Source organism: Anser brachyrhynchus, assembly GCF_964034855.1.
Source record: "Anser brachyrhynchus genome assembly, chromosome: 3".
In the NCBI taxonomy this organism is placed as follows: domain Eukaryota; kingdom Metazoa; phylum Chordata; class Aves; order Anseriformes; family Anatidae; genus Anser; species Anser brachyrhynchus.
The window spans coordinates 105,112,816-105,184,722 of record NC_137696.1 but is presented as its reverse complement, the minus strand read 5'-3'; the positions used below and the strand labels follow the sequence as shown (position 1 = coordinate 105,184,722).

Sequence of the window (71,907 nt, the reverse complement as noted above, 5' to 3'; positions counted from 1 at the left end):
CCAGTGGAGTGCTGTAGGAAGGAGGCTGCATTGCCTTGCACATGAAAAATTCCTCATATTCCAACTCCCAAGAGAGCAAGAGGAGTTCACCCAGTGATAGTCCTACACCCACCAGAGAACCAGTGCTAGCAGCAAGGACTTAAACTCAGGACTCATACTCCCTTATTCCAAGTATCTTTTATTACTGAAAGATATAAGATACAAAGATTACTGAAGAAAATGCCTGTGATTATGTGCCTAAGAAAACCATTCCCAATTCTGGGGTGCAAGCTACAGTCCATAGACAAAAATCCCAAAGATATATATTTATAGTTAGTTCCACCCAGAAGCATGAATTTGGTGTAGCTCAGGCCTATGTCTCAATACCAACCCGCCCAACAATGAATGCTAGATGTTTCCATTTCACTCTGACTTTTCATCCAAGGTGGGGTACACACACTTTTTGTGTACTGGAATCAAAGGAGAGTTATCAAGACATATGAAGCTACATGAGATATTTCTGCTCTTCTGTGCAACTTCTGGCTAATTGTTATCCACAAATGTTCCTCCATCCCTCAAGCTATTCATGAAAACATTTTAAATGCCAAACCTAAAACAGAATTTTGGAACTTTGATTTAGACTTATAGCTGAGTATTTGAGGTAGTCCTATATTCTCCTATGCAGGAAAAAGGAACTGTTTTTTTCTCAGAGTACTAAATCCAAAGTGGCTTTGAGAGACACTGTTGCATGCCCTTCACAGAGACCTTTCACTGATTAGCTTAAGATTTTTTTCCTGGGATACTGAAGCTTGATGATCACTTGATTATACTGTGCCTGTCTTCTCTCTTGGTGAGAAAATATCAATGATGGATATACTTTTTTAGAATGAAAAGTAAGTCTGTTTCTCTTAAGCTATTGTATTCATAATTAAAATGCAAAACATGTTCTGATGGATGTGGGCCTGTCCCCACATATTTTCAGGAAAGAAAAAAATCATCTTAGCTAAAAATAACAGCATATCCATTACAATGCTATTTCTAATTTTATTTCTGATTTCCTTTTGTAAAGATTACATCTTTTAATTTTTTTATGACAGAAAAATAAATTATAAGCCCATTTGCAATCACCAAGAATACCAGTTACAACTTAAATAACTGGCTAATAATACTGAAATTGTGAGGGGAAAAAAAAAAAAAAAGAGGAAGAAAAATTGGCTACAGGAAAGGAAATTTATTTTTAAGGAACTGGATGGAGGCTCAAGAAATTAGAATTTTGAACTTGGTTCTGTTACTGCTTTGGTGTTGCTTTCAAAAAGCAGCTTAATCTTTTCTCATTACATTTCATTGGTAAAACAAGGACAATAACATTTCCTTACTTTATAGGAGTGTTAATAAGGATATGCATGCTAGTAAAGAAGGCTATTGTAATACTAAGTGATATGGAAAATTCTTGAAGTAATGAAAAGAGAATTTGTATTTATTTTCTTCCTTTCGACTAATGTTTAATAGTTCAGTTGTCAGCAACTGAATATTTGTCAACAAGTGAGATAGCAAACAGATAAAAGAAAATACTTTAAATTCCATGTTCTGCCTCCGCTTTTGCATACTCTATACTGCTTAGCCAAGAAAAAGTGACTGATATGAAAAAAAAAAAAAAAGGAAAAAATTTGTAGAGGACTTCTTTCCTGCTTGTGAGGAAGCATTATCTTTTTTCCAAACACTGATTTTGCAGGAAGTGAAAGCTGACATGGGGTGTATTTGCCTGAGTTAACTTGGCAAATGTCAAGAAGAGGGTATGTTTTGCTACCTACACTTCCTGCCCTGCCGCATGTGCATGAAGTGTAACCAGGCTCTACTTGTCAAAGGCTGTAACAGAACAAACAGCAGCAGCACAGGGATACTCCTGAGCTGGAACTCAATGACTCTTTGGGAAGACAAAGTGCAGAAAATTGAAGGTAAAGATGAAAGATGCTGTGAAGATGCCTTTATCCTCAGCGAGGTCTGAACGACTCAGTAATGAATGCAGTTCTTAGCATACATCAGAGCATCCAAAAGATGCTGAAAGTAATGATTTCCTTATTTTTCAGCCTTCAGTAGGCAAGATACCACGTAGCTGCATATACCATAAGAATATAACTTTTATTCCAGAAATGCCCTCTTCCCCAGCCCCCTGGCTTTACCTGACTGCAAACGCTTTTAGAAGGTTTTACATTGAATATAACTTTTTTTTACCTCTCTCTCCCCCCATCCCCCCCCTCTTTTTTTTTTTAATTTATTTTTCTTTTTGATATTTGGAAAAAAAAAAAAAGTAGAAGGCATTGACCAGACTGGGGGACTGGGGCTTTGCAGTTCCTGAATTTTCACAGAGCAATGTTCAGATAGGATCCTTCTCTTGGACTTTTGATCTCAGAAATGAAACAAGTGATGTTTAATGGCTGAGTGGGTAATGGTGAAAAGATTGGTTGAAAACCTGTTTCTCAGCTACATGAGATCTCTACATGGTTGAAATTATCTTTTTATTTTAATCTACCACTGTCACTGGAAAAAAAAATACATATATATATATATATGGAAACTCCCATTAATAATGCAGGGCTCACACTACCCTGTGTTCAGATGTCCCAGAACCAGGGGGTAAAAAAATAAATAAATAAATAAATAAATAAAAAAGTAGGTCTTAATCTTCTCACAGACAAGCTAACAGAATGCATTGAAGCAACTATCTTTGTTAATTTGAAATTTCATAGAAAAGACAGGGAAAAAAAAAAAAGGAACAACAGCATTTATACAAGGATATGGAGTAAAGACTGTGACAGTAGACACTGTAAAATTTAAGATTGATAATTAATATATTCTATAGTCAATGTTATTTCTGTAATCCTGTATTTTTCTACACTCCCTTAATATCTAAGCTGACATTTTCACTGACATTTTCATTTTCTATTTCACTCTACAAATGGAACTCACTGGAAACTTGGTTCCTGATCCATCTAAGAAATACCATTTCGTTTTTGCTTTCCCCATCTTTATTAGTAATGGTACCTTTACCAAACAGGGAGGTCTTGCAGTCTGCTTCAAAGGCAGTCACACTGTCTAATCTCTTCTTGCTTCTCTGTTAGCATCAAAGCACAAGGAGATTTAGAAAATGCACCGAAAATACTCTACTACATGTTGACAGTTACTGTAAGCAATAGCTCAGCAGTGCAAACAGCTCAAAGAAAACAGGATGCCCCCAGCCTATTGTTTTTGTGACAGATCTGGTACTGTAAGAGCAGGAAAGGGAGTAAAACTTTTAAAGAAGATAAAGAATTTTTCTATAATGGAACAGCTTGGGTGCACCAAGATGAAACTATAGCCTGAGCATCAGAGCAATTCTGTTTATCAGAGTGTGTGATAAAAATCTTGCAATAATCAACCTACTTTAGTACTGAGACTTGACTTCATGCAATAGAGTTCTAATCATAGCAAATTTTATCTATAGTAACAAAACCAGTACCAACAGTGTGACATATCTGTTTCCATATTGTGTGGATGACATTATTAAGCTCTCTGGTATGTCTGCTTTAGCACAACGTTTAATTACATACTGCATACAGTTCTTCCCCAGCTGTGCTGAGGATCAAATCAAGGCAGATTTCCCTTTTGGCTTCCAGCCTCCCCCCAGTTGTTTTCTTACTTTGTTTCTTCCACAGAGCTCCTGTGTGATGCCAGGCTTCCTTTTAGGTAAGTATTTTACAGATGATCACTGTGTTCTTGTTTTCTGACTATCTTTTTCAAGAGCTGGAGGCTTGACAAAAGTCTTAAATGCCCCGTTGGCCCATTCCTGCCAACCAACCTGCCTCAAAGACATAAGAACTTTATACTTTTTTCAGACAGAAAAAAATGAAGAAAAAAGAAAAAAAAAAAAAGCTGACAGTGTCTTTTACCTTGGGAAGAGGACTATAATTCTCTTTTCCCCTGTTCTTTGTAGAAAGTTTCTGTGTTTTCACTGAAAATTTCCAAACAAACACAAACCAGCAGGTGGCTATCACTTGACACTTAGGCTATGACTGTATTAGTAAATAAAAAACTCCAGAGACAGTTCTCTACCACTTCTCTAGCCAAGTATCACAAACAGCCTGCAGGCATACAGCTAAATTTTCTTATGTCCCAAAACAGAATATCCACAGCCTGACTGCCTCCCTGGCTTGTGCTGAGCAAACTATGCCCAGGCATCACTGGGAGGCTGCTGGTTTTAATGGGACAAAATTTTGCCAGGCCTCAAGCTAACCATTAACAGGATAGGCAATGGAGTGTCCTGGCTGTATTTAGCCTCATGGTGTAGACATAGTCTGGAAGTTTCAGCTCTGATGGGTGTAAGTAGAAACACAATGAATAGCCAAGAATACTGCCTGATCATAGAAGTATGATAAATCCATAATAACAGGCAGTGATGAAAGTTCTGATCATCCAGTCCTAACTTTCATATTTGCTGGGGGTCTTTTTCTGATGGCATTTTTACACTCGCTTCATGAAGTTGACGATTTATATTGGTTACAAATTTATAGTTCAATACCAGTATTATGTGAAGGATTTAATCCATGAAATCACAGTAAAGCTATATTTGTATTAAGAACTTTATTAAATCCCCTTCTGAAACATCTGGTGATTAAACATGGTAATAACAGGATAGCAGATTTAACCTTGTTTAAGCAATTCCTGTGTTGCTCTTCTTGATACACAAACCATATCGACCTACCATAATAAAAATAACACTCACCTAAACAGCACTTTTCTCAGTGAAGGATGCCTAAATATTTTATGAACTATCCATCATTCTTCACTACAGATATAAAGGCTTTCTGGAATTGCCTCTGGCATTTGATTAATGGTAACAGCTCAAGCCAGTCTGATAAGGAAATAAAGAATATCATACTACTCAAAACAGGCAACAATTTACATAGCCAGGATAAAGTCAATGGAATTAGGCTCCAAGCCATTCTTCGTAACTACTATTTCAGCTTTTTCAGAAAAACATTTGGATTATTTCACAAGTAAAGATATTTAGGACCACGCTTTTTATCAGCCGTTCACCTTCACTTTCACTGGCACAATGGCCTTCCCCTCATTTTGGGGTTCTCATTCGCTGCTAATTCTTGGGTAATCTTACCACTTCTGTGTTGGAGATTACTCAAACCTAATACCTGAATTAATGGCTAATGGACTTGCGCTGATGTCTGTTTCATGTGAAGGACAGCAGGATCAGACTTGCACAATCACAAGCACTATCTACAAGACTGGTTTCTTCTCAATGAGCTGGGTGGATGTAAGCCACTTGCTTGCTGGGATTTGTTAAGAGCTCTTTCTGAAGTGTCTTGGAGCAGCTGCAACAACAAAGTTACTCAAAAAGATAGCTTACATTACTTTAGAGAAATATTTTTTAATTAGTATTTAAATCTTTTAATGATAATTCCTAAGGAGTGTAAAATGCTTAATACATTGCATTATGCTAAAATGTTTATGGGCAGATTTTATAATGCTTATAAGTAACATTACTATGAATGCACATATGTAAGTTCTCACAGAGAAAAGGTAGTTTTACAGCAGAATACCTATGCTAGGACAAACCATGTGATGGTGACCCACAGAACCTCAATTAATCAAGGAAAGTCATTGAGATAATGGCTAAATGAAGAAGAAAATATGACATTATAAGTATGTTAAATGTGAACAGTGATAGTTCAAGGATGCTAGTTATGCAGTTAACTATATACAAATAATTGATTAAGGAAAAAACAGTGTTGTTATATTTTTCTCTGTAGTAAAAGTGGTCCTGGGATGCAGCATGTAATTTTAATGAAAAATATGGGACTTCATTTATGATATAAAAATAAAATAAAATCACACTTTGTTAAAAGTGATTTTCTGAGGATATCAAGCTAATGAGCTATGGTATTTGTTTGTAAACAAAAAAGCTTGTACAGATTTTCCTGTTAAGTATCTGTATGAGCTCATGTCTGAAAGTGAAATGAAAACCTACTAACAACACAGAAAGCTCTTTTTTTTTTTTATTCCAGTTGAGAGAACATGGTGGGATTTTTGTCTGAGACATCAGTCACCACAACAATTAATGGTGTCATTTCAGAGGTTACCGAATCTGGATGGCATTTTACTAGACTTCTTTCATGTTTGATGCTTCCTTGTGAGTGAGGTTCTGTGCAACAACTTGCTCCAGCAGTGACCTCGAGGAGAGTGCCTTTTGACTTCAAATCCACATGTTCTAGAAACTGTCAACCAAAGTGATCCGGCTGATCTTAACAGATGAGAAAGTAAATAAAGCAAAAGGAGTCTCACACTTAGAATGGCTTCATTGTTATTCCTCACAAGCAATGAGAGTGCCAGTAGAGAGTGTAAGTGAAACCTTTCAGTTTCAAATATATGCTGGAAGCAGCCTCTCCTCAGCACTTTTCTTTCTTCAACAGAGAAGTTCAACAGTGGCACAGCTCAAGAGCAGATACTGCATTTTGTTCCCTCTGCAGAGACCTGCCCTCTCAATAGCAAACTCTCTGAGCCAGTTATATCTATGCAGAGAAACAACCCTTGAGGAATATAGAACTGCCACAACAGAAATGCTCTGTACCTCGTAACTCCTCACTTTGGAGTTCAATTTACATTATCCGTGCCTTCAAGTACAGCAGTATATTTGGTTCCATGATATAGCCAATTAGACAATTTGATGTTAGGACAGTAATCCTAATCTTCTTTTGTCTTACCATACCTCATCAGTTCAAGCATGAGGTGTTTGTTTTTACCTCTATTTTACTTTCAAATCATCATATTGTAAGCGTTAGTCAGATGTGTTAAGAAATATCCATGATACTGCCAAAATATTTTCCTCTTGTTTTACCATAAATATTACAGTCCAAGTCCTCAGGTCCCAGCACAGAGCCTTGGGAAGCCAGCTATGTCCTGCAGGTTCTGGGAAGTGGAATATTCTCTGCAAGTTGTAGAGCAACGTTAAAATACTGCCATGCAACTAAAGGCTTCAGATAAGGCAGGTATATTAGTTAGTATATGCTAAAATCCCACTGGCATCTGAGAACTTTGTATGTGTTTTATGTTTAGCATGCATTCTGTTGAATCGCTGTCCTCTGAGATGTATGAGCCTAAGAGTTAATGTGCTGTCTGCACCAAAGAAGAGAGGATCTCATGTAGGCACGTATTCGGCGGGTCTGCCCTTGTTCAACCCGAAAATCCCCTTCTGTAGAGACACAGAAAGAGTTTCTGGAACATAGATTTACAGTGCCTGGAAAAGTCTTTCTGCTCTTCCCAGACATCCTAGGTTCTTTACCTTCCCTAGCAAAAGGATCATTTGAGCCTCACCTCAAGTCCTCTGCTCTGGCTGTTTCAGGAAGGGTGATGAGGCAGAATCTGTCTCATATACAGACACATTATTCAGCAGACAAGGACAAGAAAAATGTTCCTATCTGGAAGACAACAGAAAATAAGCAGATGTTATCATTCAGAATCAAATGGAGATATGTCCTGAATACAAAAGTTTACATAAAGTTATTTTTTCTGTATATGTGCATTGTTGCCACCAAGAAACTTACCATGCCTTTCAAATACCTCAGAAGGGTGGAAAAGAGAGGCAGTATCAAGAGGCTGACATGACTACAAGACCATTTTCACAGGCTTTGGAAACTATACTTTATAAAACAATAATAATAATAGGATTTGTTTATTTTTAGATAAAAGCATATCCAAAGACAGTTCTGGGATGGCAGGGTTGACACAGCGCAGTTTTACTGGATTTAGATTTTAAGTGCTTTGAACGTGAATAAATGCTTATAAGAGTTAAGAATGATTATTACTGCACATTCATAAAAAAGCCCCTTCCTTCTCAACAATACTAATAGCATCTGCAGTGCTGAGAATCATAAAGCATTACTGTTGGCTTTTAGGATGATTTATAGACCTATTGTAACAGAGAGAGGTATCTTAGCATAGCGCTGGGAGTCAGCAGTTCCTTCCTTCTGATCTGGGCTCTGATACAAAATTTTCTTTATAGCCTTGAGCAGTTCACTTAATCTTTCTGCCTCGTATTCCACATCTGTGAATTATGAAGTTACCATATTCACCTAACTGTAAAGAAAGGTCATTGTTTCTCTCCTCCAAAAATATTTCCCTTAGGACAAACCTCACCTCACAGTCACATGAGAACTGGAATTTATCCTGTGGATTTTAAACCTTCGAGACTGGGTTAAAAGTTTGCAAGTTCTCAATGCTACAGAATTTCTCTCCACAGAATTACCCACTGGCAAGCTCAAAACCGGAATCCTGGGTACACACACTGTCTGACCATAGCACAGACCTGAATATAGATAAAGTGGGTGCTTAGTGAGCTCTTGCTTGAAGGTAGAAGGAAGACTACACTTGAAAGACAATATAGTCACAGCTCTTGCAGTTTGGAAGACACCCTCAATGCCTAAATTCCAGATCGTTACACTGGTGTATGATTTTATATCAAAAAAGCAGGTAGCTCACAAATACATACAAAAGGACAAGCACATATATATATTATACATATATTTAAATATATTTTTATGTTCTTTCATTGTGAAGCCATGAGCAGGTCTCTGGTTTTAGTCCTGCAGAAAATTCTGCAGTATGCTAATGCACTCAGTGCCCACTTTGTTCTACAGGAAACTTGTCTGTAGCCCACAAGAACATTCTACCAAAGAAATAGGATTTTTTTTTTCTTTCAAAATTTTAGCAATATTAAAAGCATATATTTTTGCATAGACTAGAAAGTTTACTCCACTTTTTGGTAATCCTTAAAGAGTCATTTCTTCTATTCCATAATCTTCCTAAATTACCATTTACTGCAGAGAATTATTGTGCTATCACAAGCTAACGGCTCATCAGCAGTCATGGGGTATTGACAGCTATGGGATGCTCCATAAACAACACCATTCAGAAATGCTCAAATGAGAGTATACTGGGCCTAGCTGGGATGGAGAATTTTTTCCAAAAAATCACCAAAATGAGAAAGATATATTCAGAGAAATTATCCTTAAACCAAGGAGCAGTGAGGAATGCAGAAGTTTCCCCATCCAGCTGTGAAGTCCCATACAGGCGTAGCCATGCTACCTCCACAACACGGTATCCCAAGTGCATTGGGAAAGGAAAAGGAGCTGCCAGCATCAAAAATTCACATCCTTCTCTTCCTCTGCACTGGCTAAAGACAATGGCCAAACAAAAAGGATTCGATCATTGTGAAAGGAGAAGTGCAGCTGTGATCTCTCCTCCCAAACTAATGCCATGATTGCATTTCTCTACAGCCTTTCCGTCCTTCTAACTTTTTTTTTTTTTTTAATTAAATGAGTCATACAGTGTACTGGCTACTACCCTCTGTTTCAGAGCTGGACATGAAAATTTTTAAATTCTACAAATCTATTTGATCATAAAACTGCTCTCAAGCTTTATGCATACTCTGATTTGTTCAGAAAGTTGGGGAGCAAAAGAGTGGAGCCTTTGACCTTCAGACCCTCGGTAGTCATCCAGTCAGTAAAAGTTACACGTAGCCTTTGTTTAGAATGGTGAACCTGCAATAAATATTCCCTTATGAGGGGGCAGATTCTAACTCAGAGGTCCCCAAACTATAAGCTTCTCAAACATATGTCTACTGGCTTTAGATCAGAAGTTTTTTAGGTTCTCTATCTTGCTAGAGGAACAGTAAATTAGTCTAAATGTGGTTTAATTGTTTTTATAATTTAATTTAAAATTCTGTTCTAAAAATAATCTTTATTAGTCTCTTTATTCTACTTATTCTACTCATTCTTTATATTTATTTTTACTGTTTGAGAAAACCATTATTTCTAATGTGTACTGTTGCCATCTAGTGTCAAAAATCAGCAGTGTATTTAAAGTTTTTGATTTTTAATGAGGTTAGGTTAGGTTATTTGTATGTCTCCACAATTTTTTTAATTAGTTTGATTCTCCTCTGTATCCATTCTTTTCAATTTATCAACCATGTGTGATAAAGACCACCCAACTTCCACCATGTCTACTGCATAACATCTCCAAGGCCAGCTAGGAATCAATGCTTGTGGTTTCATTTCTGCCACCTAGTCGTGGTTCACCATTTGGGAGCTATGGTGGGAACTGAAATTGTTCCTCAAGAACTGGGACAATGGCAATTGAAATTGTTCCTCAAGAACTGGGACAAACGTGATCTCCTGCAGGTGATCACAGAGGAACTAAATCTCACCTAACTAGATATGTTTACAAGGCAGACATTTACGTTTTAGGCTCCCTCTCTAGTCATTGGAAAGACATAGGCACTCTCAAAGACCAGTTCATCTCATCTTGGAGTAGAGATGTAAAACAGGTGAAATTATTGATGTGCCTAAAAATTGCCTATTTCCCCCCACTACATACACAGCAACAGATAGTAAGCTCATAGAATCATAGAGTATCCTGAGTTGGAAGGGACCCACAAGGATCATCGAGTCCAACTCCTGCCTCCACACAGGACCACCCAAAAATCAGACCATATGTCTGAGAGCATTGTCCAAATACTTCTTGAACTCCAGCAGGCTCGGTGCCATGACCACTGCCCTGGGGAGCCTGTTCCAGTGTCAAAGCTAGTGTGAGGATACTTAGAGCAGAGGTAGCTAAAGTCAGATAAGACAAACCTTAACAGACCTTAACTCACTCTCATAAGGTCTGGAAAAAAATTTACTAACCATCCAAATTGGGACTTAGGTCTCTCATTTAAATAGCCCTGTTCTGAATATTCCTTGTGAACGGTAATGAGATTTTGGAGTTATGTGCTCACTGAGGGCACCTCGTATCCTCTAAATCTTTTCTAATCATTTCAAGAGAGATCTATAGAGCACTGGCGGAGGAAGAACAATTTGATTACATAATTGATTAAAGTGAAGGTACAGCAAAGCTGCCAAGACAATCCTGTTAGGCCTGGAACCCTGAAGCACAACACAATCCAATAATTCATTATAATGGCAAGTAACTGGAGAAAAGGGATCCAGTTGTGGCATTTTCCTGTAATGTTTAGAAATACAGCAGAATAGTTTTTTTGTCTTTTTAAGCCAACATTTTTCATAGAATTGAATCCACATTAAAAGAGAAAATTTGGCTTGCCATAGTCCACTGGAGACTTGCCACTGATTTCAGCGCGATCAGGACTGCATTCTCAGTGTTACTGCTGCCTACTCTATCAAGTAACTAAAACTTATGGAGCACAGTGATATATGAAGGAGCATATGAGGTGAAAGCTTAAGCCAAAAGAGAGAGTGTCTTGGAAAGAGTAAGATTCAAGGAATGTGCAAATTTTTCCTCTCTTTTTGTGAAGTGTTCCTGCCTGACTATTAAATGTACACTCCCAGGTCTCATAATTCGTGGGACTCTCCAGTGCTTAAATTTCTGTGATGCAGTTAGCTGTGCTTCCATATGGCACAGCAGTGGCACTTAGTTGCTGTGATTAACTCTAAGGATTGGCTGGGAAGGTAAATGAAAAGGCACGCTTTCTGCTGAAGCAATTTGTCGGTGAAGCACCGCAAGCCATATGTTTCTCCATCTTCTTCCAAATATTTGTGCTGATGTTGCTAAAAGGCGATTTCATCCAAAGAAAAGGAGATGCATGATAGATTGTGCTGTGATAGATTAGTGAAAGTATATAGCACTTGCCTAATGTGTTTCCATCCTCCAAAATCTGTGCTTTACAACCACTGAAGTGCTGCTGTCGCTGGAATTCATCAGTCTATTCCTTCCACCAGTACTGCCAGTACTGCCCGTTACATTCCTGCTGTGTTGGAAGCTGTGAAGGTTCTGCTAACATCTCTCTTGACGGACTTTATGCTCAAAGCATGTACGTCTTACATAAAATAGTTTTTTTTTTTTTTTTTAAAAAAATCAGTTCAAAAAATAAATTCTCCAGCCTGGTCCAGACTTATTTGAAAAATCTTCTCTTTATCACTTCATAATGAACCTGATTCCTCTCTTTCTACCACATTTATATTGTCTCTGATACAATAAAAGATGTGGATTAGGATGCACTGGTCTTAGATGAGGAGGACAAAAACAGAACGTGCTCTATCACTTGTCTCATTCCTCCTTCTTCACCCAGAGGAAAGTTTTGCCAACTTCTGGATTCTTGCTATGAGCAAATGTGCATGTAGGTCAACTCCCTTAGCATTCAAGAAGGCTGCAAGACCAGAACATGCCAAGTACCAGGCTTTGCACCAGTCCCATGCTATATTACTAGCCATGCCATATTACTAGCCATGTTGACTACTGAGGGCAAAACTATGGGTGGAATCTATCTTCAGCATCCTCATAGGAAAGGCACTGGACTTTGGACAGTTTTGTCAGTGCTGGTTTACTTCCTACAATCTTGTGAACAGTACTTAGAGGTGGATGTTCTAGAATTAAGGGTGACTGAGCACTGGCACAGGTTGCCCAGAGAAGCTACGGAGTCTCCTCCTTGGAGATCTTCAAAAACCGGCTGGACATGGTCATGGGGAAGCTGCTCTGGGTGGACATGCTTGAGCAGGGTTGGACAAGATGGGCTCCAGAGGTCCTTTCCTACCTCAACCGCTCATGTGATTCTGTGACACCATGAAGTGCAGCTGCTGCAGGAGCCATGGGATGTGATTGAGGCTGAGCTGACAAACTGATGGGAGCTATTTGGAAAATATGCAGGCTAAATCTCCTTGTCCCCACATACATAAATGTTGCACTCTATAACCTGGGACTTTGACCGATTCTGTGTGCAGATATTTTGGCAAATAGCTTTTCCAGTGTGAAAGAACCATGTTATGGAATAACATAGCCTGCATCCAAGAGATGAAGCTGCTCCTCCTTAACATCTTATAGAATAAAAGTACCTTGGGGCCAGTCTTCACCCTGCCAACTTCTGATCAAAGTTACTGAGCCCAGTTCATCTCACAGATGTAATCTCTTCAGCATCACTTTTTTCCAGTTAAGATTAACACTCCCTAACATAGGTAGTATAACAAGCATGCAAGTGACTACTAGAGGAGTAAGCATCTAAAATGGTAGTTAAATCCAGATGCAACTTCGTCTTTCACTATAGGAACTCAACCTAGTACAGCTTTAAGGGTGAAAAAACACTTCTTCCCTTCCCCTCTTCCTTCCCCAACTCTCTGCTATGCCAAATACAATTGGTAGAGATCCCAACTCTGGAGCTGAAAGATCTAGCATCTACAATGTAAACAACTTCTTCCCTCATATTTTTTATTTAACTAAATATATAAAATATCACTGTGCTGGAACATAGAGACACAAAAATAGTACATGGGATGCGTTTACACTTTAGTACTGTCAGCAAATTTAATCAGGAAATCATCTCTTTAATATAAATGAATACAGGAAAACGATTAACTTTCTAATTTAGCAACAACAAATTTTAACATCCTTCAGACATGTAAATCAGAATGATGTGATTGCTCTCCTGATCGATAAGTAATTCCTGTATCCTCCCAAAGCTGAAGAATTAACATAAGGGTAGAAGTTAACAGCAACAATTAATTACTAGTACAATCATAGTATAGTACAAACATAAATACGTTCTTTTAAACATATTGATATAAATGTGATGAAGATCACCCAGAACAGAATTCTGCAGCGTGCAATCCTGTTGCCATTACTTAGGCAAAATTCATTGCAACTTCAGTTTAATTTTCACAGGTGCATGACAAATGGGACTTTATATGTCACAGATGATAAGGGATGTGATTGGGCCACCTTCAGTCAAGTTAGCTATATGTTTAATCAAATTGGCTACAACTCTTCTTCACTTCATGTTCTTCAAATTCCAGTTCTTCACATAAACCTACTGTTAGTAATAAGGAGTGACTGCTAACTTGCCCCCTTATTTAAATTCTTCAGCTTTGGCAGGGTAAAACACATACAGACTATTAAAGACAGCATATCTGTCTGATTTACATACTGCCCTCACATGCAGCTTTGCATACTGGTTGTTTTCTATAAAGGATCCTTAGGAGTTTTCCTTCAGGTTGTCTTTTCTACCAGATGCCATCATTGCAAAAGCTGCTGGAACATCCAGAGGCTGCAGAGTGACAGATCCAAACAGCGGGTGATGAGCTCTGCAGGGTGCTTTAAGTGCTGTGCATGCCCAGAGCTTCCTTTGGGGGATACTAGTGACATTCACTACAGAAGATCTGAGATGCCTGTTACATTGCTCTGATGTAAAAGGTGCCATTTTGCCAAGAAATTAATTTCCCAGGATGTTTCACATGACTGTGGATACAGCCATCGGGTACTTTTTTTTATTATTATTATTATATTTTTTTTTCCCCCAAAGGCCCACAGGATGATCCAGATGTGAAGCGCCTTATTTTCAAAAAAGCAGATAATGACCCAGTCTGAGGTGAAAATACACATCCTGGGCAGCTTTTTTCTCAGGTCAAAACTGGGAAAAGCAAAAGCCTCTACAAAAAAAAAAACAGAAGCCAACTGAAAGGTGATAGCCCACGAGCCTATGGTGATTTACTGTGTGTGTGCAAGTCCTTTGCTTTTTATTGAGGAGCAGCGTGAGACATGCAGTGTTGGAAAACTGGTAAGTCAAGGTAGGAAGAAAAAAGCAGAAGAAAGCAAAGAAAAAAATTGAAAATCAAGGAACTGTGGTTCTTGTTCCTTTCTCAGAGTTCTAAAAACATTTATTTATCCTTTAGGTGCAAATAAGTTGATCACTGCTGTGTGTTCATTTAATTAGGGTGCTTGCAGGAGAAAGATATATAAGTGATTCTTGCCTCTAGATGGTGGGATAACCGTACACCTAGCTATGCAAAGTCAGTCTAAATAGCATGCCTGATGCTATCAGCAAGACTATTCACATTGTTTATTGGTATTTGCTAGCATAAATTTCCAACTTGAAAGGCTCATTGCTCACTTCCTGCTGTTTCTGTAGGCTAGTATGGGTGTTAATGAGTCAGTTTTATCTTAATAGGCTTTTTAAATGATTTAATTCTTTGCATATTGCTTGTGTTTCAAATAATGAATGAAATCTATGTCTCTCAGCCCTATGTGCTTCTGACGATGACAATGCTTAGTTTAATTATAATCCTCCCTTTTCTATCAAACTACTTGTGTAAAAAAGAATTTTGCTATGCATAAGACCTTTGTCTGTTTCCTAAAAATTGCTATACCTTTCCATAGATTTTATACTTAAGATATCTATAAAATCATAACCAAAGTTTCCAAAAAGCAAGTGAAGAAATGTATACTCAGAATTAATAGTTCTAAATCTTGCTGAGATCTGGATAAAGTGACTGCTAAAGAGTCCTGCAATGTGCAATAGAATAGTCTCAAGAGAAACCTATTTGTGCCTCCGAATAAAATGTTGGTTTTTCTTGTTTCTTCTTGCAAGGAAAAAGAAAAGGAAAATGAAAAGAAAAAGAAAAAAAAAAGAAGAAAGGAGAAAGGAGAAAGGAGAAAGGAGAAAGGAGAAAGGAGAAAAAAAGAAGGAAACCTGATATTTGCCCAGATCTTTCATGACTGTTTCTGGTACTAGACTGGCTCTGAATTTAGCTATAAAGTTTACAACTGTACTGGCATATATGCAGTTGCTTTTTTCATGTATAAACAAGCCTGATTCATTTCCTTTGAAGTAAAGGTCAAAATCCTCCTTGACTCCACTGGGGTTTGGATGGCACTTAAAAAAAGCTGTCATACAAAGTGTTGTTCACACTAATACAGTAAGCAAAGAACAAATAACCAAACGCAGGAAGTTAACCCCACAAAACTTTATTGGAAAAACTCACAGTAACAATAAAAAGCTAGCACTTCAGATTCATTAGACAATGTGAACTTAGGGACCGTAATTAAATGGTGAGCAAGACTGTGAATAAGGACCTTAAATGTATATCGTGCTTCAATTTCACAAGTTACATTACTTTTCAAGGCTTTCTCCGTTTAGTACTTCCAAAGGAAATGCTTTACAACCATGGATCATTAGCATTACTAGTCATGAGGACTGCTAACAATGAGGTATAGAATTACTGATCATACACTAATCCCTGGTAGATTGCTGAGTAGCTAAATTACCCGTAAATACAGCAACCTATATAACAGTCAGCCTTCAGGTTTTACTTTTATTCACTAGAATTCATATCTTTCCCACAAAGGCTAAAATAATTCCATAACCCATCAATCTTATACCTTACCAGCTATGGGCTTTGTCAGCTTGCTCGCTGTTTCATCTCTGGGTCAGACTGAAAATCCATTGTTGTCACTCTCGTTCAGCAAAACAGCAAATCGATCTAACAGAAACAAGGGAAAATTTGTTAATTATAACCACAGTTTATTTCTCATAAAAGCCTAATAGGAAGGCTTACATACGGACTAAGAAATAAATAAATAAACAAACAAACAAATAAGCTAATTGCCAGCTGCTAGGAGAAGGTGATGAATTTTAAATATGACAGTGACTCCCTCTGGCCAAAGCCAGGAGCAGCCTTGAGCTCAGGAATTAACAATGTTTTTGAAGAGAAAGCCATCATAACTCAGAACCTCCTGAGAAAAGAGAGAGTGAAAATGGGAGATTTCAGAGTCTTACAGGACACCTGAAAGGGATGAAAGCATAAACTGTATCCATCTATTTGTCACTGCTAATGGCAGCAATAACACATCCCAAAGAAAGTAGCTATTAAAAACCAATCTGATACACAAAGAGTCTGTGATGACTCAGTGCCCCAAAGCCACCAAAACATTGCTTCCTGTCCCAAAGTCACATGACTTTGTTCTTGTTTTAAATCTTAGAATGAGGTAATAAACATAGCCCAGGGCACTAACTACCTTTGTAGTAAAAAATGAGCATCAGGGCGGAGCGTGCATCCCACAGCAGCAGGCATACTCCCCAGCAGGATTTACGATGCTCCAGTGTTCGTCATCTGATTATCCCCAAGACCTAATTCTGCTCTCTACAGAATTAGCTGTTTTCATTTCAGAAACTCACATTCTTCCTCTTATCCCTATCTCTTCCTAGACACGCCCCTCCTTTACCTTGTCAAAGTTGCAAGTACATGACACATGGAAACTGAAAAATATCACAAAGTCAAGAAGTTAAGCCATCCAACATGCAAAATTTCTCAGAGAAAATCTCCAGTAGGAACAGAAGATTATTCAGTTCTGAAAAATAGCATAGGTATAGAATCAAAGTAGTTGTAGTAAGAAATTGTTTACCTTGTTTTAGAAATTAATCTGGAGTCTGCTTATGTACATGGAAAGACAAATTGACTTCATGGGTTCTCAATATAATTTTTTCATTGTAAAAGACCTTTTTTTTTCGTTAATATGTGCATGCAATTCACTTCAGAAAGCAAATCTGAAATGGAAACTTTATTGAACTGGAACCACATTTCATTGACAACAGTGAGCTAAAATGTACTAACTGTGTGTATGTGCAACCAAGAAGACATTTAGTTTTATCTTGAATTACTGTAAATTAGGATTCTGCATCTCATGTGGATGAAATATTTAATTAAAACATTTGTTGTCTTCCATTAGATTTTTTGATAAATCAGAGAGACTGAGTCTGTCCTAACATTACCACAAGTAAGATAACATAAGCTGACTACCACAATCATTATTTACGGGTACTTCACCTGTATAAGCAAAAGCAGAGTAAAGCTCATTAACTTTCTTTCTTTAAAATGATTTCTTTTTTATTTCCTGAATGGTCCTGTTTTTCTGAATAATGTTACTGTTCTACCAGATACAGCTTCTGCTGTTGAGAGAAAGACATCTCACAGCATTAGTAATTTAAGATTTTTGTTTGTATCTTTGTCTTATTTTGGTTTTAATGCAATTCCATTAAACAGTAGCTATTTCACAATTTGCTAGACAGAATAGAAGTGTAATATGGGCAGACAATTTAATTACGAATAGATATACACAAGAAGGTCTGCAGGGAATTTTGTTCTCTTTTCCAGAACACTTCTCCAAGGTAATTTTTTATCCTTAGCATATCCTTCCACATTCTTACAGATCCTCCCATACTCCTATTGTCTACCAGTTGACCATGCATACACTATTCCATACTTCAGCTTGCTAAGGAGAATATGTTAATTCCAGATTTTTCCATTGGAAGTTGAAGTTAAATTTATAAACTATAATTTTTTGTTTCTTTTTTTTTTTCTTTTTAAATTAGACGTACCGTTTGTCCTTTTGAAATATTTCCCCAAATCTTCCATGTTTTCTATGTAACTGCTGGTATGTTTGAGATTGCTTACTGTCTGCACAACCCTATTTATCAGGTCCAGCCAAGCTGGTGAGCATCTCTAAAAACTCTCTAGTATCTTTATATCTTTTTCTGTCTCTGTCTTCCTATGGAAGCCTACCCTTTGCGGCTAGCAGTTCTGCTAGCTATCGTCTTTAGTTGAGGATTTCTGTAAACACCAATGCATATCACGTAGAACTGTAGAGCAGAATTTTTCTTAGTCTTCCTGTTACCTTTAGTACCTCTCATTCAGTTCCCGGCAGTCAGATTCAACTACATCACATAGCCCCTTTTATATACTGATTAAGCTTTTCTTTAAAATTAATTAGGTAACTTTGTTCCAAGTCTTCCTATGGGAAAGCCTGAGAGAGAGGAAAAGGAAGGAGAACCTCTCTCCTATACAGATTAGATGTCTTCACATTTCTAGATTAATTTTATATCTATTTTAATTATGATAACATTGTCTTCAGCTTTGATTTGTTTCCTCCTTGAGCTGTATGTCCCTAGCTTTTGCAACAGCAGTCACTTTCTCTTATGAACACATTTGAAACCACTGATCTAAAACAAATTATTGTTTTTATGGATGCAGACAAATACAGTAAAAACAGCTGGTGAGTTACAGAATCACAGAATCACAGTATTGTAGGGGTTGGAAGGAACCTTGAAAGATCATCGGGTCCAACGCCCCTGCCAAAGCAGGTTCCTTAGAGCAGGCTGCACAGGTAGGCGTCCAGACAGGCCTTGAATATCTCCAGAGAAGGAGACTCCACAACCTCCCCAGGCAGCCTGTTCCAGTGCTCCGTCACCCTCACTGTGAGGAAGTTCTTTCGCATGTTGGTGCGGAACTTCCTGTGATCCATCTTGTGGCCATTGCCCCTTGTCCTGTCCCCACAAACCCCTGAAAAGAGGTTGGCCAAATCCCTCTGTCTCCCACACCTCAGGTATTTATACACATTGATGAGATCCCCTCTCAGTCTTCTTTTCTCAAGGCTGAGCAGACCCAGGTCTCTCAGCCTTTCTTCATAGAGAAGATGGTTGAGGCCCCGTATCATCTTTGTGGCCCTCCGCTGGACTCTTTCCAGGAGATCCCTGTCTTTTTTGTACCGGAAAGCCCAGAACTGGACACAGCACTCCAGGTGAGGCCTGAGCAGGGCGGAGTAGAGGGGGAGGATAATCTCCCTTGGCTTGCTGCCCATGCTCTTTTTAATGCATCTCAGGGTGCCATTGGCCTTCTTGGCCACCAGGGCACACTGTCGTCTGTGCCATAATGACCACACGAAGGCCAGGGTTCGTTATGGATCCATAACTTCTACAACTTTATTGAGGGCATAACTTCAAATCCTCTTATTGAGGACAGGCTCCCTTCTTATACCATTTGCTCTACAGCAGTACTTTTCCACTAACTGTTCATTGGTCAACATCTTTGCCCGGCAACAACAAACACCCAGCAACTTCCATGTCTTAACGGCTGGAGAACAAGCAGTCCGAGACAGCAAGGCGTCTCCTGAATCACCCTTCTTTGTTCCTTCTAAACTGTTTACATTCCTCATGGCCTCCTTGTTAGGAGTCTATGTTATCACCAACCACGGGGCTTGTCGACCCCCATGGCCACACTCCCACAGTTGTCCGCCGTGTCCCCATGGTCCTTCTCTGCAGAATTCCTCTCCAGCAGGTCAGCCCCTCACCTGTACTTACGGTTATTCCTCCCCAGGTGCAAGACTACACTTGCTCTTGTTGAACCTCATCAGGTTCCTCTATGCCCAACTCTCCAGCCTGTCAAGGTCTTGCTAAATGGCAGCACAGACTTCTGGTGTGTCAGCCAGTCCTCCCAGCTTTGTATCATCAGCAAACTTGCTGAGGGTGGACTCTTCCTTCGTTCAGATCATTGATGAAGATGTTGAACAAAACTGGATGCAGTACCGACCCCTGGGGAACACTGCTAGTTACAGGCCTCCGACTAGACTCTGCACCACTGGTCACAACGCTCTGAGCTCTGCCAGTTAGCCAGTTCTCAATCCACCTCACTGTCCACCCATTTATCTGACACTTTCTAAGCTTCATTACAAGGATGTTGTGGGAGACAGTGTCAAAAGCCTTGCTGAAGTCAATACACACGTTACACAGAATCCACTACTCTCCCCTCATCTACCCAGGCAGAGATGACATCGTAGAAGGTTACCAGGTTGGTTAAGCGTGATTTCGCCTTGGTGAATCTATGTTGACTACTCCTGATAACCTTCTTCTCTTCTAATTGCTTGGAGATGGCAACCAGAACAAGTTGGTCCATCACCTTTCCAGGGACGGAGATGAAGCTGACTGGCCTGTAGTTGCCTGAATTCTCCTTGCCCTTTTTGAAGACTGGTGTCATGCTGGCTATCCTCCAGGCATCTGGGACCTCTTGCATTCTCCAAGACCTTTCAAAGATGATAGAGAATGGTTCAGCAATCACATCTGCCAGCACCCTCAGCACATGTGGGTGCATCCCATTGGGGTCCATGGATTTGTAATTTCTGTGCTAACTTTGCCTGAGTATTTCCAAGTTTCCTTGCTACAAATTCTAAGATTCTGCATTGACAGAGGAGAGAGACTTTCATGACTTCATGATAAACGATAACTTTTTTTTTCTATTTTAGGATAATTCAGAGTTTGTACATAAGCAGCTAGTGACTTAACTGCTATTCCTAATATTCCCCTGCTTCACAAAAGTATCACCATCATTTTTCTATGACTTCAGTCCTTCTTTATGGCAGCTGAAACACAATGCAGGAAAGTCCATAAGTATCTGAAAATGAAATCAATTTTGTGTGTTTGAACTGCTTCTAGTTGGTTGTATATATTCTTCAGAAAATTAGAACAGTATTTGGAAAAGCAGAACTTTTTTTTTGGTAAATGGCAGTTCTCAGAAGTACTAAATGAATCTGAAAAAAAAAACAGAAGGAAAAAGAAAAGGAAAAATAAGGAAAAGATAAGCAAAGAAAACAGAAAAAAAAATAAATGAATAATAATCATTTTGGGGGGAGAATTAATCTAGATATCTTGGAAGAGAGAGAAGAAACTGTCTAGCTGGACAAACCAAACCAGACCCAAATTCAGAACATACCAAACCAGGGGTAAATAACCAAGCAAAACCAAATAAGAAGTAAAAGATTTAGACAGAACAATATTAAAACAAATGAACACAGAAAAAAAGGTATATTAAAAAAAAAAAAATAAGACAGGGTAGTGTTCTCTAAAATGCACCAGAAAATCAGCGTAATTAAGAACATATATGACCTAGAACAACTTTAGGGTTTCAAGGTAACAAAAGTTTCCAAAACAGGAAGAAAGAAGCAACTCTGAATTATTCTTTTGAGTAAAAGTGATGCAATACAAAAGACCAGAAGAGTAGCAATAACATTCACTGCAAAATTGTTGTTTGAATACAGATGTGTTTTATCAGCCATGCTGACATTAGTAAATAAAATGGACTGGATACTATTCCCTAGGCTTGAAGCCAGCAGAGAGGGTATGGTTTGCTTCTGCAAATTATGACTGAACTCTGCTCCTCCCCTGAGTGGGACAGCTACATTCCATGCGCAGTTTTGCTGCTACAGAGATAGCCGATCTCATCGGAAACTCTTCTGAGACATCAGAAACTCTGCTTGCAGATGTTAGAAAGAACCAAACATCCCAACCTCCTGGCCCCTGCCCCAAGAAGAGTCCATCTCCAAGCTCTAGAGAAGGACTAGCTCCTAGAGAGACTGGGTGCACAGGACAGCAAGAGGGCGAGCACAAATGGTATGTGAGCGTGCACGAGTGAAGGGTGTGTGTTAAACTGGACACCAAGTTCTTTCTGGGAGAGGTTGTGCACCAACAACAGATTCTGCCCTGGGGAGTCTCTGGCCGGTCTTTTGGGGTAAGGAAAGCCGGGATGCCAGCTTGGTTGCCTTGGTTTCCGTATGCTCACAGGTGGAGACGGTAGTAACCTGGACACTGTGGACTGATTGTGTGCCCATAATGCAGACAGGCAGGTTAAAAGGCGGCGCCTCTTCCTGCGGTCATCACTTCTTGCAAGTGAGATTGTGACGGACGAGGTAGGATGAGGCTTTTCTCCAATGCGTACTGTGAACTGTCAATCAAGCTTCATGTTCGTTAGTCAAATGAGACCAGTGAATAAGAGAATGTTTAAATTTGCCTTCCTTTAAACAGGCACGCAATGTGTGCAGCGGTGTCACAAGAGGAAAATTCAACTGTGAAGAGCCAAGCGGTAAGATTCGCTCCTTATGAATACAAGAGTTCATGCATTTTTTTTTGGACATAGGTAGTCTAGTGCAAAGCCTGATACTGTTCATGTGATAAGTGGGTGGGAGGGGCCAATAGAAAAAAAATGAACTGCTGCAGATACACAAGGCTCTGTGTATCTGCAGAAGCAATTGCAAGCTCTTCAAGTGACGGTGTCAGAAGCGTGCAGCTAGCTCTCATGTGCACTGTCAGGGAGTCTTTAGTGGGGAAGAGATCCTCTAGTAACGTGGCCAGTGAATATTAGTCACCAGACAGAGGGAAGAATTGAAGCAGCTTCTGGTTCTCTCTCTCATATCCCTCTGCCTCCCTTCCCAGCATGGCCATACGAAAAAAAAAAAAAAAAAAAAGAAAAAAAAGAAAAAAAAAAGCAGCCAAGCCCTTAGATTTTGCCTTCCTCTGGGTCCTGGGGTCTGGACTGCAGCAGTTTGGAAGATGCATCGGCTTGAATGAGTTACAGCCCCCATGGGCAACAAGTTGGTCCTTCTCTCATAATGTGCATACTTTGCTGTCCCCTTCATTTAAGCAAGATAACTTTACAAGTGGCCAGCAGAAGTTAAGAAGTACAGTCAGCAAAGATGGTATGGAATGCTAAAGGCCATTGAAGCCCAACTCCGAATCTCTTTGGGTTTTCGTATTCCCCCAATTTTCTTCCTGCATTTTTGTAAAGGCTAAGAAGGCTCTACGAAGCTCAGGAAACAACTCAAATTACTGACAGTTTCAGATGTGCAGTCTCCATCAATATTTGACTTAAGAATGAATTGCCATCAGCATTCTGTAGTGATTTAAGCGACCATGAGCAAGTGGGGAAAGTGGCTTAAAGTCAGGCTGAGGCCTAAAGTCAAATTCTTTGCTGACAAGTGCACATGTCACAATGAAATTGCCTTCAGGAGTACCCTTGGACTGCAGAAACTTAGAGCTTCTCCTGTGCTTCTTCCTCCCCCATGAACTACTGCAGACCACTCAAATCCTGGTTAAATATTTGTCTCAAAACAAAGCAAGCAAATACAAAAGTCGTAACAACCCAACAACGCAGACTGAAGATCAGTCCGAAAGACAAGCTATGTCATGAGGTACCTGTTGCATTGGCAGGGCGCGATGGAGCTGCCCGACTTGACCCCACGGAAGGGCTCTGTGAAGCTCCTCAAGGAGAGATGGGAGTCCGCCAGTGCTCTGACACCCAGCCTGGCCTTCCAACGCCTGCCAGCCCCACGGTCCCTGGCACCAGAAAAAACCAGCCGTGGCAGCACCGTGGAGGAAGCCCTGGTAGACAGCGGTAGGGCGGACGTGATCAAGGAGGAGCCCCTGGGCAGCCCTCGTCAGGTCGAGACCTTCCCCATCACCGTCAAGGAGCTGCAGAGCCGCTATGAGACACTGGGTGGCAGGAAGGTGAGTACAGGAAGGTTATGCAGCTGAAAATGATTCCTACTCTCTCAGTGAGGACTTGTGATTCTAGCACTTTTTTCACCACAAGGAAAGCATGTGCACCTATGCCAAATAACCTTGTTTTGTAAGGAGACCACGGCAGATGGAAAGGGCAAGATACTGCTAAGCGTGATGGTGCGCTGAAATATCAGCTAAGCAGCACACGAATTCACAATTCACAGCCTGCAGTGTCACAGAAATTTACCCTAGAGCATTCTGGAGAGCACTACTGCCAGAACAGCACCCCCTTCCAATCTGCTGCCTCTTCACATCCTTTCTGCCCCCTGAAAACTGGCCTGCCTACTACCTGGCTCCTACCAGTAGCTTCCAACTCACATCCCCTCTATGTCTTCCAACAGGAAGCAGAAAGTGGGAGATGCTCACTGCCACCAGCACTGACTAGTCAGCCTCTGAGCCATACAGACATTTCTCTGATGGAGTCCAGTGTGAAAAGGGGGAGGGCAATCTTTGAGAAGATGTCCTCAGGAAAAGGACAGAACATCAACACTGAAGGTTAGCCTTACCACTTTGATCTGATTTCTTGCTTTAGTTCAATGCACTGTCTCTGATGTGACAAGGTGCAACCACACATCAGGGCAGCCCCCGGTTGCCCAGGGAGAGAATGTGGTGTTCTTATCAATGCAAAACAAGCTTTCCAGCTTTCTCCATTTGGTCTTTTGTATTACGAAGGAGTGTCTGATGCCTGTTAAATACCTTTTGAACAAAACACAGCAGAATGTTTTATGTTTTGAGAAGATAACTTTTGATGAAGATGACCCAAATCACAAATATGATATCAAAAATACGGGCAGCATTCATCAATTACCAAAAAGTGGTATCTTCATTTTCTCATTTGGTGAAGATAGTTTGGATTTGGCAAAGCGTTTCTTTGGTAACAACCTGTTAACTTTTATTTGTGGCTTTCTGGTTTCCACAAATCAAACACTCCGTACTTGATGTGTTGTAAAGTAGAAGTACGACACAGTTGCTAAAAAGTTGGCAATACCGTTCATTTTGCTTACTGCTTTTCTTTCAAGATTTGAAACACATGCACCCATCTCCCTCTCCTCAACTATAACGTCTATTTGTAGTTGCAGTAGGTGGTTGCAAAGCTGCAGGAGGACTTCCAGAAGAGAGCCCTCTCAACACTGGCAACATGCTGACGGACTTTCAGGAGAATGTCTTCTTGAAAGAAAAAATGGCTCTCTACCAGGCTGCCGTGTCCAAGGCAGAGAGCAGCAACTGCTTTGCCAATGTAAGATACCGATGTCTCATTATCTTCTTAATTCTACCTTTGCTTTGCACAGGGACAGATCATAACTGTCATTTCTACAAGCAAGCTGTCAGATGGACCATAGAGTGGATCAAAATTTCAGTCTGAAATCAGGAAACCTACATAGCAAACATAGTCATCCATCAGTCTCTGTCTCTACCAAATGAGATTTGTCTTGCTATATGCCTTTGGTCTTTTGGGCAATCCCCATTAATTCATGGAAGTACCCTTCCTTTTAGTCCACCTTTGCCTGAACTTCATGTATGAAGACCATAAGCGGGAGAGAGATAAGCATCGTGGTTACCCTATTTGCTCATGATGTCAAAACAAGGCAGTTTCTTTATCACAACAACTATTCTCTATCGCCAAATAATAAAACCGTATTCAGGAGAGCAGTGAATTTAGAGCTCTTGCTGCTGAAACTGAAGAATTTGAAATTACCGCATTATAAAACAGTTCAGGTGTGGGTGCTCAGGTATCCCAGAAGCCACCTAGGGGAAGCAGCCACCAGCCACACTCACCTTCTGAGTCCAGGTGCATGCAATTGCTGCCCACCGGCTTCTTTATTTCCTAATTGCCCCGGTGTATTCGGAGCAGATTCCTGCGGTTCTTTGGGCCGAGAAGGTTCCAATTCCCTCCTCCCAACGCTGCCAACAATGCAGCCATTAGCTCTCTCTCCCCAGAAGGAAGGACTGTAGGAAGCCTGACCCAACCAAACCATATTGAGAACACGTGAATTGCTTCATTTACGCTCTAGACCACATTGCCCTTTCTTGTTAAAATGCCTGCTACATTCTTACTGCAAATGGAAAACACCTGGCCTTATTTGATCACTCTAGACTTCAGAGGAAATCAAATCCTGCACTCTGCCTGGTGGCCTGGCTGCAGTGAGGAAACAGTTTGAGAAAGGGCAGATGACCCCTGCAAGGACCACCTTTGCTCGCTCTGAGCACCAGCACAAATCTGCAGAGGTAACAATGGCATTTTTAATACTAACAAATTAGGTCTGCCCTGCTAAAGAGCTCAAGGGAAAAATACCGTTATTTGCCTTGTTTTGGGATTCACCGTCCCTGGGGGTGTTCAAGGAAAGGTTGGACTTGGTGCTTAGGAACGTGCTTTAGTGGGTGCCATTGGTGGTAGGGGGATGGCTGGACCAATTGACCTTGGAGGTGTTTTCCAACCTTAGTGATTCTATGATACTGTGATCCTCTATGGTCCTCCTTAAACAGAGTAGACATGGAAAAATTTGCATCCCATTTTCTTTTCAACTTGCTAGGGTGTAAACTCTATACCTCCTCATGTTGTGTGGCTCTCTCAGCTGTTACACAGACACAGCTTGCACGTGTACGTCACGCTCTGACTTGCCCTCCTTGAGCCTCACCTAACTTTGACCAAACTTCTCGGTACATGGGATCCTTGTGGCACTTGTAACCCATTAAATCATCACGGTACACTGCCATAAAGGAACTGTTTGGGCCTACACCTCTTAAAGTAGAATTGTTTTGTGATATCCCTTCACAGGCAGAAACAAAAATCCAGGTTACTGTTAATAATGTGATTCTTTGTATTTGTCTTCAGGAGACCTCAAGTACCACTCAGCTCTCACTATCAAGCAGCACCAGGGAAGCTGAGTGTAGTGGAACAGCCTCCAAGGAAGGCCCAGTGGAAGCCTTTCAAACTCAAGAGGTAACTTTATCAATTAATAATTATGTCATTTGGCAGGTATACCGAGATGCCAATCCTTATTTGCTTTGCCTCTTACTCCAGCACTACTTGGTACAGCAAGATCTTGATGTTCTGCCGATAGCTACCCTCCTTTGGCAGTGCATAACAATGGTTTTAGGACGGTGTCCTATAGAGTGTTGTTTGACTGTGGTAATGAATGGGGCTTCCCATTCATACTTCTCTGTGACGTTTCGAAGACAGCAACAGAAATATGGAAAATTCTTACGTGTTGCTCTAAATCCTGCAGTAAATTGAAGGGTTTGTGCACAGGTTTCTCTTGGGGAGCAAGGAGTATTTAGCAGAGCCTGTAATTCAGCAAGCACTTCTACTATGTGACAAACACAATTAAAAATAGAACTCAAACACTTGTGCTTTTCCTTTCCTTCTCTGATGAAGGCAGCCTCTTCTTTCCTTGTTTTCAGTCTCTAAAAGTCTATGTTTTCTGTCACCAGTTTCTCAGATGCACAGAAACTGTCAACTTGAGGAAAAGTGAAGACAAAGGTCAAAAAGGTGTGGGTTATCTGGACCAGACAATTCAACTGGCAGAGATGAGAGAAACACTACACCAGCCCAAAAGCACAACGCTGTCTGCTGCTTCCAAAATAAGAGCCATTAATGCGATCATCAAGAACCACGCACATTCTGTAAGACGGCCACATCACCAAGGAGCTGCTGGTCTGCCAGTCCCAAATGTCGTTGAAGGAGAAAATCCAAAGTGTCAAAGAGGTGAAATCTGTTCAGAGGAGGTGCTCCCTAAGCCTACAGAGCCGCAGATGAGGGAGCCACTGAGACAGCCCAAAAGCAAAATCAATTCTGCGGCTTCCAGAATTAAGGCTATCAATGAAATTCACAGAAATCAGAAACATTCTCAAAGACATCCAAAGCAGGAAGGAGCTGCTTTTCTGGCAGAGAACGTGCAAGGGTTCAAAACCACAAAATCCGACATAGAGAACAAAGACGCCAGCTTCACGGTCTATGTGTTGTGCAGTAATGCACAACAAGTTTAAAATAAAAAGGTGAAATGACTTAAAACTAATAGACTTGTCTGAACTTTTTCTGCCTGTCTCTCTGGCTAGGAGTCTCAGCAGTCTTCTGCCATCTCTCTTTGGCAAAGACATGTTTGAAAAGAAAAAACTAAAAATCACAATCAGGGAAAGAGCTCTGGATCTCCAAAGTACCAATCTGCAGGTCTTATATGCAGGCTACCATTATGTCAGGATAACAACAATCTGCTGCCCAGGAAGATTAATCTTACTTTGAATTCAGTAGACACTGCAATACTATGCTCCTCAGAAAATCAGCTTACATTTGAGACCTGCTTTTCATCCCAAAAGGTGGATTCTTCTGCTATCAGAAAGGTGCCATTAAACACTGTCACCACCAGAGCAACACACAGACTAAATGGATATGTAGTTGAGACCAGGGGGAAAGGGGACCACTGTAGAACAATGAGTCCAATCGTAAGGTCCATAAACCCTTGCACAAGTTGCTTCCAGTCAGTAGAAAACTACCTGTTACTCCTCAACATCAGAAACTCTGCTTGCAGATGTTAGAAAGAACCAAACATTCCAACCTCCTGGCCCCTGCCCCAACAAGAGTCCATCTCCAAGCTCTAGAGAAGGACTAACTCCTAGAAAGACTGGGTGCACAGGACAGCAAGAGAGCGAGCACAAATGGTATGTGAGCATGCGTGAGTGAAGGGTGTGCGTGAGCATAGGCCTTTTCCTTTCCCACAGCATCCCTACCGGCACGATGCTATGGAGCCTCTGGGACCCTGAGCCACAGCTGCACAAGTCTGGTGGTGCCCTGTGACGACAAGGATCACAGAATCACAGAATTGTATTGGTTGGAAGGGACCTCCAGAGATCATCGGGCCCAACCCCCCTGCCAAAGCAGGTTCCTTAGAGCAGGCTGCACAGGTAGGTGTCCAGACAGGCCTTGAATATCTCCAGAAAAGGAAACTCCACAACCTCCCCAGGCAGCCTGTTCCAGTGCTCCATCACCCTCACCATGAAGAAGTTCTTTCGTACGTTGGTGTGGAACTTCCTGTGATCCATTTTGTGGTCATTGCCCCTTGTCCTGTCCCCACAGACCACTGAAAAGAGGTTGTCCATATCGCTTTGTGTCCCACACTTTAGGTATTTATCAACATTGATAAGATCCCCTCTCAGTCTTCTTTTCTCAAGGCTGAACAGACCCAGGTCTCTCAGCCTTTCCTCATAGGGAAGATGCTCCAGGCCCCGTATCATCTTTGTGGCCCTCCGCTGGACTCTTTCCAGGAGATCCCTGTATTTTTTGTACCGGGGAGCCCAGAACTGGACACAGTACTCCAGGTGAGGCCTGACCAGGGCAGAGTAGAGGGGGAGGATCACCTCCCTTGACCTGCTGGCCATGCTCCTTTTAATGCATGCCAGGATCCCATTAGCCTTCTTGGCCACCAGGGCACACTGCTGGCTCATGGTCAACCTGTCATCCACCAGGACCCCCAGGTCCCTCTCCTCAGAGCTCCTCTCCAGCAGGTCGCCCCCCAGCCTGCACTGATACGTGTGGTTGTTCCTTCCCAGGTGCAGGACTCTACACTTGCTCTTATTAAACCTCATTTGGTTTCTTCCTGCCCATCTTCCCAGCCAGTCCAGGTCTCGCTGAATGGCAGTACAGCCTTCTGGTGTGTCAGCCACTCAAATTCAATTACCAATTCAAGTCTCCTCCTAAAACTTGTGTGGGCTTTTTTTTGTTTGTATGGGGTTTTGTTGTTGTTTTCTGAATAAAGGCTTCATATAGAAGGTTAGAAAATCTCTCACTGTCCTTCATTCATTAGCACAAAAGCAATGAATCTCACTTTTATAAGTCATTTCTTACTAATTTCTAGAGCTTGAACTACCACAAAAATTCTACCCCACACAGCAACTTCCTAAACTGATTTATTTCCTCTCTTAGTTATCTCGCTTATATAAGCAAAGCTCATATTTTCTGAAAAATGAAAATTTCTCCTCTAAAACTCAGTTTTGATCCAAACTGTCATTGATCAAACTGTGTAATTTCCGGTGGTGTCCCAGTGCTTTCAATCAAAGTTTTGTCTCAAGATATGGTACATGCTGTTTTTTAGATTGTTTCTCTGGACTTTAGCTAAAATCATGTTCTTCATCACAACACTGGAACTTTTATTTCTCCCTTAGTGTTATTTGCCAGTAAACTGTTAACTTTTTTTCCAAAAATAACTGCTAGTTTTCAAAACTCTTTGCCCTATACTACATACTGTTTCTTACAATCAAAATGTTTTCACAATCAACTATAGGTTACTACATAATAAAACACCTTTCATATTAACATTTGACATCCACCACTGATTGGTGAATTTCTGCTAAAAAATAGTTAACCTTTGAATGTAATCGTTACTAACCTGCTGAAAAATTCCATAAATATGAATTAATTTTTTCACTAAGCTCACATGAGATGATTCTTATTTCAATTCCCTGCATCATGGGGAGCTGGGAACTGAGAGAGATCCTGAGGCCAGCAAGGCCAGAGGAAATGGGGCAGGCTCAGAGGTGGTGGCCAGGTTCCACCAGGTCACCAGGTCCAAGGCCAAGCCAGGAAGCCAGCCTGGTCCTGGTTCAGCAGGTTACATGGCCAGGCCGGGCTGCTCCCAGCCCTGAACCTCTCACTGCTGTCCCCAGAGCGAAGGGGGCTGCCCCGGGATGTGTCACCGCTGAGCTGGTCCTGAGCCCCAGCAGACAAGCTTCCAGGAAGGGGGATGCTCTTATGCATCTAGGCTTCTCCTAATAGACCTAAATGTTATTTTCTCATAATTTGGGAGAGTAATAAATGTAAGGAGGGAAGAACAGCAACACTACCTCTTGCTTTTGGCAGTACTGATGATAAATATTTAGGAAAAAAAAAAAATTATGCCAGCCACAAAAGAGAGTTCTGAAGAACCGTATAATACAGTGGAAATCACACATTAAATAATAGTCAGAACAAGGAGGCCTTTGTCCAAGCTTTGCTGTTTTTTTACTAGTTGGAAGCTTTCCTGTAAAATGAAATTATAAGCAACTGACTCATTGGAAAAATTGTAACTGCTTGGATTATGTGTTCTTTTCCAGTTTTGGTTCACCTATGAAAGAGTATGATTTATGTCTTCATTATCATCATAAGCTCTCTTCTGCTGTCTAATCCTTTCATTGTATCTGCATCACTTTCCTCTTGTTAGCATTAAATGTTGCTAAGTAACTGAATCAGTCTGCAGTGTTCTTTGGCATAACTATTCTGTTCTTTAAAATAAGTATAGAGATCACTCAGCAAAATGAAAATGATTCTCCCAGAGGCAGAAAAAGCCATTTGCATCTACAGCAACCCTCATTCTGAGATGATTTCTCAGAAAAAAATCTGAATCCATTAAACATGACATATATTTCCAAACCACGTGATTCATGATTCAAGAAACATTAATGCAGATGAAAAATTGTTTCACCTTCTCCATGAGGTTATCCTAGACTACCCTAGATAACACCATTTATTTTGCTTTTAATCAGGTGGGTCAGCTCTTACAAGCAAAATAACTTAAAATACTTTGCTCGTCTATCAGTACAATCTCATTTAGAGAACTCACCTTTGCTGTGGCATATTAGATAGAAATAATAATTTATGTAATTTTAATAAGAAAGAAATGGGAGAGACAGACTTTGCCATTTTATTTAGGTCCCTAATTTCATGTTAATATGACAATGATCTAGAGGCCCTCATCTGTACTACTCACACAGACCTGCTACCAACACCAGGGTAACCATCCAAGCTGCAAAAATAGAGACCCTCCGAGTTTAACGTAATTCTCATTTTATCTCCCTCTAAAATAATCAAAAGCAATTACAGTCACGCTGCAGACCAGTTTGTTCAATTTCCAGTACAAAAGGTTCAAACTGCTTTAGCATTAAATAAAACATAATAGAGAAGGTCCAGATGAGGTCTAAGGCACTAGAAAAGAAAAATTCACACAGAATTTTATGAAGATTGTCTGAAGCAGAACAGTATCAAACATTATTAAATTATTCAAGAGTCGAGTTGCTCATTGTTGGTTAGAATTGTCTTAAAAGTTTCCAAGTTTCATTACATTATTTTTCTGTTTGAAATTCCCCCAAAATGAACAACATATTTTCTTTTGTACATTTTTAACTTAGACATGTACTACACATATTTTTTAAAAAAATAATATATTTCTCAGTCTTGAACCTGAATACACCAGACATTTTTATAGGTAGGAGCTTGTACTCTGCAATCTGATTAACAACTATTCCTTTCTATATGAAATATATCTAAATTTGCTTCTTTGAAATATTATCAGCTTTATTGAAAAATAAGAATAAAAAAGGCAGATGGACAGAAAGCATACATAGTAAATATCAAAAAAAGGCTTCTCTTAGGGAGTAGCTAAAATTACACTTGCAATAGAGAGGATGGTACAACACTATAGGCAGTAATCACTACATCTGCTTGTCAAATTAGCCCAAGATTTTGATACATTTGGAAGATAACCATACATACACAAAATCTTTAAGTTATAACAAGTGACTTTGCATTAAATTAAAAATAAATTAAAAAAAAAATCTACATTGTTGCAGCTCCCTCTAATGTGTAATTAATATAAACATGCTGAAGCCAGCAGGGGAAATACAATAATTACAGATGGCAGCTATGGCTTACAAACAACTCTTCTGCTACTTGTTGCATGCTTCTAAATTCCTCTAGCCCTCAAAGGCTCTGCACAGCAACAGCATCCACTGCTTGGCCGACGTTTATCTAAATCCTTCTCTTCTCCATGTTGAAGTTGTGTCAAATGGGACTGGAAGGTGCCAGGCTTCTGTATAGCAAAGCTTCCTTCTGCCATTTTCCCGTCACTGGAATTTCTTTAGTGGTTGCCTCCCCTTAGGAGGCAGCCCCAATGAAGCTGCAAGGTAACCATTTTATACCGTACTAACTTTATGGCTGCACTCCATACAACTCCTTGAGAGAAAATGGAGAAAGAACCTACAGACAGGATTTTTGCCCCAGTAAGAAGGAATTTTCTAGATCAACATGCAAAACAGCAAGAAGGGTTCTTTTATGGGCTGGGCAAGCAATGTCCCATGTTACTAGCAGAGCAGTGTGGCTGAGACACGCATTTATGACAGAATCATTTGGGCCAGTCAAGGAGAGGATGACTGCAGGTAGACTCAACTGTCTTGCTGTGTTAGGCTGAGGGCTGCCAGCAGCCGCCAGTGATCTCAGCAAGAACCTAGGCTAACAGAAATAAGTAACAGGTTGAGGAAATGAGAGAGGGGCACGAGCAAGGCTGACAGTTAGGAGTGCATGACCCCACAAAAGGCTTGAGACCAGCATAAAACTCTTAGTATTGCCTCACGTTGGGAAACTTTTCAATGACTGTATTCACCAATGTGACCAGTGTGGACTATGGCCTTTTTCTGTGAGAAGCTGCTGCCTTTGCCATGGCTGTATTTGGCTCAAGATTACAGGGTCTTGAAAAAAAATGTCAAAAAAACCCTAGCTGACACAAGGTCCAGGTCTGTGCTGCTGGTAATGATGACTTCCATGACAGTTCTGGGACTTGACGTCTTTCCTTCGGGCAGCTTTTGAGAAGACAGGTGAGGAGAGACTGTGGGGAGCTATGTATGCCTGGTGTCCTCCGTTCCCTGGGGTTGCCTCTCTTGTCCTCTTCCCCCCTACCTGTCACTGCCCATTCTCACCACTGTCATCTGTCAGTGACTCTGTCAGCACAGCACCCATTTTGCTGGTGGAGAGGCAGCATCACTGATATGGGGATCTGTGGGTGTATCTTACTGATGTATATACATGTACGTCTGTATGTTCATACATACATACATGTATGGTCTCATTATATATATATATGTATGTATAAAAACTAGCTGTCTGATATGTAGGAATTACATTATGGCCAAATCATTTAACCAGCTAGGGAGCCACTTAGACGAATATCAAAACACCCAGTTTGAATAAAGAGAGACAAATCCTCTCTCCATAAAGTAGTTTAATTAGTAAAAGTGACATCCTGAGGACATACTAAAATCAAACTAGTCTCACAAAGTATATAACTTTTTCCACCTCAAAGACAGAAAGGAAGCACTTATAAAACATCCCAGTGTACACAAAAAAGCTGCAAGGGGATTAGGGGACGCTTCCACATAGGGATAAGTGGCAGCAACCACACTATTGCAATAATGTCAGTCCTAAACATTCAAAAAATTACAGGTTAACAATTTGTTCTACAGCACAAAATGATTGAAATTTATTAAAACATAATTCTGATTTATTTTTTTTTATGGGGACATCGAGGCCCTGGAACATGTCAAGAGAAGGGCTACACAGCTAGTGGAGGCCTGGAACACAAGTCCTGTGAGGAGCAGCTGAGGGAACTGGGGTTGTTTAGTCTGGGGAAGAAGAGGCTCAGGGGAGACCTTAGTGCTCTCTGCAACTGCCTGAAAGGAAGGTGTGGGGAGCTGGGGGTCGGCCTCTTCTCGCAGATAACCAGTGATAGCACTAGAGGGAATGGCCTCAAGTTGCGCCAGGGGAAGTTCGGGTTGGAAATGAGGAGACATTTCTTCTCAGAAAGAGCAGTCAGGCGTTGGAACAGGTTGCTCAGGGAGGTGGTGGAGTCACCATCCCTGGGGGTGTTCAAGGAAAGGTTGGACCTGGTACTTAGGGACAAGGCTTAGTGGGTGATATTGGTGGTAGGGTGATGGTTGGACCAGATGATCTTGGAGGGCTTTCCCAACCTTTATGATTCTATATTTACTCCACATTCTTAGTGGGGAAAATTACTGATTTCTAACTGAGAGCGGAAAAGCTCACACAATCCCCAATTCATGACCTAAAGCTTGCTCCCCGTGTCCCCCGGTCCTTGTTTTAACAAGGAGCCCGGCGTTGGAGGCGTCTCCACCCAGCTCCACAGAGTGCTGAGGGCACGGAGCTCCCCTGATAGGACCGCCGTAAGCCGGCCGTTGATCGACCGTTGGACCGCCATTACACGGCCGTTGATTGACCGTTGGGTGACCGTTAGGCTAACGTTGGGCCGCCATTACGCGGCCCCGCCCCCTTCCCCCCTCCCCCCTCCGACCAAAACATTGACACGTGCGCCTCGCTCCCCCCTCCCTTCACGTGACGCGCCGCGGCTGACGTGGCACCCCGCCCCACCAATGGGGAAAGGCGCTGCCGGGTAGCAACAAGCGGCGGCGGCCAATCAGCGGGGCGGGGGGGCGGTGCCGCCATACTTCCGGCAATAGCCCCGCGGCCCGGGCCCTGTGGGGAGCGGCGGCGCTGTCAGGTAGGGACCGGGCGGGATTTTGGGGCCTTTTTGTGCTTTTTTGTTTTTTTTGGGGGGGCTTTTTGGGGGCTTTTGGGGGCGTCGGGGGGCTTTTGGGGGTTCTTCCGAAGGGAAGGAGCGTTTCCAGCCGCTGGGGAATGCGGCCTGGGGGCGGTGTGTGGGGGAGCGGCAGGTGGGGCGGGGGGTGAGGGGGGAGCTGAGGGGCCGAGCCGTGGGTTGGCGTGGCGTGGGCTGAGGTGGGCGTTGGGTGTGGGGGAAAGCAGTGAAAAAACACCTTGGGATGGAGACTAACCGGCCCTTTGACCTGTGAGTCAGAGGGCTGATAGGGCTGGCTCCCAGGAGAACCGGTCACAGCCTCCAGGAGCAGCTTCTGCGGGAGCTTGGGCTGCTGGGCAGGTACTGAGGCCGTCAGGGAAGGGGTGGCTGTGCTGTGGGGAGGCTGGGAAAGGAAGAGAGCCTTTGCTGTTCTCATCATGTTGGTGACAGTCTTGCTACTGAGTGTCAGGAATGGTTTGGGTCATAATTGTATGTTGCTAAGAACAGGGATGCATATACAGAAGACAACTTCTCCTGTACAGTCACAGGTTATTGGCATGTCTTGCTGCAGTTCTGAGTGTCTTTGTAGTAGTGTTTGCTTTTGTGGTGAGCTGCCTACCTCATGGAAAACAGAGCTCCCTTACAGGTGGGTGAGTGGCTGGAGCAGTCACTGTAATCCCAAGCTGCACTAAGCCTGGCATAGACAGGTTTCTGTGCTGTCCCTTCCGTGCTTCTTTCTGGTGGCTCTTATCTCCATAGTCCTTTCTTCCGTGCTCCTTAGGAAAATATGTATGATGCAAAGTGTTCTCGTCCTTTTTTGGTTTTAGGAGCAAGTTAAACGCAGGTGGTGTATTTTATTAAAGCCCGGTTGTTAGGTAATGACCATAAAATTGTGTAGGTGGGAAAAGATCTTTGGAATCAAGACCAAATGCCAACCTGATCTATTGGGTCCAATTGCTAAACTGTGTCCAGCTCAGTAAGACCAAATTCCACTCAGTGAAGCTTCCTTCTCTTTTACGCAGCATCAGATTGATTTCTCCACAGTAATTTTTTGGGGAAAAGGAACAGGTTGCTCAACAGCAAGGACAGAAGTCGTTTTGAGTGTTAACGAACCCTGTGCCACTGCATTTTCCTCAAAATCTAAGTTTAGGGACTCTTCTTTTGCTGTAATGATAGTTTTAACAAACTGATATTAAATTACTTATTACTGAAGGTGTGCTCCATGGGGTATGTAAGCTCTTGAAAGCAAGCTCTGTTCTGAGAAGCCACATGCATGCGTTAGTGCAATGCTGTACTGGGAAGCAAAACTTGAGTGCAGGCAGAGCAAAAGCATGAATTTTTGTACATACCCAGTAATCAGCTGCTCTCTGAGGGCTATGTGTAGGAAAGATGTTTAGGACACACTATCTAAAACTTGGGAACTTCTCAGCAATGGTCAAATGTACATTTCAGTCCTATAGGAAGCGAAGCAATGGGATTTTCTGGTTCTAGCTGTGTATGTATACGTTAGGTTTGGGTCCGAGGTACAACTTTCCATGTAATCATGGAATGGATTGGGTTGGAAGGGAGTGTAAAGATCAACTCGTTCCAAGCCCCTGCCGTGGGTACAAGTCACTTCCTGGAGTTGCTACTCATGGGATACACTCTGAGTTTGTGCAGTAGTGAAACTATGTCTTGGACTAAGAATACCTGTTTGGGGAAAAAAATTAGGTCAACATGTACCAGTCTCCCAGAGTTGCTGACTTTCTGTAGTTTTCTCCCACAAATTCTTAAGTTAAAGTTTAATCTGTGATTTTTCTAGTAGTGTTTCCTTGTTGTCTTTTAAAGAGATAACGTACTGAACATACCACATGTTTAGAAAAGCTATTTGTATCTCTTTATGAAACTTGTCCTAAGTACAGTTTTCCAGGATTTCTGCAGCAGATCTCGGTAGTCTTTTTGTGTATACTTGCTGATACCACTATTTTGACGTGCTTAATGTCACTATTTGCAAGAGGGGTGATAAAAAAAAAAAACCTCATTCTGTGCCGAAGCCTTGCAATGGAAGGCCATCAGTTTTCATTTTAAAGATCTGGAAAGTCGTCTGGTTTAGAGCATGTAAGTATTGAAGTGTGTTATTTTGAATGCCTCTGCAGCTCCACAGGAGGAAGTTACACATCGTACTTATACCACTGGCCTGATAGCTCGAAACCCCTTATTTCTGAAGTTAAAGGATTTCTAAAGCATACTAAGATTGCTATCCTGTAAAATGTGATTGGCTTCGGGCTTCTGCTACTGCCAGCCGCTCAAACAAAATATTGCAGGCTTTCTCCTGGTGTTTTCAGGAAGCTTTACATCTATCCTTATTTTTGTAACTTATCCTGTTAACCTGTAACAATGCATGGTTCACCTTCATGCAAGTTGTGTCTAAGTGTGTGTGTTTCCTTTCCCAACAATTCTTTATTGATTCATAATATTGAGTATTCTTAAAATGTACACTTTGTTAAGTAATCCCATTCAGCCTGTAATGTTCTCTATGTATTTGAATTTTCTATAGTTTTTAACTTTTGGGGTAATGAGGTGCATCTATAATAGTGCTTAATTTTCATAGCAAAACTGCTGACTAGAAGTAGCTCATGAGCTCTGTGTCTTTAGACATGATTCAAAATTGTTTTATGTTCTGCTGTTTTCTTAGTCTCTTCCAGTTATTTTTTGAAATTTCAGGTAAACTCTGCTGATCTTATCAGAAGAAAATATTATTCTGAAATGCACTCATGAGCACCAACCATAAATTCTTGAAAAGACGAGAGGCCTTGATTTTGGTCTAAATGAGGCATTCTAAAAAACTGTGAGAAGTCTGTTATGATGCGTATCTCCTGGTAAGCAGTGAAAAGATTAGAAAAACAGATAGGCATGAATAGAGTTTGTGGTGGTTGGAGGAAAGGATGTGGTAAACTTTGGAAATGATTCCTGTCAGATTCAGAGGAAGGCTGAGTTGTGAATAGCAAGGGGACTTTCATCAGCACTGAAGGCTAGACAGCAAGCTTTGCTTTGTGTGGTATGTTGTGGGATGTTTTAGTCTCATTTTTCTTTAAATAAAAATGATGCTCTTGGCTTATATCTCTTCAGACTTTTTAGCCTTCAGTGTCTTGCCCAGTGCTAATATGTTGGACAGATGCTGGTCAAGAGTGCAAATGGGTAAATAAATTCAGTGATGTTTCACTGGTCTGGCCTAATATTTTTCACCTTGAAGGAATGTTTAGAAAACAGTTGCTTTGAATGAAGCTGTTGGTGTTGCATTAATGTATGTTTCAAATACGTTAATGCTTTTCTCCCTGTGCAGTCTGCACATGAAATCTCTGGTTAAAACAAAGCAGAATGTATACATGATGAATGGGAAGAAGAAGGCAAAAGCTGGCAAGCTTGGATTCTTTAAAGCATAGGGAATTGCTCTCTCCAAGTTCTTAGTATTCATATATTAAAAGTGATTTTCCCTTGTGAAAAAGGGTGACAGAGCACTGTAGAATGATATACCTGTGCTGTCCTGCGTGCTGTTGGTAGGAATTTCAGTAGTGAACTACTGATGTTATGTTGCAGTCTCCATTTGTGGGGGGTATCTAATAGCCTAGCTAGAGAGGTGATCCTCAAGAACAACAAAAGTGTTTGGGGAAGATCCAAATTCCTTTACTGAAACGTGACTGTTTACAGTGCTACACTATCTCAGTGTTTGGAAGGCTTATAGAAAAATAAGAAGAGTAACACTGATTTGGGCTTACCAGGTTTGAAAAACAATCTGTTAGTTGGGTCTCAAACTGGTAATCTGTTTGCATTCTGTAAGTGCTAATCTGCTCTGCAGTGGTCAGTCTCACTTGGTTTGGTATCATCCCTTTCCTGGACTACGGTGATTCTTCTGCATCTTTTTCTTGAAAGAACTGTGAAACCTACCTTGATCTAACAAATAGGAAAGGACATTTCAGCAGGAATTTTCAGAGGTTAGAGAATCAAAAATGTACTTGGGAAACCATTGAGCCTCTTAAGAGGATACTCTATAGGAAACTTTCTTCCTTTTCCTCATTACAGTTTTTTTAAGGTTAAAGAATTGAAATAATAAGTTTCATAGTTAACAGTTAAATCCTGCACAATCTTCTTGCTGCTTACAGAGAAACCATGCCTTTTTTGGGCCAAGACTGGAGATCCCCTGGATGGAGATGGGTTAAAACAGAAGATGGATGGAAACGATTTGAACCCTTCAGCCCTGCACTTGAGAACAAGAACAATCAGCTTAATGACATCAGTCACACTGTGTAAGTTCTTCAATAACTCATGCAGAACCACATTTATTACCGATTTCATAGCAGGTGGGAAGGCAAAGATTGACTTCACTTCCATTCAGACCGAGTGGGGTTGGTGATCTCTGCGTGCATGAGAGAAGCATGCATGAGAGAAACTCACAGATGCAACCATGTGCTTTGTTTATTTAGGCAGAGACCCCTGTGGAGACTGTCCATCTTTAGGCAACTCGTGAAACAGTGACAACTTCAGGCAGCCAGATCCCATCCTATGCTGTGTGTTATTTTTAATGTTAGTGATATCTGCGAGTTGCAAACGCAACGAGCATATCGGAATGTTACCTGGAAACAAGTGAAACCTTTCTGGTGATTGTTGGATTAGGGCTATTTAGGGTACTTGCTCTAAATGCATGACTAATGGTAGTTTAAGGCAATTCTCTAACATTGTATATGATTATACGAGCCCCTGTAGAATGGGTGAGAAACAAACTAGGTAGCTTGGGAGTGAAGTAACATAATATTGATGGCAGATGCTCACAGACTGATGTGATACAAATAGCTTAGTCCAGACAAATTCCTGCTTTGTGTCTTTGCCAAGAAGTAATTCTCAGGGTTAGCATTCTTGTTTATAAATTCCAGCTTAATGTGCTCATAATGAGAAAAGGGAACATTCAGTGTTTTGCTGTTAGTCTAGTAAATGATAAAGAAACTGATCTGATTTAGAGGGAATTTACTGGCAAGCCAGGACTTGTTCTACTCATACACCTGTGTTTTCTAAATTTGAAATGAACCTCAAGGGAGTAATCAAGCAGTGAGGAATTATTATTAAGCTTGTCTCAAACTACTGTTTTTTTCGTGCCTTTACTTCTTGTGCTCATCTGCCACTGATAGTGGCTGTTTTTTTCCCCATACAGTCTGGCCACTGTGGATAAGAAAAGCAATGTTTGTCTGCAAGGGTGTTCACAAAGCCTCCAACATAAGTTGCCTTAAATACTTCTGGAAAAATCTCTTCTTCCTTCTTTCATGTAGCTTTAACATAGTTGGAAAATGAAATCTAATTTAATTTTGATAGCTACTTGCACAGTTACTAAATTATATTTTGTAGGTTGTTTTATGTCACGCTTGGCAAACAATATTCATTAAATGATTGTTTTTGTATCATTGTAAATGAGGACTCACTGTTCTGTTCCTAATTGGATGTTGATTTTTGTCTGTGCATACACTTATATATGTCTATATATATAACACAATCTTTTCTCCAGAGAGTGAGCTGAGACTGGATTTATTGCTTCTTCAAGCAAAAATACTAGATTTTTTTTCTTAGTGTTGAAAGAACAATTTGTAGAGTTCAAGGGTATTGCTAGAAACAGATTTAAACAAGTCTTGCTTGGAAAGATACAAGAGTCTTAAAGTTCAGAATTAAAATAGGAACATTAATTTGAAGTGACCGGCCATGAAATGCTCTGGGTAAAAGAAATATTTGTGATATCTGAGGTGTTGCGTGATCTGAATTTTGTAGGTTAGCTTCCCAACTTGTCAGAATCCCAAACTCAGGAACTACCCTAGCCTGTAATAGATGCCCTCACCTGTAGTGATTCCCTGGTTTCCAGTCTTCTGTCTCTTACTTCAGAACATGGTGTGCTTTGGCTGCATGTAGCCCTATTTGTTCTGCTTCTGTGTATTTAAGAATGTGTGTTATCCAAAATTAGACTGCAGAATTTGAGTTGGAAGTAGTGCTACTATGCCAAGTACCAAGTAATTTCACTACAACTTGCAAGCTTTGGATCTATGAGTCCACTTTTGGCTGCTGAACACTGAGTAATGTCTAATCACCTAAAATACAGAATTCAGGTTGGTAAGGACCTCTACAGGTCATCTGGTTCACACCCCCAGCTCAAAGCAGGACCAGCTGAGATGGTTTGTAGGGCCTTGCCCAGCTGTCCTTTGTTTCCAAGAATGGAGATTCCTTTCTGGGCTCCTGTTCCAACTTCCATTATTTTCACTGTAGTTTTTTATCTTTATTTCCTGTCCTTTAAAATCTAATAGGAATCTTTTTTATTACAGATCATGTCCATTACTGCTTGATTTCTTAATGTATACCTCCTCTAATGTTACAGTCTAGCTCCCTTTTCTTTATACCCTCGTAGTAGATACAGGCATGAATCAGATTTCCTTCTTCCTCACCACCTGCTCTTAATACTGACCAAGCTAGTTCTCCAATGCATCCTCATGTCACGTTGTGCTCCAGCAGTAATCATCTCAGTAACTGCCCACTGGACTTGTTCTAGTACATCAATCTGTTTGTTGTACCAGGGAGTCCAAAACTAGACACAGTATTCCAGGTGTGGTATCTCAAGTGCCAAACAAAGGGCAATGACCACTTCTGCAGGGTACGGTGTTGCTAATGCAGCGCAGGGTGTGACTGCCTTTATTCAACACAAGGGCATGCTGCTGACCAGTGTTTGACTTATCTAGTAGGACTTTGGCTCCTTTTCTGCAAAGCTGCTTTCTGTCCTGTCTGTACCTGGCATATACTTGTGCATGGGGCTCTCTATCCCATGTGCAGGACTTCAGATGGAAATAGAGCAGCATACTGTGTCTTGCCGACTGAGTTCTCTGTACCATCTTAAACGCTTGCTTCCAAATAGCTTATGTATACTGGATGGACAGCTCAGCTTAGGATATCTGGTGCTGTGATGTAGCGCTGAGTAAGAATAAGGCTTTGTAGAATGCTTTCTTCCTTGTGGAAGAAGCATACAGTAAACAGTATTTACATATGTATCTGTCTCTTAAGTTGTCACTTGAATAGGGATGATGATGTATGCCAGTCTGGCTGTTCTAATAGGATGTTATTTTATCACTTAAATGCAGTGTTTTATTCACCAAAATACTCCGTAGAAGTCTATGTAGCAGTAGTAGTACTTGAGTATTGTGTTTCGGTTAGAGTAGTTTTCCTTTAAAAAGAAATAAATTCAAGCTATATAGTTGACTTAAACCCTGTTTACTATTGCTTGTATTCTCCTCTGTGAGAGAAAGCATGGATAGAGTTAATTGCCAAACTGTGTTCTCTCTCTTCCAAATACCTCCTGTGCAGAAGTTAAAAAGATCTACTTACCAGCAGATTCAGAAAAAGCTTCCAGGCATGTAAGTAACTCTTACAAATTCAAGACAAATGTTTTCACTAAAACAGAACTTTTCACCTTGTTCAGTTAGTCATCCAGTGCTTTGGTGAATCCAGCTGAGGAATTAGTCAAAAGCAATGAACATAATAATGATGCTCGAACAAACATAACTTGTTATCATGCAGGAGCAATAAATGATTGGGAATAATGCTCAAATGCTACACTTCAAATTAGTTCTGTTTATGAAACCTGATATGGAAAAAGTGAGGCCCCCAGTTTTGTAGCTCTCATTTAGATAAGTAATGAAATTTTTTTAAGTGAGGAGAGCACTGTATTCATGGTATCCAGTGGTGGGAAACGTGGCTGAAGCAGAGCTCATTCCACCTGAGGGAAGCACGTATCTGTGGGCTGAGCGCTGGCCACAGCTATCTGCAGTTTGTACCTACAAACTTTAGTACAGCTGTGTGTTTCCAGTGCGCTGTGTCCTTGAAGCTTGGTGGGGAGAGAAAAGCCCAGCCTTACAGAATTGTATTTAAATACCTCTCAAGAGTAAAGCCCTCTTACATGTTCCTTTTGAGGTACAAGAATGAGAATCCGTATGACAAGAGTTTCATGACCATGGTATGCCTTTTTGTGTGTTAGGTCCATACGAACTACCCAGGCCGGCAGGCCAGTCATTCATCTGTAGTCTCATCTCATTCACAAAAGTGCTATTAGTACTGGATTGGAGTCCTCAGATTTGAATCTAGTCTTAGGTAATTTTGGCATTTGACAAGTGTGGTGCAGGCACTTAACTTAGGGTTTTCTATACGTGGTCAAGCTGTAAATGGCTTTGAGTGTCACCTGGAACACTTAGTGTCTCTCCATAGGTAATTGCGTGACGTTTGGGAATTTCTTCTTCCACAAGAAAAGTAAGGGGATGAAGAACAGTTGGTTTGGATAGCCCTGTCAAGCCTTCCAGCATTTTAACTGTCATGCCCAAAAGGTTATTTACATACACCATTATGAAGCTGCTGTTTTGAAAGAGCTGAAATTCTGGCATGCTTTATTTATGTAGGGTATTGTAGCCTTAAAGTATCTGTAGGACACCAGATGCTTTGCTTTTAGAAGCTATAGAACAAATTTTGTGAAAGTGCTTCATCAAGACAAGAACGTAAGAGTAGCTGTAAATTGGCAGTATTACGTATGTATTTAGATCCTTTCAGGTGCACTCAGATCTCATGTGCTATTACACTAAAAACATTCATGTCATCTGTTATGCCATATGGCTCGTGTAGCACTTGATTCAGTTTCTTCTGTCTTAGCGTAACTGTAGTTTGGTGGTTGGGGAGGCAGGAGATGTTCTTGGTGAAGTGGCTTTGCTGATCAGGCAGCTCCTCGGATTTCTTAAAGGAACTTTAAAAGTTGCTGGGGGTGTACCTGTAATTAATTACCTTGTTTTTCCTAATAGCTGTGAGACCATTGCTTGCTTTCTCAGTAAGACTGGAAACACGTGAACCCCTTAAAGTTTATCAAGAATGATGCTGATAGTACAGGTGCACACCTTCCTTACACAGGGAAGGACTCCATGGAGAGTACAAAGAACATGAGAAGATGAAGCCTCATACGAGAAAATCCTCAGATTTTAGCAAGAAAATTGGACAATGACATGAATTCCCAGAATGTCTCAGGTGGATTTGAAAGTCAGACTAATGTGCCTTGAAATAGCTCTCTGTGATTCCTTGTGTTAATTAACTGTCCTCCTTAGGCTGCCTTGCTTTTGTGTCTGATACTCGAGGAAGTGTGTATATGAGGGACTGGGAGGGGGAGAGCAGGCTTTAAATAACTTCAGATATGTTACTGCTCTGTGCTGCTTTCTAGGGACTCTTTCTCTTCAGGAACAAAAGAAGGAACCAGATTAACCTTCCTGTTCTAAAGCTGGCCTTCAGCAGTGCTGCCTGCCCTGCTTTGCTCGCTGCAAAACTGGTGTGGGTGTGTTTCTGTTCTGACGGGATTATATTGTATAATATCCTGTGTCTCTGTAGCCTTGTATCTGTTGCTAGGATCATAAAGCCAGAAGCTTTACTGGGGGGCTGAGCTCTATTTCTGATTCTTTAACAACTTGCCATGTGATGTGTTGATATGGTCAATACACTAAAGCATAATTATTCTAGTGAGTTTAAAAGGATTTCCTTCATGATGGTGGGTAGGAACTGGTATAACATGATATAATTAAAGTAACTTGTCAGCACTGATGTTTCACTTCCATCAGTTGCCAGTTCCTTTTCTCTGAACTCTTTTTGCTGTTTGACTAGATGTGATGTTTGGCAATATTGCATAGAATATTGAAATTGTGAAGTCTATCCTGTGATTTAAAAATGTTAAGGCATGAACCAAGGCCCTCACCTTGAATTGAGTTCTACCTGAACACAGGTGTGGGCACTTTTTTCAGGGTTTAAACTTCAGGTAAGAAAAAATTTGTATTTTTGAGTCTTCTAAACTTGTGTATCTTTGAGCTAGTGTTTAGTGATTAGAGCAATTATATAAAAAGCTTTTTGTACCGTGGTGTTTAGTCATCATCCTTAAAAGATGATTCAGGCCTAAAAATTTTTAACTTTATTAAATAGTAGCAATAGACTAATATGATTTGCGTTCTTTTGCCATTTAATGCTGAAGTGCAGGTTATTTTTGAATGAACCAGTGATCTTCATTTTTCATGTTCAGATTTTGCTGGTGCAATTTGAAGTTCAAACTGACATTGACGAATAGATTTGGCTGGCAAATTCAGATTTTAAAAAATGTAATGAATGGGTAGAGTGTTCTACAGCTTTCTTTTTTCTAAAAAAGATGACTATAAAAATGACTATAAAATAGTCTTATAGTTAAGCTTCACTGGATTACTTCGTTGGTTACTGTAGTTATCCGTACAATATTACTGCCGTAATATGAATGATCTCTCTCACCTGTACTAGAAAAATGCATATCCATTACCTCTATTGCTTTTGCTTAGAATTATCTACAAAAATGGAAAGGAGAATCTTTGTTGTATAGACTTACATAGCGCAGGTAAGGTTTTTAACGTATATGCACTTCAGAAAGTTTACCCAACAAACTTTATACAAGCATATGGACATGCTATTATAGTGTGTGTATATGCTATATACGTACACTTGGTATAGGTGGTCTTTGTCAGGCTACATAACTTACTGTCAGAAGTGACAAAGGTACAGTTGATCCTTCTTGGGAAAGATGGAGGTGACTACATGGTTCTTGATGCCCTACAACAAGTGGTAGAACAGCATGGCAATACCTAAATTATGTACAGTGTTGTGATTCATGCTTTTATTAAGAGACTTTCTTCATTTGCCCCAAAGTTGACTGTGAGGGGGGAAGAGATGCCTTTTTGCTGGCTTTCTGCCTGAGTGGTTGTGTGGTAACTCTGCCTTCACCAGTGTGCTGCGGTTCCATAAGGCTTGGTCCATTTTGGATAGTGACTTTAGTATTCTAGAACACTGCAGACTGCCAATTGTCCAGCTAGTACAGCCACCTCAGTAATCCTTCTTAAATGTCACTAATGACTTACAAGAGAGCTATTAAGAAGATACTTGTATGCACTTAATCACTTTGATACAAAATTCAGCACCGCTAGGAAGGAAAGAGCAAGGCAGCTTCTCTCAAGATGTGTTGCTGTAGACCTTCAGGTTGACAAGCATTATTTAAATATATGATTTTTATTGCAGCTGGCAGGCTCTTAAATGTAGAGAACTATAAGCTATGTGCAGCTTAAATATTTAATCATTGCTGTTCTAATTATGTCTCTATTCCAGCATTTTAACTGGTGATGAAGATGAAGAAATATACGCTACAGAGGATTGTGAATTAGCAGCCAAGAAAAGGAAAAAAGACCACTGTAGGAATAACACAAATTCACAATGTAAGTCTGGGTTATTTTCATTTAATTTGGATGGAAGACTGTTGTAGGTTCAGGAAGAAAAAATGTAGTAGCCATTTGTATATATGTATCTAGAGAGTAGCCTTCTAAGTTATGTCTACTTCTCTACTGACAACAAGTTCTGGTGTCAGAAGTGATGTATCTTAATTGGACTGTGGCATTGATCACCTACTGTGGGATTTAGAGATCCAAAGGTAATTCATTTAAGAATAACAATTCCTGAAAAATAATTACTTTCTGATAAAAACTACTGGTTTTAGATGAAATTCTTGATGCTTAGGGCAGTCTCTGCTTATCAGAGCAGCAGTTCTATTTCTGATTAATTCAAATTCTAGTTACACAAATAGCTCTAGAGTTAGTTCAGAACTAAATATCATTTGGTGTAATACCTATAGCTCTTGGTAAAGACTTCATTGAATTTCTTGAAATTTCTCTATTGAAATACCAAAGCCACTTTTGTCATACTCCTTTTTTATAAAAGGACCTGTTTTAGACTCCAAGTGTGAGTGATAGCAAAATTTCTTGAAGTACAGAATTTGAGTAGGTAAAAATAGGCGAATTGATAGCAAATTTGGGGGGGGGTTCCCCCATTTATCTTGAAATTATGTTCATTATTTTGTACCTTCCTAACATTGTAACAGAGAGAGTCTTCGAGAAATCTGCAAGCATCATCAGGTTTGTGTGGGTTTAAAGTATTTCAGAAGATTCAAGTGGTTATATGTAAGAGCACACTTTAATCGGACAACATATCCAGACTTCTGCAAGCTGAATGTCTGTGTAAATTGCCATTATTGGTCTTCAGTTGTCCAGGATTCTTCAACTACTTGGAGCGAGTGGATGCAGATTAGGCACATTTACAGAAGCAAATACTTTAAAAAAAGTAGAGCCTTCAGGAACAAAAATGTTGCACGTTTCTGTACTCTCCTGAGCTAAGGAGCCCTGTGAACCAAAAAGTATCAGGGCTTTTAGGAGAAAATGTCTGCTGTTGGTACACAGTTAACAAAAGTTGTGCTACATCTGCCCACTGTGTCCCAGCTCCTGTGTTTGGTTTATAAAGTTATTTAACTTTAGTGCATGTTTTTAAAGTACACAACTTCTGAAACTTTGTAGTCATTCTCTTCAGTTGTAATAAACTTCCTTCACCAAAACTGCTATATTCTCTCTCCACTTATGAAGCATTTTGAGGATGGTCTGTTTTCTTCATCTTCCTAGAAGGCACTACCTAAAATAGAAGTTCAGAAAAGCTTATTTCTTTTTCAGGCTTTTATCGTGAAAATTGGATTTATGTCCACAAGGAAAGCACCAGAGAAGTAAGTCCTGTATGCTGTGGGTCAATTTCTAGCATCTTTGTGCTGCCTAACTTTTAAAAATAAGCCATTTGTCAATTTTTTGTGACTTCTAAAAAGTTGTATTTAACCCTCTCTTCATTGCCACTGTAGTACATCGTCACTTGCTGAGGCAAAGGCAGGTGACAAAGAGACTTATGTGAGCCATCCTGGCAGAGATGGGAGAACTCACAAGGATGGATGTAGTAGGCCTCTGGTACTTCTCCAAGCCCATTCATCTCTGTCTCTTATGTATAATTACAAGGTTTTGAAAAAACATCTCCAAATAAAGCGTTTGCAGGCAGCTACTTGATATTTTGGGATCTTGATGTAAATTTGAATGTGAGTGAAATCTAAAGCCCAGACTTTGCTAAGAGGACCCTTCTATTCAAAGTTCAGATGCTCCTTCCTGTTTGGGATACAAATGGTATCATGTAGCTGCAAAGGATCTTGAAATGACCTCCTGGAAAGGGAAAGGTGAAGCTGACATGTCCATTATATGTAGAGAGAAACTGTCTCAAAGTTTATGTTGATTCTTACGATTATCTGGGATGGGTGGAACTTGGACACCTGTGAACACCTGTGAGAATGCCTTTCATCAACACAGTAATGCCAGCCAGCAGAGAGGGGAGGAGGTGAGTCCAACACTAGCCAAACAGGCAGAAGCTGGCGTTGCGTTTTGGAGCTGAGACACACCTGAGTACTGTCTTCAGGAAGAAAGTGGTGTTGTAGAAAATGAAATCCTCCAGTCTCACCTCTACATAAGTATTTTTGCAGGGCAGTGACACAGGCTGCCCTTCTACATTTGAAGGGTATTACAAAGCCTTTCACCATTTTCCCATGTTGTTTTTTTTTGCCTCAAGGAGGTCACTGTGGCAGTCTCCTGCATGGCTATACACTTACTCAGTTTTTGATCCCATGGCATTTCAGGCTGACACTACCACCCTAAGTAATTCGAAAACAACCTCTGAAACTTTTGCTTTTGCCTTATTATACCTGTGCAGAAGCACTAAAAAGAAAAGCTATTTCTCTTGCTCTTGGTATCTAAGAAAAGTGTGGTTATATTTCTAGTGCCCAGAAAATAAATTCTAGATGTTGACCATTTGTTCTTCCAATTCCAGGAGCAAGTAGCCATGTTCTTACCTCAAATGTGAATGTAAACTCAGTCAGTGTGTGCATATGGTTGTATGCTCGGTCTGTTGTCTGAGCAAGATGCACCTTGTGCCGAGGCAATTACAGAGCATGGTGGCCATGCAGTAGTGAACAGTTTCCCAGGACACATGGATACCAGTGATTACAGACTGCACAGTTACTATGAGTTTAAAGGTCTCACAATCGAGTAATGTTGCCTGGGTACCTGTTAGTTATAAATAGCATATCTGGCTTCTTTTGTTCTACAAGAAATGAAATCTTCAGGCCAGTTACGTCAGTTCTAGGAAGTGCAGTATGTATAAGCTTCAGTTGCATGGTAGAGTGCTTTTATATAGACCTTAGCAGTTTAGGGGGGCGGGGGGTGTTCTCTTGTTTGCTTCTTTCCATTTACAGTGTTTATTTCTCTTCTCAGAGACATGGCTATTGTACTCTGGGAGAAGCTTTTAATCGCTTAGATTTTTCAAGTGCAATTCAGGACATCAGAAGGTTCAATTACGTGGTCAAAGTAAGTTCTTTATTTTAGATAAGTCTTTTACAAATGTGTTTTCTGATGTGCCTATGTGTACAGAAAATGTTGCATTGACCAGTTTGTAGTTTGTGTAAATATTGTGTACATAATTCATACTGCATTAAGCCGCTGGGCTTCTACGTGAAACTGAGTGATTTTTCTGTGGTGAAAACTGGTTATATTGGTCTGTGAAAGCCTATAGCTTGAGAATGATGGTGATGGCCAGTATTCTGCTATACATTTGCAGTGAAATAATGATGGTAGTTTCAGTTGTTCCTCAGTCTGGGTAGTGAAACCTCTTTAAAGGAGAATATTTCCTATACAAACAAATAGTAAAGCATAATACATCTTAAATATAATTAAAACAGCAATTTCCAAAACAATATTTGATGTGTAAATATTCTGTGATTTCTTTTGCACTTAATGGGAATGTGATTCCCTGCACTATTTTTGAGCATATATTTCAGAGGCTTACTTTTGATAATATTCCTTAACTTTTTTGTATTCCAGCAATTTTATTGTAGATTCTTTTACTAATAATGCAGTAGCTTGAAGTTTACAGAAACAATTACGTTGCATTAATGTTATGATTCTTCCTCCTTGAAACGGCCCTTTCTCATTATCTTAGCTTCTGTGGGGTCAGATCTAGTCTTAAGTTGAGAATTAAGTGCAAGAAACCTGGAAGTTTAGACAACAGTCCCACCTGTTTTTTAAAACTCATTAACTTGTATTTCAAGGGAACCACATGCCTTAACCTCCTAGATGCATAAACAGCTTCTCATTTGGAAATGCTCGTTTTGGGAGGTATTGATCTGTCTTCAGACCCAACTATTTTGATTTAACTTGAGGTAGTAAAGTGTTGTACCCTACTCCTAAAGTAGCTCAAAATGTGAGACATCAGGCATAGAGCTCAACTCAGTGTTGAGGCCAATCACAAAATAGTAGTGGTTGGATAGTATTCAGAACTTGAAAAGACACAAAACATAATTGAATAACCCTATTGAGAGAACACCCTAACTACTGGAGTTACTATTTAGAGAGAAAACATGTTCTGCCCATCCTTATGAAACTGTATTATACCTCCAGAAAAACAGGAGTTATGTGACCAGAGGAAATGAGGAAAAAAAAAACTTGTTCCTAGGCTATTGGTTAGGGTACTTGGCTGTTTTATGTCCCCTCTAGTTTTTTTGGTATGTGCACACTATTTTTTTTTAAGACCACTGTGTTCTACCTAACCTATTAGCCTCAAAGAGGGTGGATCAGCTGTTTACCTGCGCTTGTTTATAATATTTTCTTAGCTATTAAATGTCTGATACATAATTTGATATGGATGGCCTTTTTAGAAAGTGTTTCCATTTGAATAAATAGTTGATCCATTTGAGGCTATAATGCCTAATAGACAGCATAAGCCATTGCTATGCACTTAGCCCAAGAATCAGCTTGTTAGATCCTTGTACATGTGCACCTGCTAAAATTCTTGTCTTAATCCTTGCATATTAACCTTCCTTGAAAATGGAATCTTCATTAAAGTCAGATGGGTAGAATTTGTTTCTTGGATTTGATCTGCAGTCTAAGTGACAGGACTAATTATTTTTAAGTTAATCAAGAGAAATGTACATTCTTGCTTGAATTGGCAAACTGCCAGAGACATCTAGGTGTTCTCCAAATTGTTAATCAAACTAAAAGGCTTTAAAAATGCCAAGAAAGAGGTCCTGATACCTAGTCTCAAAAGCTGTATAAATAGATTAATTGTATTTAAATACGTCAGGAGTTAATTCCTCCTTTCACAGTACATAATGTTTTGTCAGGGATCATGCAGAGAAGCCAGAAGGAGCATTATTAAATCAGGGAGAGAACAGGTGTATTCTCTCCTCCTCCAAAGGAAAATTAATGTTGAGTATAGTGTCAAGTCAGTGTTTTAGAAATGAAGATACAAAATAATTTTTGACAGGCTTAGTCTTTGCTCATCCTCTGTGCCAACAGTTGATTCTCTCCTACAAAGCATGGCTCTGCAGGCTGGTGTTCAGAGTACTCTGTAGGAATTGTGGTTTCTGCTCCCTGCTTTCCGTTTCTGATGCATTGAGAAATTTTGTCCTGCACTCAGTGTTATGAATTGCAGTCATAGAGCTTCTAAACATTACAGTGCTGTCATAATATTGAAGTCTCTTGTATTTGAGAGAGGTCTTTAGAGACCGTTTTCTGTTAGGGGCAATCCTTATCAGCTGCAAAGCCAAATCTAAAACAAAAGTGAATAAGCAGGACTTAACTACCTTTTGTATTTGTGAGCTTCCAAAACACACATTCTTTTATTACAGTTTACAAAGACCATATGCCATGTGGTCTATGACAGAGATAAATACATAAATTTTCAAAATACTGTACAAATACATTCCTCTCCATGAGTTGGTCATGGAATGCCACTGGCAATGCCTAAAGCTTTCTGCATTTGTCTTGCTTCATTTTCCAAACTCTGTAGCTTTATTTTCATGATATGGTTGTAGTAATCTAGGCTGTTATAAGTGAAATGTGTGTACTGAATGTGTATTTGAAATCATCTTTTACTTTTGTCTGTCTTAGGATGGCTTTGGTTGGAAGGGACCTTAAAGACCATCTTAATTCCAAACCCCTTGCCATGGGCAGGGACATTTCCCACTAGACCAGGTTGCCCAAAGCCCCATCCAGGGATGGGTCATCCACAGTGTCTCAGGGAAACCTATTCCATTGCCTCACCACTCTCAGAATAAAGAACTTCTTCCTAATGTCTAATCTAAATCTGCCCTTTTATAGTTTAAAGCCATTCCCCCTCCTCCTATCACAAGACTCCCTGATTCCCTCTAACCTTTAATTCCTTGTTTTAGCTCTTGCAGTTAATTGCAAAGTCCCAGTTAACTTCACTGAGTGGTGCAGCACAGAAGAACTACTTTAACATTTTGGACAAAATTGTGCGGAAAGGTAAGACCTAATATTATATAATCTGTTTTTTCAGATTTCATAGAAATATTTGCCATCTAGTATGAATGTTTTCTGTTACTGCATTTTATCTGTTGAAACAGATTGAAATTAAATGACAACTAAGTTCTGTTCAGAAACTGACTACTATTAAATTCACTATGAAATGTGATGAATGATGTGTTAGATGAAAGAATTGTAATAAAATTAGTAACATGGTTGTCTTTCAATTTGCATGATGTGTTTTTTCTAGTCATGGAAGACCAATATAATCCACGATTAATCAAAGATCTCCTACAGGATTTGAGTTCTACTCTTTGTATACTAATTAGGGGAGTAGGAAAATCTGTTCTGGTTGGAAACATTAATATTTGGATGTGCCGATTAGAAACTATCCTCTTGTGGCAACAACAGCTAAAAAATCTTCAGATGAACAAGGTATGTTGTTAAATTGTGCAGATAAGGTATTGGGGGGGGTGGAAGGGGGGAGAGTATATTGAACATTAGTTCATGATTTGTAAGTGGGCAAAAGTTTAAATAAGTCTTAAACAGATGAACTTGGCTGAAAGAAGTTTCTACTACAGGAACCTCACTGATAATGTGACTTACCTTGAGAGAAACAAGAAGCCCACAGTTCAGTTTTCTTTGGTTTTGGAGAAGTAACATGAAGTTACTGAAATGGAAACAGTTTTCTAATATTTTCATAGCTCTTCTCCAATAAGAACTAGTACAGTGCCTATACTCCTGCTTTCTGACAGATGCATAGCTGTAATTTTTCTTATCCAAGCAACTTCTAAAATGTTTCTTTTTTTCTGTCTACCTAACAGTCTACAAATTTTTGATTCTGAAGTAAATATTTTAGTACTAACAATACAACCTAAATTGAATTTTAGACATGGACCGGGAAAACAATTTTAAGTAGCAATTCCACAGTTGCAATAGCACAGTTGCCTTTTGTTTAAAAAAAAAAAAGATGACTTCAGTGTCTGGACTGATTGTACAGCTTTATTCAAAGTATGTGGAATGATGTGCTGCTCCAGATTTTTTTAAAGTGGAAACTTCTGAAGCAAGAAACTTGTGTTTTAAGGCTGATCCTGTCTTGGGCACTGCTGGATGAAATACTCCCAAGATGTTGCACACAGTAAAACTAAACAGCTATTTCATCTGTTTGCTTTCAGCTTTGGAGTTGCCCTTGCTGTGTGTGCTGGGCATCGGAAAGTCACTAGGTTCCTCTTTTTTTGCTATTCTAAAGTTGATCTCAACAGTTTTCATGTGCCAAGCAACCACAGCAAAGAGTTTGAGGCACTGTGGTTACTGCATCTCTTTCCAGCATGCCACTTGCATCTAATCTGCTTTGTGTTGGCTGAAATAACTGATTAGAGATCTTGCATCTGTAGTACATTGCAAGCAGAATGGTCTTGAACAGAACGATAGTCTAAGGGATGTTTATAACAGTGACACCATGGAAAGTCTAGTCTAAAGTGAGATAAATGGTGGTGAGTAAACAAACTTAACCTAGAGTCTGCTGGAGTACAGCTGCTGTGGGGCCGGGTCTCCCTGGCAGGGCAGCTCCACTAGGTGGGGCAAGCAGCCTCCATTCTTCACCTGCCAGCAGGGACCATGCCTCCAACAAATTCTCTTAGAAATTGACATAAAATTGTCTGTATGTTCTCTTAAGAGAAATTTTCATGTGCTGTTCTTAATAAAAATTGAGAAACTTAGCCTATAAATAATCAGTTGAAACCTTACTTTGACTACTGTGCTAATAATCAGTTAGCCATGGATAATACTCAATGGGTTTGTATGAACTAAACTAAGACCTGAGATCTCAAGATTTCTATTTGTACCTTTTACTATCAAGTTTTTGTAGCTAAGTCTTCAACTCTTATTTCCAGCAAGTCAACAATGGTCTTACGCTTAGTGATCTCCCTCTGCATATGCTGAGTAACATCTTGCACAGGTTCTCTGATGGCTGGGACATTATTACCTTAGGGCAAGTGACCCCAACTCTGTACATGCTCAGTGAAGACAGACAGCTGTGGAAAAAACTATGCCAGTACCATTTTGCAGAAAAACAGGTAATAATCATTTGTATAAATGTGAACTGTCTTTGCAATACAGTATACAGATAGCATGTTGAACTCATCCTTTTGAGATAAAAATGTGGCAGCGTGTGATAATATTTAGTGTTTTTTTGTGGTTCATACTAAAAATTGTATTCAACGTCTGAGTTTAGGGTAGAGATTAGGCCGTTTCCTTACATTATTTAAAACAAAAAGTCTCAAGACAAAAGTCTCAAGATTTTTCTTTACTATGCAGTCATGAGTGTGGTAGAGAATACCTTCAAGGTGTCATTATTTTCAGTATCTAAAATGTAATTTTGCTAATCAAGGTAAGCAGACATTTGATTATCAGATATTTGTGATAAGACATGAAAATATCTTAAATCTGACAGATTGAAGTGGTACCATTTGGTCAGTGACTAGCAAATTAGACTAGCAAATTAATTACTAGTATAATGGGAAAGGTAGAGGAGAAGATCAGTTAACTCTCATGCAGTTGACTCGAATAAAAATTTTTGTAAGATAAAAGACTTCAGGGTGAACTTTGTGGAAAATACAGCTTAAGGGAAGTCAAAAACTTTCCTGAGGCAGCTCGGGTGAACTCAAGGTAGGGTGAACTCAAGGTAAAGTGATGAAGATAAGTCTAATGGTTGAATGGATTTTGAGGGTAGGTAAGGTAAGGTCATCTGAACAGTGACAATAGCTAGGGAATAATTTATATTAAGGTAATGCTGGGGAAAAAGATCACTTAATCATTTCAGTATAATGAGCTAGTCCTGTGTCTTATAAAGAATACTTCTGCACAGTGGTGCCAATGTATTCCTAAATATTCACATCCAATTTTTATTAGAATAATCTAATACAAAGTAATTTTTCAATATCAATTTATCAAATGCTGCTCTTTCTGTTTAAGAATATGCTGCCTTAATAGCTACAGAGTGGAGTTGGGTTGTTTTTCCTCTCCTCTGCAGTATATTTGTTGAGCCATTGAAACAACTACAAAACCATACTTGATATCTGAAGAGCACTTTTGGAAAAAATAAGAACTTTACACAGGGAAACTATTATGAAACAAAGTGAAGTGTAGCTGAAATCACAAAGGCGGTGCTGTTCTCACCCATGTGGCAGTAGTCTTGTGAATGAAGAAAGCCTGTAATGTATTAGCATTTAATCCAGACAGAGTAGAATAAGGAGCCTTTTGCAAATACACTTAATAAACCTTTTCTGTGGATTAAGATGGAGGGAAATGGTCATTCTGCATTAGCTACTCTTTGCATGCAGATGTGTTCAAGTACATCATTCACTATTTTTGCTGTGCTTCTAGAAAGACCATAAGATGTGAAAGAATCATGTATATTTTTCAAATGGAAAAAAAAGTGTAAATCCAGGGTTACCATCTTACCAGAAATTCATGAAATGTAACGCACAATTATCTTATTCCTGACATAAAGAATTAATTATTTATGCCTCCAAATATTGTTTTTATTATGCAGTTATCACTGACTATAATTAGAATCATTTCAAGACAGTGGAGTTAGATCAGTTGTATATGACCTACTTCTTCTTGGCAAATCTGTACTCCTATTTTTAGTGTGTTAACTTTTTTTGTGGCTGAATCTCACTACTTTTCAGAGATATATGATATCCGATTGCTTTCAAAGAATGCCTGTTACAACACTTCAGTTTAGATACCTTCAGTTTTCTAGTCTTTTACCTGATTTGACTAGTTCTTTAACCAATTTAAAGGAAAGTATTTTATGTCCAGTTTTGTAGGCATTTGATTCTATCAGAGAAAGGCCATATTGACTGGAAGCTGATGTACTTTGCACTTCAGAAATGCTACCCAATAAAGGAGCAGTACGGAGACACCTTGCATTTCTGTCGACATTGTAGTATTCTCTTCTGGAAGGTAAGAGCTTTGAAATAACCAGAAATGGGTTCAGGTAGTTGCTGATGATTATCTGAAATGAAAGTTAAGATCATCTTCTCAGTTTTATCATGTGAGATGTGGTTGGACAGCTAATATCTAAAGTTCATATGGAAGCTTTATATTTTTTAATTAGTATTGAATTCCAGACCGGTTCCTGAATTAGCATTTTTATCTCTATATCTGACAATCTTAATACTTAGAATTATAAGGAAAACTGCCCATGGGGAAGAGTTGCAGTCTGTGTCTTCTTGTATTTCTTTAATATTATGTGAAGTTACAAGCTTGTATGAAGTAACCTTCCATTTATGGCATCCTTCATCTAATGATGGCATGGCAATCAATAAAAGCCTATAGTAAGATTATTACTGTAGCATTCCTACCATGTTGGTATAAAACTGTATTTTTAGTCTTGTTTCTGTTCTATATGAAGCCACGAGGAACTTGTTTCTGTCCTATATGAAGCTATGAGGAATGTTGGAAACTTCAAAGTGTATTTTATGTTGATTTTGATGTTGGCCATGAAGCATACAGGATGATCATAATTTCTGTTGAGCATTTTCCTATTTCATTCATGTGAACTCAAGTTATGAGTTTACTTTGTATCATAATTCAGCCTTCCAGTCAGTAAGGTTTCTTTAACTTTACAGCTCAAAAACCACATATGAGTAGTGCTAAGAGGACAAAGAAAAAGAAATATTTGAGAAATCTTAATCTTGAGAAGTATTTATCTTCTAATTCATAGAAATTAGTTGCTCTCATGTCTTCTTTCTATAACTTAAGAGTTGCATGTCAGTGTGAGACCTCATTCCATATAAAAATGAGGCCATTGAACAGAATAGGCCAGCCTTCATAGAAATAGCATGATATTGAATTACAATATTTTAAACTTGAGGGTTCTTCATATCACAGAAGCTCTTGCAGGTACTAGTATATTTCACTAAATTAATAGTAGGAAAGCAGATAGTGGTAATTGGTTTTGCATTGAAAAGCCTGGATACTTGCTGAAGAATGAACCTGTGTCAAGAATGACTGAGTGTTCGTTCCATTCCATTATAGTGGAGTAAGTCTTAATTTCACCCTACATATTAAGCAACATATTTTCTTTGAAAGATATTTTAAAGGTAAAGCATATAGTGTACATGCAGCTGGGTACTTCTGGTATCAGATTTGTTGGGTTGTCTGGTTTTACTGTTTTTTCACTTTACCTCTGTCTCATTCTGATAATTGAACATACAACACTTCAATATTATTGTTGACTAAATGTTTGGAGTTTGATATCAGAGACCACATGAGACAGTAAGAGGCAGTGAACCTCTGCAGGCAGATGTTGTTACCTTACCAACTCCATTGTATTACTGGAATAGTAGCACTTGCTCTGTGGGTTATATTTTTAGTGAAACACAACAGAATGAGCTGTTAAAGGTACTTCGTTTGGTTTGAGCAGTGCCTGTTGATTGCTGTTGCAATGCTGACTGACATCCTGGAGATTTGGACAGGTCTTAGTGATTGTAGTTTAATTGTATGCTTCGCACTAAAATTCTGGAGGAGGTGGTTTGCAATTTTAATTATTACTGTGAGCATGAAAAACACATAGCTTTCTTTGATAAATTAATTTATCAGTGACTGGAAGAGGCATTAGATACTCTCAAGATTGCAGATACCTCCATTTTGGAGGGCACATTCAATAAATACACTGTAGGGCAGCTCTCTCTGTTAGAGGGAACAGGCTGGAGGGATGAATATGCTGATAGAAATCTCATGAATGAGGAGAAATGCCAGTGCCTGTACTTGGGAAGGAAGAGCCCCTGGCAGTGATCCAGGCTGGGGCAGGCCTTGGAGCAGCTCTGCTGAAGCCCTGGGGGTCCTGGTGAGCAGTGAGCTGGGCCTGAGCCAGTGGTGAACCCTGGCAGCAATGGAGGCTCTTGGCAGCCTGGGTGGGTTTCACCAGAAGGGGTTGGGGAATGGATCGTCCCTCTTGTCACTCATTAGACTGCATCTGGAATACTGCACCCAGCTGGGGGTCCCCCAGTATTAAAAAAAAAAGCTGATAAACAACGCAGAATTCGGGGAAGGTCCAAATGGTCTGGGTGGCTTGAGGACTTGCCATGTGAGGAGAGGCTGGAGAAGACCACTTCAGAGGAATGTAAGAGCCTGCCACGAGGACAGCCAAGCAATGGAACAGTTTGGCTGAAGGGATTGTGTGGTTTCCATCCATTTTGATGACCTGAGCAATCTGGTCTGATTTCATAGCTGACCCTGCCTTCAACAGAAGGCTGGACTGGAGACCTCCAGCCCAATTGTTCTGTGAGCCTCAATTCAGTTTTGCTTCACTAGGCTTTAGAAAAGGACAAGGCTTAAATTTTTAACATAAATATTTGATCAGGCTGAAAGATTGTTTAAAGAATTGATTTCTGACCAACTGGCACCACTACTGGCAGAGGTTAATCACTAAGAGGTTAATCAGTGGTCTGAAAAACGGTTCCTCTGTTTACACTGGCAGGGCAATGTGAGTAAAGAACTGCTAGTCACAGTCACACTGAATTGTATGGGGGGAGAATGGTTCTGCTTTTTCAGGCACGTGTACCTATATCCTTTCCCAAGCTTTCTGAACAAAGATGAGAAACAAAGTGCATGTGTGGGGGAACTTTATCAGTTCTAGCAAAATGATGTGTTAGATGAATGTATTAATCAGGAAACTATTTCTGGCTTTCACAATTCAGAAGAGCTTCAGGCAATGAACTGAGCACATTGTGGGATTGCCATAACTTTTTCCCCTCATTCAAGAATGAAGCAAAACATTGGTGCAAAACATAGGTGCAGAGGAAAAGTTCTGAATGAAGACTGACAGTTCAGTTTCTTTAACTTAGCTGTATTAAATCTAAGAAGGAATGTGACTGCTCTACAGAAACTCTTAGAGGAGGTGAATAAATGTTAGACTACTTAAGGAAATTATTTCAGGGCTATCCCTTAGCACGAGTTGTAGAAACTAGTTGTGGTAATATTTGAGAGCTTAAGTTTTTAAGAACCAAAGCAGTGAGACCGTGAAATATCACTAGTTATGCCTGTGTTTTATATCTGAGGAGAGCTTTCAGCAGTTTGTGAAAACGATAATATAAAAGCTGGCAACAAGAGAGGGTTAACTAAATCTTACTCAGGCAATTTGTCTGGTCCTTTATTTCATCCTTTTTAAAGGAAGATTTGCACAAAAAAGGGACTGAGGACTGGTGAATTGAGTTGGCAAACAGTTGAAGTAAGGGAATTTTTTTCATTTTTCAGTATGTTATGATAATCTTCAAGAGTTTTCAAGCAGCAGCATTTGAGGCATGTGTTGCTGTATTTGTTTAAAACCTGTGACCATAGTAATGCTAAGTACAGTAAGGAGACTCCTAAATTCATCGGAGGGAGTGCAGTGGTATAATCATCTTGTACTCTTCTGTGTTAAAGGAGGGAATGACTGTAAGAAGCTCTTCATATTGCATGACTCTTCATTCACTTTGAGAAGTGAGGATTTTTCCGTACTGAAAGCGAGCAAAATATGTAATTCCAGTAGTTCAAAAAGGGCAAACTGATAAAAGTGTTCAGAGAAGCATAATGTATTACTATTTCTATATGCTATTATGCGTGCTCCTCGTTTATATAGTACTATTTATGTTCCTTTAGGCAACGTTGCCATTGTGGGCAATTCTCTTACTTTCTTGGCCAACTCAGTAGTACATTACAGAACTCAGTAGTACATTACAGATATCCCAGGGATGGCCATAGAAGTTGAAAAGCCTTTTGTTCTTACAGTATTACATAAAACGCAGGGTGTACTGAAACTGTTTTGTGTAAGTGGTATATTTCACACTTGGTTTTAGTAGTCTTGGGGCCTGTACTGATTTTGGTTCCTCGATTTGCTTGTGACTTTCCACAGGAATAAGACTATTTTTCTAAATGGCACATAAACCTTAGCTTCAATAAACCTTAACTCTGCTTCTTTCACTTTATGGCTCTCCTTCCTGCTTCCTTCTTCATGATCTCAAAGGACTACCATCTTGCTTTGTTACTCAAGGTATTTCTTATGTGTCTCATCTGTTTTCAGTGCTAACTGGTGTGTAATGTCAAAGTGTAAAACATGTTCATTTCTTTGTTTTGATACTTGTTCTTGTTTCCCCACATCAGCAGGAATACTTTTAATTTCCATGTCCCTATCAGATAAGTGGTGGTGACTTTCCATCTCAGTTTTCATCTTCGTTTTTTTATTATTGCCATATTGCCTGTTATTGCCATTAAAACTGGGGACCATAATTCAACATCTAATGAACATGAGTACAAAATTTTGGTTAGATTTGCTAAGAAACAGGTCTGTGCACTCAGTGTTGGTAACTGTGCGCTCCCTGATGTATTTAATTCAGTATTGAAATCTGAAAAGAGTAACACAAACCTCACTTTCTGTTAAGCGAAAGTACTGCAATCTGTTTTATTCCACTTGGAATACTCATGTTCTTATAAAAGAGCCTCTCTGAAAAGAAATTCCCAAAATGGGCTACATGTGACTTGGGAGGGTGAGAGAGGCAATTATATTATTTTCTGAATGAAGAGATGGTGGAAATAATTACACGGAAAAGGACTGTGGCTCCAAAGTTGTCATGGGAGCTTTGTAATTTGCAGTTGTGATAAAATCTGAGGAACAAAACAATTACATTTGTCAGTAAACATTTTTTCCTGGTGAATTCTCCTGTTAATTCAAAAGAATTGTTTTAGCTTTAAGTAGATATATAGAAGATCAGTGTGACTTGTTCATTACTTTTCAGTATTTAATAAATGTAATTTCAGGGAAGGAGGAATACTCATAATTACAGGAAGTTTGATTCTCCTCTTCAATCCACATCACTTTAACTGTAAAATTGTTGTTTCCATTTTAGCAACTTAAACAAGAACTGATCTTACCGAGATTGTTATTGGCTCTATAATTCCTGACTGAGCAGAGCCTTTTGAAAGCATTTTTATGATCATGCATGGAGCAAAGCATGTTACATTTTTTCCTAAAATATTTACAAGTATAGGTATAAATAAGCACTAAAGGAGAATAAACTAACTTTTCCCAGAATCTTATTTCCTGGAAACTAGGAAGTTCTACTCATGACAATGAGTAGAAGAGATATTATTAGCAACTACCTCTGGGAGTGTGCTTTTTCTGCCATGGCATCTCCCTTCCTTATAAGTGTCATCTCAAGATGAAAGCAGTAGAGCAAAAGACTGAAACGTGCACTAAACCTTTCTTGTGTATTTTGTCTACATGGACTGAACTCCAAGTAGAACTACCTATTTCTCTTCCTTTTTTCTTCCTGCTATTAATGTAACAGCTGGTTTTTCAAGTGATACTAAAGCAAGCACTAAAAGTGGGAGAATGAGATGTCGCACAGTATTTTCATATGGACATCTATATTTTTAATGAAAATTACGAATAATGTATCTATAGTGTAATGATTTTCATTGGAAAAGCTGAGTACCATTTAGAACATATGCTTGGTCTACTCACTTCAGTGTTGCAAACCTTTTGGAAGTGAGTGTGGCATCTCTGATGAACTCATGTAAAGAAAATAGTAAGAAAAAAAACTCCACTTCCAGATTCCTTCCTTCTATTAACTAAATTGCATATAATTTCATTTCCCATGGAAATGAGAGAAACAAAGACTGCAGTGGTCTGCAATCTACCTACCATATATTTACTTTAGCTTTCTCATCGTACGCTGTGAATTCATCAACACTGGAAAGGGAGAGAAGCCCCTCAAAACCTGGGATGACAGTTTGAGCCTTGGACTGTTATTCATCAAGGTGTTTGTTTAACCTCTTCATTGAACTGTCTGGGGCCTTCTTTTCATTACAGCTCTGGCATTTCTTTCCTGTAGAGTGTTCCAATAAGGTACAAAACTGAACTTTCCACTATAAGATGAATTTGAACCTTGAATAATCAGACAGTTGTGCTGAGTTCAAGATTCTGTAATCTTAAAGAAAGCACTGCAGGTTTGGTGAACTTAGAATGAGAAAGTCTTTTCATTTGATGTCCCCAGTTCAAAAACTAATAGAGTGAAGAAAATTGACTTTTCACTATGCTGCAGAACACAGATCAATGATGTGTTGGATATCTGGCCACAACTGAATGCACGTACACGTAAAATAGAAGTTCATTTTAACTTGAAATGTTTTGTTATTGGGAAGTGAGAGAGAATGAGTGCTCTGCAGCTTCCTCTGTAAGACTGAGGAAGCTACATGTAACTGAGGCTGGCAGTGCAACAGGTTGTGATTACACAGCTTTTCATGTTACAGCTCTTGTATTTCAGCTTTAACTGACTTATTAAGCTGGTTGTATCACACAGTAGAGGACTGCTGTCTCCTAATTGTTTCTTTGTACCAGATACTAAGAACAAAGAAACAGGAGACTTTGCAGTGGAACGCTCCCATGTTTAAACTGGAAACCATTGCAAGGAAGGTTTAAGTGCTGTGTTAATCACTCAGTTCCAGAAACTTCACCTACCAATAGTCTGTGCTAAATGAAATCTTAGTGGGTAGAGGTGCAAATACTTGTTTGCTATCATAGAAATCTTTCTACATCTTTCCTCATAGCTTATAATTGCTGCCTCAGTGAGGGATCTATTCCATAATGGGCTTATGCTATTGATTCTCTCTATAGAGAGGCACGTGTGTATGTACATCCACCCCAATATAGCCAATATTTTGCAGAGCTGGTCACAACACTGCAGTGTTAATTTTAGAACATTAGAACCACGTTCTAATTTGTTTTTATATCTGCTCATTACATAAATACTCCTGCCAACTGATTAATTCAGGCCCTGACAGTCTGTAGCCCTAAACTAATATGACTTTACTATTTCTGGGCTGTTCAGAAAGCTGTACTTTCAATCATCATCCCACTGGTTGAATCTGACCCAACAGCTTGTGAACTCTACCTTCCTTGTTTCATTGTGCAAGATCTTTACCATGTCCTTCCTTTAGTCAAATCGTTGTTGGGCTTAATTTCTGTTCTGTGTATCGTTTTAATTACACCAATGGGTAATGATTTGAGGCAGTTCCTTCCTCTGCATGACTTTATACATCCTGTCCATCTTCTATATTCCTAACCTGCCTGGGTACAAATATCTGGTTTAAGGCAACAATTTCAGCCGGGTAAAAGGTAGGAGTGAAAAACGTGTTGGGAAGAGAGCACAGGTAGAAAGACTTCTGTTGACTGGGACATCAAACATTCTGTTCATTTTTGGGGGGAATTGTCTGCTGCTCTTCACTTGGAAAACAAAGAGCTCATTTTCCCCTGAAGTAATATCTGATTTCAGTTTTTCATTGAACAGACAAATTAGGTTCAACAAAGCAGCTGTTTTTTAAATTACATTTAACAAAATGTACTTTTTTTTTCCAAGAGCTCTGACTCAGGCCCTGTTTTTTGAGGGGAGGAGGGGTGCTTTTTCCTGAAATCTGAAGCATCTCAATACCACAGTCAAATGGGAAAGGCCTATTTTTACCTATATGTGTGTGTGTATATATATATCTGTATAAGTGGATTCTTAAATTATCAGTTTGCTTACAGTAGTAGTAGTTACATGTCCCTTATATGTGAATTCTTGCATTTTTTTAATTGGGGGGTAGAGAGATTGGGGATATAAAAAGAACTTACTATTTTCTCTCTCATTTTGCAGGATGGAGGACACCCCTGCACAGCCAGTGATCCAAACACCTGTCTTATGCCAGTATCTCCTCAGCATTTCATTGACCTCTTTAAGTTTTGAGATGTTCAGTAGCTGTTCTCCTGTGTTGTGGCCATTTTTGTGAGGAGTCAGGCAGGATCTGTTGTGCTTCTTGTGCAATATATTTAATTGTTATGTTTTGTTGTCATTTATAAAATGGATATGGGGGGACCTTATCAGACAGGTGTATTTGGAGTGTTGGTTTTCAGCAGAAGAGAGCTGAGGAGGAGAAAATACTTAATCTTTGTTAGGGAATCTGCATTGAATGACCATTTTAGTTGCGATTTTAAATACATTTTTGATGCCTTAATCAGTTAAAATAATCAGTTAAAACTATGTGGAAGAGTTCTGAAAATTTCTTGGAAGAGTTAAATTATTCTTACAGGGACCAAAGGAGTTTTTTTGTTGATTCCTCTTTCTTTAAGCCACTGTCTTCAGAACACTTCCATATAACTTACACCATTATAAAGAATAGGCCAATAATTCTCTTGGACTTGTATCAGTTACCATCAAGGCATTAATTGTTGTGAGTTAGTGAATAAAATATAGCTGTAGTTATATATCTGAATCTATAAATAAAGGAAATAACCAATTTTTGTATGTACATTATGCAAAAATTCTTATTTTTCTTAAGAGGACTTTATTAAATATATAACCGATCTCAGCACACTCTAACTCAGAGACATCTGGGGCTACTGGAAAGTGACTTTTGTAGCTACAGGTTTCACTTACACTGCAAATGCAACTGCATTAATTCATCTTCTAAGAAGAAGACATTTACCAAAATTTAATGAGAATGGAGTTGCTTGTTTCTAGACTGTGTCAGGACAATGCAAACTGAGGTTCCAACCTGACAAGCTATGGAAAATCCTGGAAGGTAGTCTGAGGTGAAGCACCTTCTGCTAGGTTAATCAGGTAACAAATTCTCCGGGAAGTTATCTTACTCTATTCTGTAAAGCAAAAGTAATTGCTGAGCTGCAATTTTTCCTTTACCTGTCTGAGAAGCATTGGTATTGTTGATGAAATTTAACCAATAATATGTGATGTACAGAAAAATAAAACTTACTATATTCTGTGCTTGCTTATTCTGAATCTAGTTTTGCACAGTGTAATAAATCATGCTTTTTATTACTCCTTTAAGTCTGTCTTGCATAGATGAACCCATTTGAATTTTATCGTAAGATCTTTCTATAGCCTGTTCTTTGTAGTGATTCGTAACAGACTGAGGAAAAATGCAAGTAGTTCAAGTGCCATTGCTTTTCAGTAATTGGTTGTATCAGCGGTTGTATCAGCACATCTTTTTTTGAATGGGACAGTTAAAGATTGTTAATAGGCTGCACAAGAAGACACTATTAGAATTTAGAATATAGCTTTATTCACTCAAATTTAAGTCATACCAATCCTTTTCTTTTAACTCACTGATATGTGGATTTCTCAGTACAGGGATTTGTTGTTTATTTTTGTTCCCCTTAAGAAGAACTGTTAGTGAATGGTTACTGTAACTTTGAACTGTGGAGCTGTGACATCTCTTCATAATGTTGCTGCAAGCCTTGCTTGTTGGCCCGAGCATGGCTCTAGCTGCTGGATTTGTTGAGGAACCAGCAGCTCTTATTTAACGAAGATTTGCACCCATAACACTGCAAATGTTGTTTTCTGTCTATAGGAGCTCTTGTAACCTTGCAGTGGTTGAAGAATGCTGCTATTCATTCGTCTTTTTTTATCAGGGTTAGGGTTTTGCTGCTCTCCATGAAACCTGCTCTGTCTCTTGTACATAACAAGTTTACAGGAATGGTCCTAAGACAGCTGGAAGTGACTTCCCCTAGTGTCTGAACTGAGTAGGGAAAAAAAAAGGGATTTTAAGACTTAAAAAGGGAAAAAATAAGTTGTTAATTCTAACTTTTATTATAAGTGTCAGATCATAACAGGCTTAATCTTTCTTTCTTTATAACTACTTGCTGTCCTGCTCTTTCTTGTGTAGCAGAAAGCCTTTGCCAGGCCCTCAAAGCCTCTCAGATGGTAAGTAGCTAAGCTGACAAGAAGCAGGACATGTGCTTTTAGTCCTTTACCCCAAGGATTTCACTGGACAACTGCAGACTGAGGTTGGAAGGAATGGCTGGAAGCTGTTTGGTCCAACCCTATGGCCCAGGCAGGACCACCCTGTCCAGATGGCTTTTAAGATGTGCAAGGAAGAAGACTCCCCTGCCTCTCCGGGCAGCCTGTGCCAATGCTCTGTCACCCCTATGGTAAAGAAGTGCTTCAGACAGTAGCTGCGGTGTTTCAGTTTATGCTTCTTGTCTTGGCCCTGGGCTCCACTGAAAAGAGCCTGGCTCCATTCTCTATACACTCTGCCTTCAGTTATTCTTAGACATTGCTAAGATTCTCACCCTCAGCCTCTTCTCCTGGCTAAACAGTCCCAGCCTTTCATCATAGAAATGTTCCAGTCCTTTAACAACCTTCATGGCCCTTCACTAACCTCTCTCCAGTATGTCTGTGCTTTGGAGGTGGGAGCCAGGAACTGGACACCAGGCTCCAGCTGTGGCCTCAGGATACCATTAGCCTCATTAGCAGTAAAAGCATATTGCTGGCTTATCAACTTTTTTTAAAAAAATATTCTTTTTAAAGGTAGAAACTGGAGAAGGGAGATGTGCATATCACAGAAGAAGAATTTCAGTGCAAGGGTGATTGTTTTTTCTTTTAAATCATAAGACTGAGGGCAGAATCATACTGTCACGAGCAATGTTATAAGCTGTTATAAGCTTTTAACACAGCAAAATTGAGCTTTGGGAGTAGTTCCACAGTCTAATTAAATATTTAGTGAACATATTTTGTAGACTGGGCAAATACCATAGAGCTTGATTAAAAGTACATGGTGTGAATTCAGCAGCTGCATGAGAAGTCAAATTTTAATTGTGCCACTGAAGTAAAAAGCCATGGCAATGATTTTGATCAATAAAGCTGTTTTTTTTTTAAAGCTCTTCCTGAGATGTAAGGACTTTACCTTGAGGATAATGATCTTGGTAATCCCTCACCTGTAGTAAAGAACATATTTTGACAACCTGAATTAAATCTCTTATTCACGTAACCTTAAGTGTTGTAACCCATGAGATGCATTATGCCTTAAAGTAAAACATTAATTACGCTGTCCTCCTATATGCTGGCTATTGTATGCAAAGAAACACAGATTCTCCTAAAGGAAAGTATACCTTGAAACCTATACTAAATGACTACAGGGCTATTTTGCACCAGCATTTTTGTCCCAAGCCCTGGATCTATTTTTTTATATGCAAATATATATGTTGCACTAGTTGTAACAGCAAACCATATTCTAACCATGGCCTCTACATGGTCACTTGACAGTCTCAGGTGATTGGGGTTTTCATTCAGTTCTAGGCCAGAAAACCAGTCCGAAGCAACCACGATGTTCTCTGCCCATTCATAAGGAGCTAAAATCATGATTAAAAAAAAAATGGGTTCCTCCTGTATCCCCACCACCTCCTGAACACACACTCTCTTACCTAACCACAGGGTTGTTAACTCTAAAAAGCATCTCTGAGCGATGCTAGCTGTTGTATTACATCCTCTCTGAACAGTTTTGTTCTCCTCTTTCTGGGGAAAGACACCATGATTATAAAAAGAGTAGACAGGGGCCTGCTCAGAGGGTCTGAGTGAGCCTTCCTACCCGCATAGCACACAGGACCCAGTCATTAGCTGGAAAAAGCAGGGAGCAAAACTGTGCCCTTTTTCTTTCCTCTGATCCCCAGCCCTGTGAAATGCATAACGTTTCTTTCAGGGAGAAGCTGAAATGCAATTAAAATCCTTGCTCAGAAAAGAGCTACATTTATGATCAAAAGAATAAAGGTATTTTGTTGTCTGGAAGGTAGACACAAAGCAGGCTAGCAGAAAAGAAGGGGGGGGATGGAAAATAGTAGCACAAAGTTTAGGATTTGTCTTTAAAAGATAAGTGGTGCACATACCTAGCATATTTACAGCTCCATCATTGGCAAAGAAAGAATTGTATTAGCTAAATGGTCTTGTATGTGAGTGTGTTTCTGAGCCAATAATAAGCATTAAAGTAATTCATGTAGTGTAGAGAAAAAAGGCAATGAATAAGAGGCAAAAATCCATTGATTTTGCACTTACGCTGTTGCTTTCAACTTCTTTGTCATATATATATGCACACACAAATATAGATACATTTGTGTGGTGTGTGTGTGTATATATATATATATATATGTACATGCACATGCATGCACAAAGAGAGGTAAGCCTCAGCACTTTAAGTCAGACAATGAGACCAGAAGCTGTTTTCACCAACCTTCAAACTTCACAAAATTGGTCGTAGGTACTTCAGCACCCAATACTTAGAAGTCCTGTAACCCAAATTTACCAAACCAATTTCTTCATAGCTTCTTAAAAAGATATGTGGAAACTCGGTGCCTAAGAAGGGCTGCCACAATAGCCAGAGAGCAAACACGATGCTAAGTCAAGCAGCAGGAAATAGTGAAAACAGCCTCAGGTGCTTGACTTTTGGGCAGAGAGAGACTTCTCTCCAGCTAGGTCACGCACATGAATCTTCTGGGAGCCTGCCACCTGCGTTATTTTGAAAAGCTGAAGAGGGGAGCTCACCTCTTTCAAACTACGTCACGAGTTCCAGGTTTACCCCAAATCTTCATAGCTAAAACACAACTTTTGGGGGTGCCTTGTCCTGGAAGCTACATTTGAGATGTCAGTAAAACAAGCATCACAGCCCACGTCACCCCACCCAGCTCAGCAGCAGCCAGGGCTGGTTTCTCAGGGTCCCTACCTACCCTTAGCCTAGGCTTGAACCTCCCCATTCACCCTCCCCTCCCTCATCCCACGGCAAGCCTCCATGCAGTCAGCCAGTCAGCTCAAGGAGCCGAACCAAACACAGTGAGAAATTATTATTTTTAGGGATAATTTTCAGGGAACCATCCCTCCTCAGTCTTTTCTGCTGAACCTACTCCACTTGCATACAGTAATTCATTTTTCTAGCCCACGCTCAGTATTTAATTATTGGGCTAGATGTTCAGGTACTCATCTAGTGAAAAGAAAAGGTAACGCAGCGTGGCCACCTGTACGACCGAGCACACGCACATCAACCCGCGTCGCTAACAGAAGTGACTACGGGGGACTGCTACTTTTCCCTTCTGTATACTGGGCATTAGAGTTAGGCTTAATATCCACTTCAGACAGCCAATTCAATGCAAAGACACCAACATTAAATAAAGAAACTGCTATCCAGTGCTTGGAAATTGGTAATACAGTTGTGCCCCTTCTGTGCTTTCAGCCGCAAGGCTTGGATCCAAGTCCTTAGAAGGCCGTGGAATGTAATTCCTAACTCCTACAGATTTCAGCAGGAGAAAGGTGACCTTTAGAGCTTTTAACGTGTGCACCTGAGGACAGGAAAGATGGATTCAGGAGGAATGGATGGATTCAGGAGGTGGCAGAGTGGAGAGTGCTGCTCAGCCTGGGTTTCCTTTCCAAGGCCCATTCTTTGTGCAGCACACAGACCTGTCCCGCTGTCTTTGAGACATGATGCCGACAATGCTTGTTTCCTGCAGGTTTATGTGCACATTCTTGTACAAATACAAGTAAAACACATGAAGCTTTATATTTGTTCCTTAGGTTCTTGACCTGAGGAACTCCTACCAGGCCTGGGTACAGGAAGCTACCCCAAGTCTAAGGAATGGGGCTGGCTGCGTGAGGTCTTCAGCCCACTGCAGGTACACACATCACAGCCACAGGAGTACTGGACACACACATTGAAGATCTGGCCCCACCAGTAAGTCTGCAGCTTCCGACTGCTCAAAACATCACGCATGGGGGCAGGAGCCAGGCCTAGGGCACTCCAACCACAGCCTCATCCATTCCGAAACAGTCAAGTCCCAGGTAACGCTTCCCAAATTAACAGATACACAGCCTTAGAGGCAAGAAAACAAACAACAAAACTGACCTCCTGTCTGTAATTCATTCATTAGGAGGAAAAAAAAAAAAAAAAGCACAACATCTATATCTCAACACTAATAGGGAATCATCAAAATCATCTGAGACACCAAAAACTGTAAAGCAAATACAAATACTGAAAACAAGCTTAATCAATAGATTAAAAGCACGCGATGACTGAAAGTTAAATTAATGATAAATTAATTGTTGGGTAAGTTCACTTGGACAATAATCATAAAAAACAACAACAACAACAAGGCCAAATTGGAAAACATCCCACCCTAACTGAGGGTGAAGAGGTATTCAAAGGGAGTTTAATTGCTGAAAATTGAAGCAGAGAAGTAAAATTTGGGCTGTCTTTCTTGAAGGATTAGAAAAGTCATACCTGAGAGGAAAACAGGAATCAGAAAAATAAATGGAAAGCCAGGTCACACGATCAATACATGTGTGAGGGAAGAACAATGTCTCCAGATGAAGAAAACAGACTGCGAGAAGTACCCTGAAACCAGCTACCTGAGAGAAGAGAGGGAAGGATGGGGACAGCTCTTAAGCTTAAAAGCTCTGAGTAATCTGGTCAGAAAGCAGAGAAAGGGAGGAGGCCGAAAGTACAGTATGTAACAAAGCAGAATGCTGCATGGAGCTGCTGAGTTCACATAAAACTTCCACAACTTTCATCGCACCACAACTTAAGTCCTCACTGTAAGCTCCTCATATCCTGACTTTTGAGCCTGTGCTTTACAGCCTTCTACTACCTGCGCTTACCTTGTGCGTGTTTGATGAATTAGGTCTCATTTATGAGCACTGTAATGTGGATTGGATCAGGAGAAGTGCTTGCCGTGAGTTACGCAGCACCAATCTTCAAGGCATCTTCATCCCTGAAGACATGACCAAAACCTGCGTTTTGTACCTACAGGAGACATCCTTTCCAATCAGTCACCACATCCAAAAATCGTATTCGTTAATGGGACAACCAAGCAAAAAAAATACTGGAACATTACATGTCTGCTACCCAGACACATCAGGAATTGAGTGACAGAAGCTTAACAGAAGTTGCTTATAATATAGCAACCTGGAAAATCTGACAAAGACCCACAGGTACTTTTTTTCCCTCCTCCCAGCTGATTGATGACAACTTCTTTGGCTGTACCAGCAGACACGCGGTGATGCCAAAGGATTACAGGCACCAGCAAGGCCCAAATCCTGTTAAACCTCAATGAAGGCCTGAGACCACACAAAGGACAACTTTTAGTTTTATATATGCCAGACACTAGCAGTTAGTTGTACCATTGTCAAGCAATGGTAAGTTTACAAATTGAATAAAAAATAAAAATAAGTCTCTAATTTTCAAAATAATCCTATGTGAAGCATTACTGCATCTGGAGTATGGCTTCTGGCAGTTTTGGAAATCTTGTGCTTCGTCCTATCAAACAATAGTTTACTTCCTAATGGGAAGTGATGCTTGATTTGTTTTCCTTTGTTTGTCCTGTCAAATGTTGGCTGCCAAGTTTCTGTCCAAATGTTCAAAAGATAAACTGTTTACAGGCATTAAACTGAACGCAAGTCTGTCTAAAAATGGGTGTCCGTCATGAGGGAAACAGCAAAGATTAGGTCTTTACATAACCAGTGAGGTCTTTGCATAAGTG

The 71,907-nt window shown here is 39.9% G+C and overlaps 2 protein-coding genes across 5 annotated transcripts; both read left to right on the top strand.

The window, feature by feature from the left end:
* The first annotated feature begins 25,725 nt into the window (after positions 1-25,725).
* On the top strand, positions 25,726-28,621 carry LOC308192090 (uncharacterized protein). The gene is made up of 3 exons (XM_080585275.1): positions 25,726-26,191; positions 26,799-26,906; positions 27,398-28,621. Exons 1-3 carry the CDS (start codon positions 26,135-26,137, stop codon positions 27,950-27,952), a joined length of 720 nt encoding a protein of 239 aa, XP_080441401.1. The 5' UTR covers positions 25,726-26,134; the 3' UTR covers positions 27,953-28,621.
* A 6,499-nt stretch (positions 28,622-35,120) lies between these two features.
* Positions 35,121-65,440, top strand: FBXO25 (F-box protein 25). Of its 4 annotated transcripts, none has more exons than XM_080586018.1 (10): positions 35,121-35,277; positions 39,453-39,596; positions 46,510-46,616; positions 47,895-47,944; positions 49,524-49,616; positions 52,478-52,571; positions 52,822-53,006; positions 54,464-54,646; positions 56,397-56,540; positions 64,253-65,440. In XM_080586018.1, exons 2-10 carry the CDS (start codon positions 39,460-39,462, stop codon positions 64,340-64,342), a joined length of 1,083 nt encoding a protein of 360 aa, XP_080442144.1. In that variant the 5' UTR covers positions 35,121-35,277; positions 39,453-39,459; the 3' UTR covers positions 64,343-65,440. The 4 variants fall into 4 exon arrangements, with proteins under 4 accessions (XP_080442144.1, XP_080442145.1, XP_080442147.1 ...); XM_080586019.1 differs by lacking the exon at positions 35,121-35,277 and adding an exon at positions 35,523-35,673; XM_080586021.1 differs by lacking the exon at positions 35,121-35,277 and adding an exon at positions 37,249-37,410.
* The last annotated feature ends 6,467 nt before the right edge of the window (positions 65,441-71,907 follow it).

What these genes read in the sequence shown, in the direction of transcription:
- LOC308192090 (XM_080585275.1), top strand. Translation starts at nt 26,135, where the DNA reads ATGACCCCTGCAAGGACCACCTTTGCTCGCTCTGAGCACCAGCACAAA. An exon ending in ACCAGCACAAATCTGCAGAG is followed by an intron (nt 26,192 to 26,798) that starts GTAACAATGGCA and finishes ATTTGTCTTCAG; the next exon opens with GAGACCTCAAGTACCACTCA. An exon ending in AAGCCTTTCAAACTCAAGAG is followed by an intron (nt 26,907 to 27,397) that starts GTAACTTTATCA and finishes TTCTGTCACCAG; the next exon opens with TTTCTCAGATGCACAGAAAC.
- FBXO25 (XM_080586018.1), top strand. Translation starts at nt 39,460, where the DNA reads ATGCCTTTTTTGGGCCAAGACTGGAGATCCCCTGGATGGAGATGGGTT. An exon ending in ACAAGGAAAGCACCAGAGAA is followed by an intron (nt 47,945 to 49,523) that starts GTAAGTCCTGTA and finishes TTCTCTTCTCAG; the next exon opens with AGACATGGCTATTGTACTCT. An exon ending in GGACAAAATTGTGCGGAAAG is followed by an intron (nt 52,572 to 52,821) that starts GTAAGACCTAAT and finishes TGTTTTTTCTAG; the next exon opens with TCATGGAAGACCAATATAAT.